Here is a 72,089-nt window from a genome sequence, read left to right as displayed (position 1 = left end):
TAGAATGTCATAAGGACAAGAGCAAAACAACAGAGGCACTCAGAACACTTAAAATTGTTACCCCTGGGAGTCCTGCAATTGTACAAGGACACTCGCTGAGCTTGGAGGCACAGAGAACAATAGAGTTCCCTTTGAAGCCCTAGGAAAATGATATGAGAATCTGGATCTTATGAAGCAAATTGAAAGATGACACCTGTCAATCTTGTATACACTAATTCTAAAAATGGGTGAAGAATTATCTAGAGAATACTTACCCTCCATTTATAACTAAGTAGGAGTCTACATGAAAGACAAGAGAAACCAGAACATAAATTCCTCCAAACAGTTCTAAAGGAAATGAAGAACAGAGCCAAGAAAAGCAGGGAGAGATTGACTGTTCATTGTTTGCTTATTTGTTTTGTTTCTGTAAGAACTAGGTAACCCATAAATTAGGCCTTCCAGCTCATAAGGTCTCTGTCACAATTCTCAACCTCTATTACTGAAGTATGAAACTGATTAGAGATGAATACAAATTAATGGGTATATCTGTGTACCAATAAAACTTCACTTACAAAAACAGATAAGCCTGTCATTGAATGCCATTGGTGAGGAATTAGAAACCCAAAGATCAACTTAACTGTGTAACATCTATGGTGCCTTCCTGCCATCCGATATCAATGATTAAACCATTGTGTCAAGCAAGTCACTCAGCCTCTGCTAAGCGACAGTTTTCTTATTCTTCATCAGAGGATTAGAGAGAAAGCATGGATTAGAATACATGCTGTCATACTCAGCCCATCACAGGTGGTCCTATTACCATTGTCATTGCTGTTCTCTACAATTGTTTATTCCATCTATAATCAATTGTTCTCCTCTCCTCAAACCTCTTCTCCACCATTGTCTCTATCACTTGACCTTCTCTGGAACTAACACAGAAACTCATGTGCCAGCATCTCCATTCTTTAGCACTCTAGGAACTATTCAAACTGTTTTACCCCCTTCCTGTTTCACGCCGGTCTGTTTGCTTGCCTTTTTAGTTAAACTTGAAAAGCTTTGGAAAACCAAAGTCATTGTATAACAGCTTGAGGAACACAGCAGAATATAACCAGCTTTCTAAGAGTTCTGTTCTGATTCTAAAATGAGCCCGAGGTTGGAAATGAGGGGAGAGCATTAGCAAAAATAGCCTGTGAAGACAAGGGGAAGGTAAGCAAACAAGTATTTCCAGGAGCTGAAGAGCAAAGAACCAGCTGCAGAAACAGACCCTGGAACTCAAGGCCTGGGGGGATTTCTGACAGTGAGAACATCATAGGAGTACACTGTTTCTGTTTTCAATAGGCCTTAGGGTTTCTCTGTGCAAATCCAACATCACCCAGCCAGTGGACAGGACATACAAGAACATGAGAAGGCGAAGCTGCCCTTCCAAGTTGCTAGTTATCTTGACACAGAAGAGAACAGTAGGATTTCCTACACATAGAAAATTCTTTTCTGACTCTTTGTGTTCATTTTACTTGAGGAAAAATCCAAGACTGTGTATTGTTCCCTGAAGAATAACTTTGAGTTCAAATAATCAATAGTCACCTTTTCCACTGTGTATCAAGAGCCTCTCCACTTGTGGAAACTTTGAGCCCCTACACCTGCCTCCTGTTCCACCATCACGGGACATAGAAGGCAAAGGATTAAAGCTGATTCATGCTCAGACTGAAAAAAAAAATTGTGAGCTTTATTTCTGGGGCATCTAAATGTGTGGCTTGAATCTTGCCTCTTAACTCAAACACAAACAAGGCACCTGCAGGTAGAATTCTCAGAGGAAGAGTTGTTTAGAAAGAGCCAAGAAACAAAGATGCCTGCCGGGCTTTTTTACTTAGCTTCATCCCATATATGCAACAGTTCACTGCTGATAATTCTATTTTCCAATTTTCATTATGATATGCTGTTTGAGCCATGAATTATTTCATAAATACATAATGGTTTCTACTTTACTGGATATTAGATAGGGACACCAAAATCCAATGCCGTGTAATTTCTTTGTAAAATTTTGGGGCTGCAGGGATGGGGAAAGTCACTCAGAGCTGAAGGAAAGGTAACCTAAATAATGCATGATTTAGAAGTGTGTAATGAGGCCAGAGTTGAGCGTTGCAAAACTAGTGAGTCTGTATCTTTACCTAAGTTAGAAAACATACAGGATGCATAGAATGTTTTCACAGCAACCTGGGTAATCACAGAACAATAGCAAATGCCCCCACATATCAAGAAGTTTATTCCTGTAACAGATAGAATAAGTAATTTAAAGTTAATATCCTGAAGCTACAACTGTCAAAACAAAACTCCGAGGTACAGATCGGTGGGAGGAAAAAAGAAAGTTGGCTGTAAATTTCCTGATCCCCTCTATGTAACATTTAAAGCCCTCAACTATAGTTTAGTATTCATAAGCGTCTATGTGAAAAGATACCAATGATGTTTCTACTTATGTAGAAATACAGGGAGATAGCATGTGAGAACAGCATCAAAATTAGTTAGGATCTAATTATTTCAATATAGAAATGCAGAGGAAAATTATGGGATGGAGCTTCCCTTAGTGATGAACTGTGGTATGTAATTGTATGTTAAAATAAACCTTTTCCTCCCCAAGTTGTTTTTGGTCATAGTTTACACAGCAATGGTGACTGACTAAAACACAAGTTATTTGAGGTTGCTATTAAATTGTGTAAATTATTTATAGTTTAGATATTGACTCTTTATCACATACAAACTTTACAAGTATTTTTCCCACTCCATTGGTTAGCTTTGTTGACCATCTCCTTTACTGTATATAAGCTTTTCCATTTCATATGTCTTATTTGTTCATTTTTGTCTTTGGTTACCCATGTATTTGGTGTTAGACCCAAAATTAAATAAATATTGCCAACACCACAGTCAAAGGGTTTTCCTGTTTTTCAAGAGTCTTGTGCTTTCTTTATGTCTTGCTTACATTTAAATCTTTAATATATTCTGAATTATTTTTGCCTTTGGTGTGAGATGAGTGTCCAATTTCATTCTTTTGCATGTGAGTTTGTGGTTTTCCTACTAGGATTTAATATCATGCATTCTTGACATCCTTACCAAACTTTTGCTTGCTAGATATATGGGTTTGTACCTGGGCTCTCCATTGTTTTACACTATCAATGCTCCTGTTTTATTTTCACACCCCTTTATAACACAGTTTGTAAACAGAGAGTCCACTTTGGCTTTGCTTCTCTTTCTCAAATTTGATAATCAGGGTTTTTTTTTTCTGTGAAAAAATGACTGGCTTAGTTAATTTTCTACTGGTATGATAAGACAACATGACCAAGGCAACCTATAATAGAGTTTATTTGGGGATTACAATTTCAGAGGGTTAGAGTCCATGACCATGTATGGCAGCAGTCAGGCAGGTATGGTGCTGGAACAGTAGCTGAGAGCTCACATCTGAACCACAAGAATGAGTCAAAGAGCGAGAGCTAACTGGCATGGTGTGGACTTTTGAAACCACAAAGCCCAACCCAAGTGACACACCTCCTCTAACATACTTTCTTATCCTTCCAAAATAGTTCCACCAATTGGGGACAAAGTACTCAAACATATGCGCCAATAGCAGCCATTCTCATTCAAAACACCACAAATCACATTGGGATTTTGATACCAATTGTATACAGTTTGTTCTTTGGGTTGTATAGCAAATTCTTGTTTTCTTCCAATCTCCAAGCACCTTGCTATAGTTTCAATGTCCCTATCAAAATAAAAAGTCATGTTGAAACTTAATTACCCTTGTCATAGCACTGAGAGGTAGGGCTTTCAGGACATGGCTAGTTCAGGAGGTCAGTAACTGAACTATATTAAGATCACTGTAGTAGGGGGTAGGTTAAAGTTCTCAGTTGTAGGAATGACTATTTCATGAAAACCAAATTCTGCTTTTTCAGCTTTTCCTAGCACCCATCTTCTTGCTCTGTTCTGGGCTCTCTGGCCAATGATGCTCCCTCCAACATTACTATGACAAAGCAAAAAGATGCCAGCACCTTGATGTTAGACTTCACAAACTCCAGACTGTGAAAAATAATTTATTTTCTTTACAACTGTCTTTTCTTTAGAGTGTATGCTAGATTTTTGCTCCAGTACAATATGGACTAAGTCATTTGTAGACTGTGACAGCATGTTTGGTGTGGCTGTATGGCCTGTCCTTGTAAAAATGTCAAATAAGCCTGTTTCAATTCAAAAGCAAATAATAGCAGCTCCATAAAAATTAATGACAACTGTATCCCAAACAAAACAGAGAAGCATCAGCATGTGGGGACCATGGACAAAATTTTCCTTCCTTTGAAGAAGATGTCAATTGTCCACCTCAGTTCTCTCAGGCACAAAGACATTGGTGTGACCCTATGACCAGAAGAAAGATTAAATCCTCATCACCTTCCTCTGAAATCAGGTTACCAAATTATTGGATTTCAGCATCAGCTTCTAAGTGATTGAGCAACTCTAAATTGTTCTTACAAATCTAGAGTTGGGGTGGAGGCATCATCTCAGATAAAACAATCTATCTGATCTTGGGCCTAGACCCCTTCTCATCATGTGTTTGTGTCCATATTTGCTTCTGAAACCTGTTTCTAACTCACAAGTTCTGTTGTATGATAATCTAGCTTTCTTGGACTTCTAGTCAATGTCTGTAACATTATATATACTTAGAGTGTACCTTTGAATGGGCACGTCAACTGTCAGGAGAGGATGCAAGTATTTGATTCCCAAGATGACTTTTATTCTTTCTACATATCCAGTGTTCCTCAGTTTGCACACAGAGACATCTTCATCACAACCTTTAATATTAAGTGAAGAGTATATTTTAGAACCAGGTTCTTTTAAAAACATTATATTTATTTATTTTACATCCTGACCACAGCCTTCCTCTCCTCCCACTCCCTCCCCTCACCTCCCTCCTTCCCTCCCCCTCCCAATTCATCCCTTCTTCATATTTGCTCAGAAAGGGGCAGGCCTCCCCTGGGCACGAGCAAAGCATGGTCTATAAAGCGGTCATAAGACCAAGTACCTTCCCCTGTATTCAGGCTGGGCAAGGCATGAATCTATGAGGACGGCCCCAGCTAAGACTCCTGGCAGCAGTGGATGTATAGCCTGAACTGGCCATCCCCTGTGATCAGATTGGTGACTACCCCAATTGTCACCAGAAAACCTTATCCAGTGACTGATGGAGGCAGATTCAGAGACCCATGGCCAAATATTGGGCCGACTTCAGGGAGCCCTGCTGAGGAGAGGGAGGAGGGACTATAGAACCTCGTTTTAACTCCTCAAGGTTTTTTTTTTTTTTCATCTGTCTCCCATTCATTTTGGAACGTCATCTGTAGCTGGGCATTAGTTAACCTGTCATATTATCTTCATGGTATGCTATTTTGACACACACCTCTCTTTATGGGACAGTTTTTTAGGAGTTTCAAAGTATCTGTTGCTTTATTGTTTTCACAAAAATTTATGTGGCTTTTTAAATGTTTATTGTTTTTTCTTATGTTTTACTGAATTGTATATAAATAATCTCAGATGGCTTTTTCAACATGCATGAAATAATTCTTGTGAATTCTTTACTAACTAGATTATTGGCAAATTGTAGGAAAATAAAGTATAAGTACATGTTATGAAAATGACAATATTAATAATCAAACATAAATAATCCTGTTGTCCATGCCTCTGCTCACTCATTTTTATTCCCTCATTTGTCTCAAATTCCAAGTTTCAGATCTAGCACTGCAATGTATAATTATCTTTGGGAGGTTTGTGGAAGGGCTTGTTTATCATCAGTATTCATGGTCATACTCAGGACATGGCTCTTGCTTAGAAGTGACCTCTCTTTCCCTTTATATCCTCAATAATTCAGAGCAGTGACATACCATTACAGGTTTCCTTTTGAATTTAGGCACTAAAGGATGTCTTCCATTTACTAACAAAAGGGAAACATCTTATAAAGTAATAAGTATAAAAAGCAAACAAACTCCCAACATTCTGGAAAGCGAAATAAATAAAGACTATTTCATGTTTTCATTAATTTATGTTCCTTAGAATTAGACCAGCTTAAGTCATAAATATAACTATATAGACATTGGAAAATATTTGGTCAAATATGTGGTTTTTCAAAAGAAAAGATGTTTTTCATGGCTATTGCCAAGAATCTTAGACAACTGAGAGAGGCTCACCAAGGACTTCCTGACACACTCCTTGCATGAGTTTTTCCCATCAACATTAAAGCCTCCAGGAGGTCATATTAAACTCCTGTACTTAATCAGAAGTGTCTGTTTCAGGTTATATCATGTATATATAAGTACATATATCTGTGATGAGTCTTTCTCTGTCCTGTCAGCCAGCTTCCAATAATGACATGGAGATTTCTTATTAGTTATGAAAGCTCGGTCTATAATTTAGGCATGTACCTAACTAGTTCTTACAACTTAAATTAACCCATTTTTATTAATCTATGTTCTACGACATGAATCATGGCTGTTACCTCTCCTCCCACATGTCCTGCTTCCTCCACATCTGGCTGGTAACTCTACCTCTCTTCTTCCCAGAGTTCTCTCTCTGCCTGGAAGCCCTGCCTATACCACCTGCCTAGGTATTGGCTGTTCAGCTTTTTATTACACCTATCACAGCAATACATTTTCACACAGTGTACAAATATCACACAACATATATCCGTGCAAGAACAATTGGTGAAAAAAGAGGCCATGAACTTGAAGGAGAGTATGAAAGGGAATATGGGAGGGGATTGGAAGGAGGAAGTGGAAGGGGGAAATATAATTAAAATACAATCTCAAAAACAAACAAAAAGAAAAAAACTATCGGTTTCATTTGATAAAATCATAGCATGTTAAAATAACACCACTCACCTGGAAAATAACAAAAGAAGCTGTTTCATGGGCACTTTCACCTCATAAACAAAGCTGTCACAAGTTCTGGATCCAATGGCCACTAATGTGTAATATATTTGCCTTAATGTTGGCTTTATTTAATTGTCAATTCTATGGACTTTCCATTTCTAATTAAATTTTCACTTATTTTCAGACATTCAGGCATGAATGTTTAACTCTAAATGCATTCAAAGTAAAAATTACATAAAACCAAGCATACAGACATATACATAAAAATAAATAAATTTTAAAGAGGGATTGAATTAGAGCCCTCCTTGTCCTTTAGCCAGTAGAGCTCCCATATTCCTAAATGAGGTCCTCATAAATCACTGACAACAACATCAGTTGCTTTAATTAACTTGGCATTTGATGCACTGGTTAAAATATTTGGTTCTTTTTTATTGTCAATGATGAATGAGAAGTTGGATACTTTCCAGTCTGCAGTGACTGAGACTATAAACTTACAACGTAAGTTAGCAAAAATCGCAAGACAGCTGATAGCAAGTGGTTCTCACTACTCCACCCATTTGAAGTACTGCGCATGAGATGAAAACTTCAGCAGGAAAGGTTCTTCTCTGGCCTTTGCTTCTCTCACTACTACAATTCCTCTCCCACTGGACACATGGAAGTTGAGAGGTTTAATCATAAGGATTCTGGACTTGATAATATTTGATGCATGGAATGTCTTACTACAATAGGATTAAATAATTCTAATAGTCCCAAATTTGTCCCAACCTCAGTGTGGATAGGCCCAAATCTTAGAATTATAGGATTTATTTCTGGAAAAAGTGATTTTCCACAGAACACACACACACACACACACACACACACACACACACACACACACACACACACACACAACACCTATGGTACAGTTTCTATGAACTCCTGAAATCAGATAAACATATATAAACCAAACACTCATTAAAGCTCTTCAAACGTAAGAAATTTCTAACCATGTTTGACTCCTTTTTACTTAGTGGACAACCACTTACATTTGATCTCCTCAGAAACAAAGAAAAAGTCATTTGATAATGCAGATACAGGAGAACGTATTTAAAATATTATATAGCACACCATCAGAAATATAAAATATTATAATCATAAAATAAGCGGTTATAACAAAGATAATCAGAAAAAATCTTAGAAATTAGAGTGTTTCAAACATTTAAAAGTTAAGTATTTGAAACACGAAGTTTATATATAAAATTGGCCGGGCGGTGGTGGCGCATGCCTTTAATCCCAGCACTCGGGAGGCAGAGCCAGGTGGATCTCTGTGAGTTCGAGGCCAGCCTGGGCTACCAAGTGAGTTCCAGGAAAAGGCGCAAAGCTGCACAGAGAAACCCTGTCTCGAAAAACCAAAAAAAAAAAAAAAAAGGGCAATACAGATAAAATTAAAGTACTAATACAAACGGTATAGTATCTATCTATACAAAGTTCCAAAAACAAAACAAAAGGAAAGATGTCTTTCAAATACTATAAAATCCATTAAAACTGGAAATTATTTACTTGGTAAAAATCCCATAATAATATCCATAAAGTTAATGTAAAGACCTCCAAGTCATATTTTTATTTTATCACATTGTGAACAAATTATCAAAAGGAGATATTATTTTTGAAAGAAAATGAAAGGTTTTCTTGGGCTAGAGAGATGACTGAGTCATTAAGAGATCATGCTGCTGTTCTAGAGCACCTGAGTTCAGTTCCCAGCACCCAAATCAGGTGACTCACAAACATCTATAATTCCAGCTCCAGAAAACCAATGCCTTCTTCTGGCCTCTGTCAGCACCTTCTGTCTCTCTCTGTCTGTCTGTCTGTCTGTCTGTCTGTCTGTCTCTCTCTCTCTCTCTCTCTCTCTCTCTCTCTCTCTCTCTCTCTCTCTCACACACACACACACACACACACACACACAAACACACACACACACACCACACACACACACCACATACACACACACACACACACACACACACACAAATTGATTTTTAAAATTGTAAAGAGATGCTATGTAAAAGAATCAGACTATGATTTTGGACTCAACACAATGTCAGGTGGAGGACAACAAAGAAATACTTAGGAATTACCAAGAAAATATTATTTCCAAACAAAACTGCGATACTTGCTATTTACTAAATTACTAAATTACTCTGTAGTGATAGGCTTCCTGCAAGTCTCAAATGCCAAATATAAAAGCTTACTTCTCAATCAAGCAAGCTGAGAGCTCTCCAGAGCAACACCCTCATGAACAATGACTGAAGAATGAGCTGCTTGGTTGTGAGCCCCCATCATCTCAGGGACATCCAACTTACCTGTCATAATGGACTAAGGAAAATGAACAGATTACAATGATTTAAATATTTAGGACTAAAAGTTCAACACATATAGCCTCTATTCATGATTATCCCATGATTATTTCAAGGGAGATGAGATTTCTTACCCACCCCCCACCCCCCCGTACCTTGGATAAGAGAATTAGGTGCGGGCAGCGGAACTACCAGGAATCTCTAACCCTGTCATTTGAGAGGCAAGATATTTTCAGATATGTATAACCACCAAAAGACATAGCTTTAGGAGCTATTTCTGAGAAAATGTCTGAAGGGTTTGTTCCACTAAATTAAGGTGCTAGGAATGAGAAGGCATGAGATCAAGGAAATAAGAAAGAAAGGAAACAATCATTTCTTTAAACTTGGGGTGATATTCTGAAATAAATGCAACGTATCATGACACAGTTTCTTTTTCTGCCTCCAGTAACTGTATTTGATTCCAGTACCTTACACAAAATGTTTTTTTGCATTTATTTTCATGAGACAAGCCTACAATTTCCCTTTTGGTGATATCTTTGACACTTTCTACTAAGTTTGTGACTAACTCATAAAACAAATATTCTTCCATATAAATTAGTAAATTTGAATAAGCTTGGATAATTTGATGAGAATATGTTTGAATATTCATTTTACAGATATTTTAATATGCTGCTACGATGCCTTAGATAATTGCTTTTTTAAATAGGTATATTCATAGCTCTTACTTGGTATTTATAAATTTCTAATCACAGATTTAAAGACTATGTGTTTTGGTTTACCTGATCCATCTCCATTTAGTTGAATGCATTTTCTAATTTTCAACATTATTTTCTTTTATCTGTAGCATATTTGCAAACACAATGTATAACCTGTTGGTATTTGGGCATTTGGGGGTATGTTTACTTGTAATTTTAGTTTCATATCACTAATCCCAAGTTGCCAGAGAATATATGTGAATTATGCTTTCAAAACATTTTGCAGCTTGGTATTTACGCTTTATCAGTGGGCCAAAGCTCGGTTAAATATACTGTTTCCAGTCAGAAAGGATTTTAGGTTTAGGTGAAACTCAGATTGGCGTGACAGAAGCTCCATCCAGTTTCCAGATGAATAAAGCTAGAAAGTTAATCAAGATGACATCCTCTTGCAAAAAGGGGATGACTGGCTTCTTTTCTCACAGTAAACAACATGGCATGAGGATGCTCATTCTAGTCACCCTTTTCTGTTTTTGTTGATTTTCTTAACCTTCCATTTCAATTCTCATTCATTCATATTCTCTCTCTCTCTCTCTCTCTCTCTCTCTCTCTCTCTCTCTCTCTCTCTCTCTCTCTCTCTCCTCTCCCTTCCTCTAATTTCAGTGCATTTCTAAACTTACAGAGAGAGAGATACAGGGGCTTCTCGCAAACCTGTGACCGTGAAATCCATTAGTCACTTCTTGTTTTTACTCTGTTCCCTTATCACTTGCACTCTATATGTATTACAACACTCTGTCTGCTGGTGGCTCTTCTGTGGTTCAGTTTTTCTGTTTTCTAATTGGAGGTTCTAACTGGCGAAGCCCCCCCTTTGTGGGATCTGAATCACTTGCCACCCTAGACACCACTGAAAATTCTACTTTGATCTTTGCTAGTTGACTCCTGAAATACTTGTACTGAAACCTTTGAGCAGAGCACACCTGTAGTGGACAACAGTTCACAGGAGTGTGCCTGGTGTCACTTTCCTTTTCTAAGGGAACTAGCCTTTAAGCCTTTCTGCCTTAGGATCCCCAACCCCACTTATACCTCTGCTGGGTCCATTAACATCCAGCTTCATTTTGGACTCTTACCCCTAGACATTGTTTTATAAACTGGCTAATAACTCAAGCAGAAAAGATTATGCATGAAACTGAGCCTCCCACCCAATTGTCTAACCTCCAAAGTCTGAAGGCTTTCAAAGCCTTCTGAGGCTATCATATAAATATTTTTTTAAGTTCTATAGCTTCTAAAGTTTACTGCAGTAGGAACATTGATCAGGTACATAGCTGGGATCCAAAAATCTTTCTTTTACATTTCCTAATATGCTAAGATTGCTATTTTTCAATCATATATTTATATTTGTATACATATATACATATATAGTTTATTGCTTTATATTATATAAAATTAAGTTTTATCTTTCACACTTTCTACACAAAAAATATATAGCCATTCACCCAGGTAATGTCAAAATATAATCCCAATAAGATTATTTTTTGTTAAATTAAGATTTAAATTTTATTAGAGGTCTATAAATATTTTCTTTTAATCCATATAATGTCTATAGCCCCTTTTGATTTCTTCTTACTTTATTTTACCTTTTGTCAAAAAAGGTCTTGCTATGTAGCTCAGGATAGCCTTGAACTTGTGATCCTCCTTTCTGAGCATCTTGATATCTAGAAGTAGAGTGCCACTGTACCTTGCTTAAAAAAAATACTTCATTTTGTTACACACAAAAAATTCCTTTATCTACATAATATACCGATCAGGAAGTGGCTATATTTTGAGGATATATTATTTAGTATATTATACTAATTCAAATCTCGGTAGTGACAGTAATCTCAGGATGGCTTTTACTTCCACTTCATTGTTTTACATATCATCCTTGATGTCTCCTCCTCTTTCTCTGTTCTAGACTTCTTTTTCTTTCAACTGGCTTTACACATTCCCTGGCATTTTTCAATACCACATCTTTGACCTCATCCCTGTGTTAAGTAATAAAATAACTTCCAAAAGGAAAATGATCACAACCAACTGTAAGCCAAATATTAAGCATTTTTTTACTTCTCTCCAAAGCTATCAATATTCAGATTAAAATGTACCAGAATAATCTTTCCTGGGTTCTAAGAATATCTTTAAAGTATTGTGGTTTCATCTGCCTGTATAAACAGAAAAAAAGAAATAGAATTTCAATAGTTGTATTATTATTATTATTCTTACTACTTCTAGAAAAAGAATTTTCCCTAAGCCATAAACATTAAAATTTGTGTTTCTAATACCAATAGTCAAGTAGTCACCAGCACCAGGAAGTATTGATATGAACTATGAAAGCCTCAGATAACTACTTCCTGGGCATGCTGGACAAAAGGATAATGCTTTTCCTATTTGTTATTCATTGTCTCAAATACCCCAACTAAATGGCAAGTACATCACGAACAAGAGGATATATAAAGTTTTTCTGTCAACAGGTTAGCCTAGAGGCATGAATTATTGCTCAAAAAGAGGGCCTGATATTTAAAGCTATGTGTACACAATATTTTGTTTTTCATACATCCCTGGAACATAATATTTATATTAAAATATATATGTGCACAAATATATGTATACAAAAGATGCATATATACTGTCATGTTCCAACATTATAGTATATGGAATGATTTTAGTTCTTTAAAATATCCCTACATTCTTTATATTCCTCCTATTCTTCTCCTAACTCCTGACCACCATTGACTCTATAATTTTGTCTTTCTAGAATGACATGTAGTTGGAATCATATAGTATGGAAATTATGTAGCCCAGTCCAATTGTTTTCTTTCACTTAGCAGTATTCATTTATGGTCCATCTATATACTTCTATAGCTGACAAGCTTCTCGTTGGTGCTAACTAATATTCTAAATATGGTGGATATATAGCCATTCACCTTCTGGATGGAAACAACTTACTTGGTCACAAGTTTGGATAATAATGAATCAAGTTTCAATAACCATCTGTGAGGAGGTGTTTGGATGGATGAAATATTTTTATTCATTTGAGCAAACACTAAGGAACATAAGATTCATGGCCAGAGTGTGTCTCTATAAGAAACTGCAAGAATGTCATTCAAAACTGTTGTTATTAGTTTGCCATTTTCTCCAATGGAGAAGTGTTACCCCAATTTCACATATCAACCTGCCTTTGGTGTGGTCAGTAATTGATACTCTGGCCATTCTAATAGGAGTGTAGTGGTATTACACTCTTTAAATTCACAGTCCTCTAATAACATTACATGCTTTTGGTCATCTACAAATTGTCAATGAACCGTATGATCATATATATTCTCTCTATTTCAACCTCAAAAAGTGGTTCTCAACTGTGTGTCATGACTCCTTCGGGAGGTCAAATTACCTTTTCACAGAGGTCACATGTCAGATATCCTGCATATCAGATATTTACATTACAATTAATAATAGTAGCAAAAATACAGTTATTAAGTATCAAGGAAACGATTTTATCATTGGTCACCACAACATGAGTGCTGTGGGATGGTCTGTATGTCAAGTGTGTTGCTGATTGGTCAGTAAATAAATCACTGATTGGCCATTGGCTAGGCAGGAAGTATAGGCGGGACAAGGAGAAGAATTCTGGGAAGTGGAAGGCTGAGAGAGAGACACTGCCAGCCGCCACCAAGACAAGCCGCATGTGAAGATCCCGGTAAGCCACAAGCCATGTGGCAAGGTATAGATTTATAGAAATGGATTAATTTAAGATATAAGAACAGTTAGCAAGAAGCCTGCCACGGCCATACAGTTTGTAAGCAATATAAGTCTCTGTGTTTATTTGATTGGGTCTGAGTGGCTGTGGGACTGGCGGGTGAGAGAGATTTGTCCTGACCATGGGCCAGGCAGGAAAACTCTAGCTACACATGAGGAATTGTATTAAAGGGTCACAGCATTAGGAAAATTGAGAATTGCTGATTTAGGAGGTCTCTATGGGCCCATTCTCAGTATCACCATCCTTTTCTGATCCTACTGAATATCTGTTAAAAAACATTCTTTATTTCTGTTACAGTGTTTTCAAATCCAGCCTTAATTTTTGATTAGTTCTTACATTTTTCAAGGCCTCTAATGCCATTACCAATTTAGTTTTGTAAGTTGTCCATTTCTTCCCATTATGGTCCTTAACATATAAGCATACTCTTATATCCAAGTCATATTCGGATGGTTTATCTTTTCAAACTACATTGTTCTTGCCTCTGGCATCCTTTATAATTTTTGGTTGAAAGCTAGATATCTTGTATCTTAAATATGTACTGAGGTTAAATTGACTTTCTGTGTGAGGATTTATTTTAATCCTGCCAGGAGTTGACTAAGTTTGATGTTTTGTTATGGCCATGGGCAATAGAGGCTTGACAATTCTACTGACCTTGTTTTTGCCCACTCTTGGCTGTGGGGCTTGCCTTTGTTCTACTTTTCTGAGAGACTCTTTATCTTGCATTTTTTCAGCAATAAAACACTGCTGTTGCTGAATGCTCATTTTTTTATGGGAGATGAGGGAAGCATATTGTAACCAATAAGGGTCTCAGCATTTGGGCAGGCTTGGGGTTGAATTTTCCCAGGAGTTTCTGTCCTTTCTTCACAAAGAAAGCTCTTCACTAACAAAACACAGCCCTCGTCTGTGTCTAGATATTCCAAGTTTATTTTCCTTTTATTTCCTGTCTCTTGGGGACTATGTTTTTGTTGTTGTTGTTGTTGTTGTCTTTTTGTACTTTGTTTTACTTTTTACTTCATCTCATTTGGTGAAAAAGTTTCAGTTGGAATAAGGTTTCATTATTGCCTTCTGCTGAAGCAGATTTCCCAACAGAAAGGGCTTGGTGATAGAAAAAAAATCAGGGGAAGGTACACAGTGCCTACTTTTCTCTCTGTTATGACAGAACCATGGAGATCTTTAATGAATCTCCAAGTGTGGTGGGACCCCTGAAGGAAAAACTTATGAGTTCTGCCTATGCTTGTCCCTACAACAGCCCTTGGGAGTGACTCACTGTGACAGTTCTGCATACTCAGCTACCAGCAGCTCAATGAGCAGCTCCTGCTCCAGGGGCCATCTCCACTATGTTCCAATGGACTCACTGTCCTTCTCCACCTCTGGATGATGTTCTACTCTACGACTTCAATCTCCTGATGGATCCAACGCCCCTTTTTGAAAGGATGAGGATGACAACCTCTAATGTCTTTTACACATTGGGATGAAAAGAGGAGGAGATAACTAGTTTTACACTATTTGACAAGTTTTGTGACTTGGATGTTTGTTAGGATTTCAGGTTTCTCTGCATCAGTAAATTCTTCTAACATTTATTTTTAAGGAAACTACAACCTAGAAATATAAGTATTCAACAAAAGAGGATAAAAATCTTTGATCTCCAAAAGTGGTCCAAAAGATGACGCTGTCTTGACCACCTTAACAGAAAAGAAAGAAAGAATATTGAGTCTGTGTCATGGAGGTTTTGTATTGGAATAAATGTGTGTAACCATGGTGTTCTGGTAAGAAAACTGATCTCAGTAGAGTAGTGTGAATTTTATGAGAAATTGTCTACTTGACTTTCCCATCACTAACTCAATTTTCTGTAGAAACAACTTCTAACTGACTGAAACCAGGTGGTGCAATCTTGTTCAGGTTTTGGGCACTTCTGCATTTATTCCTCATTTTTCAACTTCATTTCACATTTGTCTCTTCACTTCTTTGGCTTTCTGTTCCATTTTCATATTTTTCCCTTGTCATGAAGGATACCCATTTCCTAGATCATTACATCACTGAAAAAAGTATTTCTTTTATTTGGTATTATCATTACATCGTTTCCCTCTTCCCTTTTCTCCCTCCAAACCTTCCCATATATCCCTCCTTGGCTCTTTCAAATTTATGGCCTCTTTTTTCATTGTTATTTCATGCATATTTGTATATACATATATATTCCTATATATAACCCACTCAGTCTTTATAATATTACCTGTATATGTGCTTTCAGGGCTGAAATTGGATTAGATAACTAGTTAGTGTTTTCTTCCTTGGGGAAGACTATTTCTCTTGCTCTCAGTATTCCTTAGTTGCCTTTAGCTCTTGGTGTAAGGTTGAGGCCTTGTGGTCTCTCCCCACTACCACCCTAGTCTACTTAGCTTATTTATTGTTGTTGTCCTTATTCAGCTCATGTTTAGGAAATGTCACATTGATTTTGTATTTTCTTGAGTTTTCCAGATGTTGTTTCCATTTTGTTTTTAAATGTATTCTCTAAGCTGCTTTCTCTGTTTTTGCTGTATTAATTGTTCAGATAGAAAAGATACTGCCTGAGCATATTCCCTTTGGTCCTGTCCTCTGGCCATGTCTAACCTGCAAGTCATCCTGTGAGATCTCAGATCTGTAAAAAGGTCAGGTTGTTTGGCCTGAGAGATGATTGACTTCCTCCTGTCCTTCACAGGACTAGATGAGCTAAATCAAGACCCTGCCTGGCACACAGGAAGTGCACAGCTTGCTGCATAGGCTATGTGTCTCCCGTTGCCTTTTGTCCTACTCCACAGCTTTAAGAGTGGTTTAACTTTTTCTTTCTTCCTTTCTTTTTCCTGTGTTGAGATGAATCCAGGACTTTCACATGCTAAGTAAGCAGGCTACCGCTGCACTACATACTTAACCTTTTAAGAATGATTGCCTGCTTTTCTTTCCTTTGGTTCTCAGACTCATTACAACAAATGTTGTATTTTGTTTTTCCCTCCCAGGCTAGTCCAATCATCTCTAGCAAGTCTCAGAAGAAACAGAGAATTTGCTCATTTTCTGCAATAAAGTCTTATTTGGGCCTTTGTTTGGGACATGCATTTTTACTTGGTAATTTCATTATTCATTTGAAGATATTATAGTGAAAGGCTAGGAAAACCTTTGTTCCTTTATGCCAGCATTTGAGTACTGAAAGAATGTTTAAAGAAAATATAAAACTTTGTAGTCATTTCTATATACTTGATCTTACTAGTTCTGTATAGTTTGAATGTGTATTGTACCATAAGCAGTCTGCCAAGCCCAGTTACCAATGTGGTGCATGTAGTGATATATTGTGTCCCCTAATATACTGTGTACCCTAATAAAGCTTATCTGAGGAACAGAGGAAAAAGCCAGCCACTATATTAAACATAGATGTCAGGCAAGGCAATGGTAGCATACACCTTTAATCCTAGCATTCAGAAGGCTGAGATCCATCCAGATCTCTGTGAGTTTAAGGCTACACTGGGAACAGACCCAAGCATGGTAGCACATGCCTTTAATCCCAAAACTAACCATAGAGGTCTGGAGGTCTATACAGACAGACAAGAAGTGATGTGGCTGGGCAGAGAGAGGAAGTAAGATGGCAGAACAGAAAGGCATGTAGGCGTGGGTGTACAGGAAGTAGGTCTCTTTGGAGACTGAGGTATTGATGAAGTGAGGTTGGTTGTGGCTTTTCCTATTCCTCTGATCTCTCAGTTTTTCACCCCAATATCTGGCTCCAGGTTTTTTATTAATAAGACTGTTTGACAATTCATCTTACAGGTGCACATAAAATGTAGTGGATCATGTAAATGGGGGTGGGGGGGAGAGTCATAGGAATTAGGGCCCTCAGACAGGACCTAGATGCTTCTGTGAGAGCACGTTGTTTACTCTCCTGAACTGGAGGTCAAATAAACTCCTTTATGTATAAAGCATCCAGTGCCAGGTATTTTGTGACAACAAAAACCTGAGTAATACAATAAGAAAGGTAATGACAATGAAAAAATTCTTTTTTGTTGTTGCTCTTTTACAATCTACCCCCAAACTATTTCTAGGACTGAATCAGTAAAGACTTAAGATCACTTTTTATTGTCTTAAGAATCATGTTTTTATCTGAAGAGATGGCTCAGAGATTAAGAGCACTTCCTGCTCTTCCAGAAGACCCAAGATTGGTCACCAGCACCTACATCAGGCAGCTCACAACCTCCTGTACCTGTAGATGAAGGGGATCTGATGCTCTCTTCTGGCCTCTGTAGGCACCTGCACATAAGTAGCAAGACATTCACACATAATACACACACATAAATTAAAATAGAAATAAATTTTACAAAGAATCATAGTGTTATAAAAGTTTGAGTTACATATTTTAATTTTCTATTCCTAAAAAACTGCCCCATACTTCATTCTTCTATCATTGTACTTATGAAAAAGAGATGAAACCAACTAAGATTACAACCAATTAGAAATAAAATCAAAACTTAGACCCAAGTTTCTTTGAGTTATTTTTAGTACAGCAACTTGCTGATATCCAAGTGTCAGTAGTATTAACAATTTATTATGTTCCTTTTATTTTAAGTCGGTTTATGACTGTGTGAGGCACCGTGATGACAGGAGCCACTGAAGAAAGGTAATATTTGGTTGGCTTGGAGAACTAGAGGACTCAGTTCATATTGGAATGGAAGTGTGGCAGGATTGCTCTGAGGATGGCAGTAGGAACTTGTGGCAGAGCTTGTTTAACCCATAGTAGAGCATGAAGCAGAGACAGAGGCAGGAACCAGAGGCCCAGTACAACCTCCAAAGGTCCGCCCTGGTGATCTAACTCTACCAGCTAGACCCCATCTCTTAAAGCTTTCACAGCCTTCCAAATAGGGCCATTAGCTAGATGACAAGCATTCAAAACAGGAGCTTGTGGGGGATGTTTCAGATTCAAACCAAAGAAAATTTTTCATAAAAATAAACAGAATTTTTGCATGGCTTGAAGTCAGTTTCCCATATTTGTTCTTACATTTTGATTCACACTGAAAGACTGATCAGCCATCAAAGGCTTTCAGACTGCATAAGATTGTCTAATATGTATGAATGAATGTTCTGAATCTAAGGGTACCCCTATCTGGTGATCTCAGATAAGATTCTGCATTTCCTGCTGCAAAGTGCTTACCTTACATGGTTTCTCTGCATCTAACATGGAGCTCTGAATGCTGGAAACAAGATAATATGTAGAGAAATGTCTTCCCATTATATTTTATTTCTCCCTTCTACTTAATGCAGAAGAGTCTCCCAAAGTATGTTCACCTGTGATGATGCATATTCCTGTAATGGACCCAAAACTATCACCCACTAGCACACGGAGCTCCAAGGATGAGGCGAGAGTGCAAATATCCAATAACATGTTAGAAAAAAATTCTACTGCCCAAGTGGGAGAGAAGTTTAAAGCTCACAAGTGCAAGGACAAGAATATCCAAAACTGAAACATGTCCTCCCACTAGCTAGTTTAAATGTAAGGGCTCCTGGAGCTCAGAGTGCTAAGAAAGAAAACAAAGTGCCTTCTCTCTATTCTTACACAGTGGCAGCTTCAGCACCATCTGATTCACATTCATTCAAACTTTTCCTTTTAAATACCACCTCCTCCAATTTCCTAGGAAGAAATATTTGGGTGTGTTTAGGGTAATCAACATGGTTAATTTACTAAGGAAATAAAACTACACATATCAAAAAACTTCTGAGAGCTAGCATGAAAATAATATTCTAGGGGGACTGTACCCCTGCAGCAAATTGTACTATTCTGATAGAATGTACTGCATGGGAAGTTTGGATTCAATCTCTAATGCAGGAATGGGAATGTTTTGCTGGAGTCAAAGTCAGTGTCAACAGGAGGGTGAAACCAAGTCATCTCTACAGTTTCAACGTGTGCTTCTCCCAAGTCCCAAATGTTAGAAGCTTGGGTCCTAGGTAGCACTCTTAGCAGGTGCAGAGCCTTGAGTCATCAATGTAGAATGGGCCATCCCTAGGTGGTAAGGGATGTGTGACCTTGGAGTAGACTTGGAAACTCCAGTCTCATCTTTTTCTCTCTCTGCTTTTGGGTATACAAGGCAAGCAGATTTTCTCTACATTACAGTGGTTTTGTTCCACCGTGTGTTCCCATCAAGACCTTTGTTAATTGTGCACATCAAAGGGACTGCTAATCTTAGACTGAGATTTCTATACCTGTGAGCCAATATAAATATTTTCTCTTTATGTTAATTGTGTAAGGTAGTTCATTATAGTTGTGGAAATTATGATGGGTTAACAAACACAATGAGTCCTCATCACTCTTCTATACAGGTATAGCAGTTCTATGAGGAAAGAACCGAGAAAGAAGAAAGGAGATCCTTCATATTTAGATGGCCATTTTGAACTATGAAAACAAGTATGATGTTGGAAGAACAATACCCTTGGCTTGGGTGTGATAAACAGAAGGAAGATTCTGAAATCAAAACTAGAGATACTATGTGTCTAACTGCTCAAGAAGCTGATCATTCTTGATAGCTAAAACAATTTTTCTGCTGTTTGATTCATATCTTCATTATTCCATATCTAATATTAGAACCAAACAACTCAACTTGAATGAGCTCCAATTTCTTATACAAAATCACTAACCCTACAAACTTTTGTACTCAGAACTTTTCACCTAAGCACATGATTCCTGACAGACAATGACAATGTTCGTAGCTCAAAACAATACCCTTTTATTAGCTTATAGGTCTGTGGGCAGAATTTAGGTGGTCTTGACTGTGTTCTGTGCCAAAATCAAGGCCTTAGTTGGGCTGAGAGTTCACCTGGAGACTCTGGGAAATAATCTACTCCCAGCTTCATTCAACTTATTAAAAGAATTCAGCCCCTCAAGGTTGTAGACCAAGATCCCTGGTTTTCACTGCCTATTTGTTGTTCACAGCTTTAAGGCCTCCTGTCTGATCTTGGTAGGTATATCTCTTCATAATTAAGCCAACAGGAATCAGTGAAGTCCTTACTATTCTTCAAATTCTGACTTCCCTTCTGCCTTCCTCTTTGCTACCAGCTAAAGAAAACACTCTGCTTTTCAGGACTCATATGATTAGCCTGGGCTGACCCAGAAAAGCCTCTTCATCAGTAGGTCAACCATGCTGTACAACACAAAAGAACAGTTCACAACTTGCACAGGTTCCAGGAATGAGTACATAGACTGGTTTATATCATACAAGAACATTCATCTTGTACAATATTGTACAACATCAGTACACTGTGACACTGTAATTCAATTACTATTGGAGATCTAGTTGATGTAATCAATGAGTTAGCCAGAAGTAGAAAATAAGTCAGGAGATATGAAGACAAGGCACCAGAATATCCTGTAGCCAAAGCAGGTAGACTTTTACACCAGAAAACAAAATCAAGAAAAGAACACAAGACCGCTAGTACATCATGAATGGGTGATTTGAAAAAAAAAAGTTAGCAAAGACTTGTTGAGAGGTATGATCCAGGAAGGAGACTGAAAAATCATAAGATATAAAATACTGCAATATCTGATGGGGGGTCTTTATCACAGGGTGAAAGACATGCTCATATGTTATATATAAAACCATATAGGACACAGAGGCCCTGATTATCCTCAACTCAGAACAATATACAATGAATATGAGTATTCACCTTTTATTATGGAAATGGGCCATGATGAGGAATGATTCAGGTTGATTTCTTCAACATAAAATATACTATCTGTGGAGAATGGACCGGTATCCATGCTATAAACACCTCCTGTCTCATCCAACATCATATGCTTTACCTCCCCATATGCTATTGTGTGGGTGTTGTTTGCTCACCAGATAGTCATGCATTGAAAGCTTGGTCCTCAGATTGATGTTACTGGACCTTTAAGAAGTGAGGCCCAAGGGGAAGTGTTTAAGTTGTTGAGAGCGCTGCACTCTGAAGAGAACTCTGGTTCCTTGGGATAAGTTCTTGCTGAGCTATGACCAAGCCCTTAATCCCTGAATCTCTCCTTGGCTTGAAATTCCAATATATGATCCACCCTCCCTTGAATGCTTCACTGTGCTACACAGGTTGCAAAAACATCCAGTACTATACTGACAAAACAATCTGACTCCAAAACTGTGAGTTAAATGAACCTCCTTTTCTTCATAAGTAGCTCACTCCTAGCATTTTGTGATAGCAATGATCAACTAAAATATGCACAGAAGCTGGGTGATTGAGTGGCTATTCACCTATCTTCTCTCTCTGAGTATAAATTTATCTTCTTTGTCACAGTAACATAACCAGAAATAGGAGCTTATACAGGCTGAGGTCTATCAACACAATGCATTGTGCTAGGTTAATGAGAAACAGAAGAGATATTCCATTTTAGAAAAAGAAGTTTAAGGGGAAAAAAAGACAGAGTAAAATGTTTAAAGTAGGAGCATCTCATTATCTAAAAGAGAAGCCAGACTGGAGGTGAAGCCTTCACCCAAGAAGGTAATCAGAAACCACAGTACAGAAATGGAACTTAATCCTTTATCACACCATACCTGACACCTGTTTTTACAGCAGAGAAAGGTGGAACACTTCTAAACATACCAAGCTTCCTGTGTAACCGAATGAGGCATATATAAATAGCATACACGATAAAAGAAAGATGTTAAAGATTGTTTCCTAGTGTCTCTTTGCACTGTGATTAAAAAGAAAATCATTTGGATTTTTATGGTGATCTTGGTGGACAGTCTTATCCTAAGGAGAAAAGAGTGTTTTGTTGATGCTGAGCAAACCTGCTGTAAAATTAAGTTTGAAAAAGAAATAAAGGAGAGAGTTGACTTTCCATTTCTCAGCTCACTGCAGGGGAAGCAATTTCCATTTTCAGTTTCTCAATTTTCCCTCATTACATCTGATTTGTTAGCGATGGAAGAATCTTCCATTTTTTAGCCTTCTCTACTAGCTTTACGCCGCTGTATCACATCTATGTAAGATAATATTTTGGTGCTGTTAATAAAGTGCTTGCAACCCACAAGAACACCTACACTATATTCAAATTGCCCTGCCATTGTGAATGCTTATGTCTGCTGGGTGCTAAGTTCAGACATCACATTTGTCAAATGGGATAATCATCTTCTTGCCTGAAGACAAGAGCCTGGGGAAGTTCACAAATGCCAGCCAGCACTTAGTGAAGCGAGACTCCCCGGAGGAAAAAAAAAAATGGCCAAAAGACACATGCCATGAAAGGCATGCAAGCAGCTGTTCATCTTCAAAATTGACTGCAAAGCAAGTGTTCTGGCTCATCAGCACACGAGAGACAGTGGGGTGCATAGACTAATGAGAAAACTCCTTAATATAAAGAAAGCAGATGACTCAAATAAAACTCACTAGCCAGAAAGGAAGTTGCACAGTTCAGTCTTCAGCCAGGAATTAATCTCCTCAACAGTATGCTTTTTTAAATCCTTCCTTTATATTTGTGTATAGCAGAACATCACCTTACACATCATGAATATACACAGTTTTAAAAGGAAAGTTTACCTGAGATGTCATTTCAAAAGGTATATCTTCCATAAACCCAGGTTGCTGGAGGTGGGGGCGAATAGATTCCCTAACTAGTCCACGATGGCCATGTGTGAGAAGTAAATCTTCATGCTGCTAACAGGTGGCACATGTGTAACTACATCATAACAGACTCCATCATGATTGATTCTAGGCCTCATTAAAATGGGAGAAACCACTATCCAAGGATTCCACTTCTTTTCTGTCCCCAAAGTAGCCCAGGAGCAGCTTTCACTTTAGGGATTGCAGTGTTGACCACTATAAAGAATAATTAACAATTTGAATAAGATGCAGAGATGGAAAGGTGTGGGGTAAAAACAGCAATCATCCAAGAATGAGAGCTAAATTTTGTGGGGAAAGCAACCAATGCATCTTTTTTAATTTTAGTGAAGAGAACCACAAATAAGAAAGGAAATTTGGAAGGAATCAACAAATCCTAGAGTGGATACCTAGACTAGGTCCAAACTGTGGAGGGCCCTGAGTGAGTATATTAGTGTTATATAAAACATACAAAAAAAGGGAAGATGGACCATACACATGCAACTAGTCATGCCTATCCCAGCATACTACCTACCAGTTCAAAGTTTCATAGTGAAAAGCAAACCCAAGTTCCCTGCAGTCTGGCTTAGTACTTTTTCAAGCCATTGAAATGACTGTGCAGGTAAATGTACTTTCCATACCACCCTGCACTGGAGCCCTCAAATCTGTGCACAAGAGCCAGGCATGCTGCCTTGGATCTGTAGCCACAGTCTAGCACTTGTACAAGGACCCAGAAGGTGGCAAGAGAAGAATCTGACAAACCCCACGTGTGTAGCAACACAGTGACAGAAGCAATGGGGGAGAAGAAGGTGGGAGAAAAGGAGGGACTTTTGAAACTCTCTGCCCTCCACACACGCACCTCTGCACTTTTCCACGCACACATTTACACTCACACAGTAAATTAATGGAGTAATCAAAATTAAAGTTCATATGACAGCTTCATAAATGGTTTTCATCAAAGCCATCTTTTCATGACAGTTCTAGAACAAATCACCAAGTTGTCTGTCGCTTTCCAGCCAGCTCTCACCAATAGTTGTCACCTTCTAAGGACTTGCCGCCAAGCTGTGTTGGGAAGAAGCACTGATTTTTCTCCTTCACAGGGTGACGGAGGCAAAGACAAGCCCTCCATACTACTCTATCTTCATTTTAGTGCCTGCCCTAGACATGATGACATTTATCACTGTCTTTGGTTCCATTTTGTCTTGAACTATTTGTTGGTATGTTTGTTTATTCATTTATTGATTGATAATGTAAGGGGCACAAAGAACTCAGGTAAGAGGACGGCTTATTGAAGTTTTCCTTCCACCAAATAAGCTATGGGGATTTAAGTCAGATCTAGTGAAGAATAAACTCTGTTTCACATTAGTTTCATTAAAGTAGTTTTGCTGTGGGATGGTCTGTATGTCAAATGTGATTGGTCTGATTGGTCAATAAATAAAACACTGATTGGCCAGTGACCAGGCAGGAAGTATAGGCGGGACTAACAGAGAGGAGAATTGAGGGAACAGGAAGGCAGAGGGAGACACTGACAGCCGCCGCCATGACAAGCAGCATGTGAAGATGCCGGTAAGCCACGAGCCATGTGGCAAGGTATAGATTTATAGAAATGGATTAATTTAAGATGTAAGAACTAGATAGCTAGAAGCCTGAGTCATTAGGCCAAACAGTTTAAATAATATAAGCATCTGTGTGTTTATTTTATAAGTGGGCTGTCGGACTGCCAGGGTTTGGCGGGACCCGGAGAGAATTCTCCAGCTACATATTTTTTAGTTTACCTTAGTGGCTTTTAAGGTTTTCTTTTTTATCTACATATTTATTTTTTTGAGAATTTCCTATATAAATACTGTGTTTATATCATTTCTCTCCTTCCAAGTCTCCCCATGCCCCCCCCCCAGTCCCTCTCAAATTCACAATCTCTCCTTCTTTAATAATTGTTGTTACACACACATACAAATACATGTACAACCTACTGGGCCCATTTAGTGTTGTTCATATGGACATGTATTTGGAGCTGGACACTTTGATGTGGATAATCTACTAGGGAGATGTACCGTGGAAAAAAATACTTTTCCTTCTCTTAGAAGCTCCACCCCATCTCTGGTGGTATGTCAACTGGTGTTTTCATTATGCAGGTCTGGTTTTGGCAACCACAATGCTGAGATTTCATGGGTGCAGCCTGCCTGTCATGTCTAGAAGGCGTTATCTAGCAGCGCTGGTTCTCGGATTCTTAAAATCTTTTCACTCCTCATCCATGATTTCATAGGATAGAAGTTCCCTGAGACTTAAGTGTACAGTTTGCTTTGTATTGGTTCTTATGGTCATTTAGTCTCTACATTTTGACCAGTTGTAGAGCTCAGTGATAGTCTCAATCATATATATTTATATATATATATATATATATATGTGTGTGTGTGTGTGTGTGTGTGTGTATGTATGTATGTATGTATGTATATCTGATGGGGGTGAGAGCTGCATTTATCTGTGTGCACATACATGTAACGATAAAGAAGATGTGGTCATGAATTTGAGGAGTGGGGGAAACATGGGAGTAGACAAAGAGGAAGGGGTAAAATTGATATAATAGAGTATTCAGGTGTGAAACTCTCAAAAAATTAATTAAAACCCCCTTTTAAACGGCAGTTATCAAAACAAACAGAAGAAAAAGAGACAAAGAAAAAACACAGAGATACACACATTTATACACACAGTAATCCTATAAAAACACATAACTATTTTATTTGGTCCTGTTCTGATTTGTTTATTCCTGTTTTATCTTTACTTTAAAAATTTGTATTACTATTGTTTAGATGCCTCTTCTTTTTTTTTAAATGAGACATAAAGTGTGTGGATCTAAAGGTGAGGGGAAGTAGGAAAGAACTCAGAAGATTTGGGGAAGGGGAAACTGTAACCAGAACATATTTTGTGAAAAAAAAATCTACTTTCAATAAAAGAAAAATCAAAAATAAATAAATAGATAGATAGAAAGTGGTTCTCAAACATCAGCTCATCTCTGCAAGCAGACTCCACTTCTCTAAGAGTCTGCCTCTGGGGTCATTTTATCCTAAAAGTTCTCTGATGGCATCAAAGACATGTTATTGTTTGCTTTTTGTTTGGCTTTTCAAATTAATCAAACCAGCTTATAGGAAAAGCAAAATTCAAACAAAATATGCTAATTAAAACAATTTAATGAAATCATGGCAGTAAAAAAAATCAATCAAGTGATAATTTTGTATTATAATATGAAGACTGTTGAGGACCTCCTTTTCCTCTCTTTGATAGGTTACCCTCAATAACCTATCTCTAAAACAGTATATGAATTTCCATATAAAAGTGGCATATAATATCAAATGTCTACCATGTGGTTAAAATATCAGGAGCTGATTTATAGCCATTTTATTGATATGGGAATACTAGAGTGGATCCTTTCTCAGATGTTGGGGAGCTTGGCCCAGGGGTACTAGGGTTCCAGATAATGGGATGGACACCAAATCTGCTCAATCCAGTGGCTTTTATGTTCTTGCCTTGCAACTTGAAAGAATAAAATTCATGAACCACATAGTTTTAGAGAAGAGTTAATTACAGATTCATAGTAAGGTGCTTTAAAGAGAGAGGGAGAGGAGAGAAGGAGAGAGGAAGAAGGGGTAGAGAGAAAGAGGGAGAGGGAAGGAGAGAGACAGAAAGAAAGAGGGAGAGAGAGATCCCTAGAAACAGGGTTCCACAGAGTAGTGAACTGGGGACATTTTAAAGGACTTACAGCAGAAACTGGGTGAGGCACACGAATGAGGATGAGCTGGTCAGTCTAGATGGTCCAACTACAAAGTGTTCAGGTGCCTCCTCTCGATACCAGTCATGGCCTCACAAACAGCCTCTAGGCAGAGTTCTTATATCAGAAAAGAGATAACAATAAAACTGCAAGTAGAACTCCTCTGGCACGGCCAGCACCCAGCAAGAACATTCTTAGAACTGTGCAAGGGCTCCTACACTACCTGGCCACTTTCTACACTCTGCAGCTATCAATAACATAAATTCAGCCTTTTTACAAATCAGGAAGCACTGAACAATATTTTCGGAAATTTGATCATTTTTCTTGAAAACTCTGTTCATATACCCATATGCAATAATAACTTAATATTCTCTTTAAGACTCACCTTTGTGTTCTTTCCTTTCTGCTTTTTAGAAACAAAATGATTTTTATTAAGCAGTAAGAATCCAAAAGTATAGGGTAAAAAAAGAAGCATTTTGTAATAACATCAAACTTTTTCCTATATAATCTCTATTTTAAAAGGAAATTAAGTTTCGATCTATTTTAGGCAAATTTTATGCATTTTTTCTCTCTCTTTTTTTATTTTGCAATACAGTTCAGTTCTATATATCAGCCACGGATTCCCTTGTTCTCCCCCCTCCTGCTCCCCTCACCTTCCCCCCAGCCCACCCCCTATTCCCACCTCCTCCAGGGCAAAGCCTCCCCTGAGGACTGAGATCAACCTGGTAGACTCAGTCCAGGTAGGTCCAGTCCCCTCCTCCCAGGCTGAGCCAAGTGATCCTGCATAGGTCCCAGGTTTCAAACAGCCAACTCATGCAATGAGCACAGGACCTGGTCCCACTGCCTGGATGCCTCCCAAACAGATCAAGCCAATCAACTGTCTCACCCATTCAGAGGGCCTGATCCAGTTGGGGACCCCTCAGCCATTGGTTCATAGTTCATGTGTTTCCATTCATTTGGCTATTTGTCCCTGTGCTTTATCTAACCTTGGTCTCAACAATTCTCTCTCATATAAACCCTCCTCTTTCTCGCTAATTAGACTCCCACAGCAGACTGCTGGCAATGGTCGAGAGACAGCCCAAACTGACCTACTCTGGTTTTGGGATGGTCAAACACCCTAATTGTCGTGCTAGAAACCCCATCCAACGACTGAGGGATCTGGATGCAGAGATCCATGGCTAGGCCCTGGGTGGAGCTCTGGGAGTCCAATTAGCGAGAAATTTTATGCATTTTAACTTAATTAATATAATTCTATTTTCTCTATTAATATATTTTAAGGTCCGTCATTTTAAGAGTATACCAGACACTCTAAATCCTTTCTGACTTCATGGTGACTGTAAGATGAATCATGAACAGAAAGGAACAAAGATTCCCCTCCCTTGTGACTCCAGAGAACTAAGTTCCCATGCCCATCACTGTGTGCAGCCAGTTACACACATGCAAGGCCAGCGTCCTCTATGAGTCCAGCTTAGCCTTCTAGTCTACAATCACATTCATATAAGCAAGCAGGAGTTTAATCCATCTCAGGTTCGATTTCAAGGGGATGACCTGTTGGCTGTTTTGTTACATCGTCTATGAAACTAGTAAAACGGCTATGACTAAAAAGAAAGATGCAGTTAAAATAATTTAGCTGCTTCTTTTCAACCTGTTATGCAACATGATAGTTCTAAACAAAGATTTTGAATTGATTCAATGTTATCCATAGGAAACCTTGCATATCACAGAATATGGAGATTAAAACTACTCCAAGAAATCAAAAACTAAATTTCAATTTTACACATTACTACTACTCTTCCATAAAATGATACAGCCCCATCCCTGTTCATTCTTGTGCTATGTGTACTGGTTTTAACTGTGATTTCTTTCACTGACTTATTGTAATCACTTATTGTAATTATATCTACCATCATTGCAATCACTGTTTTCCATGAAGGGATGATCTCACTGACATACGAAGTTCCTTATTTTTCAGCATGAATATTATTGATGAATTTGTATATTATTGCAATGGTTATTTTCATATACAAAGTTTCTCTCGAATACATAATATATTTCCCAAAGAATCAGTCTGTAGCTCTCTATTTACACTTCCTTCCTTAGTGATCTCATTTTTGTCTCAGGCTTTTAATGCCAAATACATGCCAATAATGCCCAAATTTAGATTAGCAGCCAAATGGCTCTCCTGCAAGTGCCACGCTTTCATATCCAACTACCTACTCAAATCTCTATTTAGTTATCTAAAAAAATCTCAACCAAGTGTGTTTCAGAGCCCTGGTTTGTCACTGTTCAGCCTACCATGTTTCCTAACTGGTCACTCAAGCACAGCCATTTCCTCCTTGTGGCCTATTTTCAACACAGTAACAAGAGTAATCCTTCTCAAATGCCAGCCAATCTGTAACACTATTTTTCTCTCTAAAATTTATAATGGGTCCTAATTTCATTCAGCCTCCTTGTAAAGGCCGACATGGCTGGCCCTAGGTGTCTCAAGTCTCACTTTTCTGATACCTCACTTTCTTTTTCACACCTCCATTCCTTCTTAAACCCCTCAGGTCCAGCTGGCTTGTAGCTCTTCTGGAATATACTAAGCACTTCCCTGCTTTAGGATTGCTGGTTGCTCCATTGCACATCTATTTCTCTTCAAATTTGTAATATAGATGATTTCCTAAATTAAGGTTTATCTTAAAATTCTATTAAAAAAATCATAATTCCTGGCACTGGCAAGATGGATCAACAGGTACAGGAGAGTGCTGTGTAAGCCTGGCAACTTGAGTTTAATCCTTGGAGTCCAGGTAGAGGTGAAAAGAAAAAACTGACTCCACAAAGTTATTCTCTGACACCCATACATGTGCCCAAATCATGCATACCCAAACATACATACATACATACACACACATATACAAACAAAATGTAAACAACATCTTTAAAGATGTAACTCCTTAATTCTATTATTCTTGATTATTATTGTTGTTCAACTCATTTTGTTCTCCACAGCACTCTAACATTTACACATTCATAATCATGCATCTACCTTATTAGAATATAAACTCCACTTTGTTCAATGATAAACACCAAGTGTCTACAAAAGCAGTTTGACTAGCAGAGGACATATTTCATTGTTTGTTGAAAGAATTCAGTGGCATTTTATACTAAAAAGCTATTCTCTAGAATAAAATACTCATGTAATGGTAGGACCAAAATACTAAATATTTTATGGTCCCTGAAAGACATAGCTTACTGCTCTCTATACTACTCATATCATGTGATGTTTTCACTAGCCATGTTAAATGTTCTTGTTTCACCATAGTCTCCCTAGAAATGGATTTGTATCCCAACTTTCAAACAAATTGCCTATGTATTCAACCAATAAGAAATAGAAATCCTTGTAAGACTGTGAGCATGTATAAACTTGGCATCAAATAGTCCAAGAGATTACTCTGTATATTCAGGAGAGAGATACTGAATAATAATATTTTGGAAAATCCTCATCTATGTCTTTGTTGAGATCACAATTTATTCAAAGGATAAAAGACACACAAAATGGATAACTATGATGACAAGTATATACAAGCTTTGCCAAAATTTCATAAAGGGTACTATTGAAATTCAGTTAACTAAACTGCAAAAAAAAATAATAAATTTGGGTGAAATTCAAGTAAGAAAAGAAGTCCTCTTTTGAATATATCAGGACTATTTTACTCACGAACTCACAGCACTGTGACGACTCCCACAAGAGGGGTTCATGGGGCCCTGTGCTTAGCAGAGGAGATATTGATAGTTGATATATGTAGTTCATGGTATGTTGCCAATACACCAATGGATGGCAGCCCTATACCCCTGTGCTTATGAGCTGTACTAATCAGACTCAACCAATGAGTGACGAGAGAGAGAGAGAGAGAGAGAGAGAGAGAGAGAGAGAGAGAGAGAGAGAGAGAGAACAAGAAATTAAGAGGGGATGTGGGAGAATAGTTTTATAAGAATTGAAGGAGGAAAGTAGAGGGTGCTTATGACCTAAAAACATTGTATATATGTGTGAAACTGACAAAATATAAAATTTAAAAATAAAATAAAAAAGAGGTCTTCCTTAATGTATTTCAGCAGGGGTATTTTATTCCCCTATTAATTTACTGACACAAAACAGAATTAACATTAACCTGTGAGTAAATCTCTCTGATTAATAGTCAATAACCAATAGTAATATGTAATAACTGTACTTTTATTCAATAGGGAAGTGACTTATATTTTAATCGAAGTTTTATATACTATATTTCAATGGTTGATACTTAAACCAAAATATATATCAAATTTGGATTAACAGTAGAACTTCCTGGGCCCAGACTTTTGTAGTTCTCCCATGACTGCAGAGCCTGCTACGAGGAAGCCACACCAGAGAGTGGAAAGTAGGGTTCATAAGTAACAGCAAGGATGACTTCAGGAGCTGTACAACACCATGAACATTTGAGGAGTTAAAAGTCAGATGCTGCAAATAGATCTTAGGGAGCCTCAGTGGCACTGATAAGAGGGAACAAAGATTTGGTTCAAGACCACAGACCACAGTTACACAGAGGGTTATAAAATATGGGATGGTGCCACACCTAATAAAAAGTGAGTTTGAGATTTACAAAAGAAAATTCCAATTTCTAGCAAGCCATGACCAGACTACTTTAAAGTGTTTTTCCTTAAAGAAAACAGAGCATTTCAAAGCAATGACTTCCTACCTATCATTCAACTCCATCCACTTCTAAATGTTAGTAACAAGTAACTAAAAGGGGGAGCTAGAAGTATACTTTCCTAGTTGCTCATCTCTAAAACTCATTTTAAATTGTAAGATATGAGTGGTTTTAACCTGTGTTGATTGACAATTATGAGATGTTTCACTTCTTCAATCGTTTCCTTCCTATATTTACTCTGTACTTGATGTTTAATAAGTAGCCAGTTCATGCTACCTTCATTTATACAACAATTTAATTCTATCTTTAATGAAATTGGTCAATAATACAGTCATTAAAACTGATTCCAAAAATCTCCAAGAAACCTTTGAGGACAACTTAGCCAAAATGTTCACACGTATCTGAGTTAGATTACACTCTTTTCTGATACTAGTCTCTTTCAAAAAGCATAATTTCATCTTATTTTCATTGATTACAGCATTTCACTCCAAAGTTCCACACCACTAGAAAACTACTGAAAAATAGAAAATTGTTATGTAATCTCTGAGCAGCCTAGACAAAGTATAAGGCAAGGACTTAGGAAATTTCATATCTAGATTCTAACTAATATAAAGAAAAGATGAAGTTCAGCAAGTCACACTCATCAAACTTACAGTAACATGACTCACAACAAGAAAATCGCTCAATAAAATATGCTGAATGGAAAATGATTCAGTGAAAATATTATTCAGAACAAGCAATTACTAAGTGAAGGTATTACCCACAGCAGACAATTACTCAGTGCAAATATTACAGGGAGCAGGCAAATATTCAATCAAACACTTGACAAGGAGAGCAATTATTCAATAAACAATCATATAATTGTACCCAATGGGGCGTGCTTGCCATAAGGCATACAAATCATTTACAGACACCAGGATGGTGCTCTGGCTATGGAAAATGTGGATAATTTATGGTACCCATTTGTCAATTTTAAGATAATTTCATTTCAGTTTTACTTTCAAGTAAACAACATTAAAATACAGATGCAAGCATACTAAACATCAATTTCTTAAATGATACACTTTCAGGTTTTTGTCTTCCTCTCTCGTATTATTCACCCCCTTTTATTTCTTTTTTCTTATTTACTCCTCTGGGTGTTTTTTCCCTCCATCTCACTAATTTCTTCTCTCCCATGGTTTATAAGGGCAAAGCTGAATATTAAAAAGCCATGCTTATTATTAAATCTTCTTCTGTAAATCATCTGTGAATATATTTGTAAAGAGAAAACATTACCAGCAGTGTTTATCACATGATGATAGGTTATGGGTATAATCTGTAACATTACATCCCATCACAATATAACCATGCCTTCAAAAAGTTTGTATGTTAAATGGAGACAACAAATAAGTGAATAAATGCTTATTCCAATGAGCAATACTTAACTGGCTTCACATTCCTTGCCAGTCACTTGCTAAGAAGTACATCTAACAATTCCTGTTGTCAATGGACTAGTGGAAAAGACTAACTGACAAACAAAAAGTACAATCATAACATGGGAATGGCCAATCAAGAACACCATAGGGGAGACGGGGAAAAAAGCTATAACTCCCTTGACTTACTGGGGCCTGAGCTAAGCCTGGGAGATGCATGATACACAGATGTGTCCTAGGAGACAATACAGGATGAAAAGAGACATGAATGCCTAAGCCCCATGATGAGTAAGGGAACTGCATACAGCTTAGAGTTTTAGCAAGTAACAGATATGGACACACTGAGAAAGGAGGAGAACACATACACACACACATATGAAGGTAAAACAACAATCTCCTTTACTTGTATGTAAAGGTACATAAGACACATGGTTTTCTTTTGGTTTTATTTCCAATTTTGGAAGGAGATTAAATGGAAATGATTCTTCTTATCCATATCCCACAAAGAATATCCCACTGAACAATGGTGCACATTCAAAAAGGAAAGTCCTTGGTTCAACACACAGAGAGGAAATTTTAAGGAATGGTGAACAGCTCTGAACACACAGGGGAAGGATATGGAAACTAAAACCAGAGGAGCACAGGGAACTGAGGAGAATGGAATGCTGGGTAACATGCTACAAGACATTCTTTGGAATGAATTAGGGATGCATATGCCTCCAAAAATATTGTGGCATTCTAGGAACCATTATACCTTCTGGGTGTCTGAAAGAATACCTAGTATCAAATCTGCTTCACGATTCAAAGTTTGAAGAGGGCTCCAGTAGACACCAGGTGTTTTTGCCATCAAGTATTCATTTACCTTTCTATTGGTAGCTATTGCCCCAGATTCCTATGGGGAATCAGCTCTCCCTCTTCATGAGACACCCCCATGTGATCTCAGAGCACTGATTCCTAGTCCCAATACCAGGGGCTTATGATAATGGGTTCTACTCTTCCTAGGCTTCAACAATTCCCCCGTGACAGGAAGCACACAATCCTCCTGTAAATCGGAGAGAGCTCTTTCCTGGAACTTCGAAGAAAGGACGTTTTCACTCGTGTACTGCATTGGGTGGATGAAAGATTGAGTCTATAAGTGCTGAATACCTTCCTCCAGAGGGTGACTAGACTAAGTAGAGATATACAGCCTTCTCCCATGTCACTTCAGAGCACATGAATATATAGTAGAGCTTAACGCTCTGAGCAAGCCACTAAGACATTATATGTTTATCCCTTGAGATTTGTAGACCAAAACAATGTGTTAGTCTTACACCTTTTCATACTTAAAAAAAAATCTTGTCACAAAAGCTAAAATTTTAAAATAGCTTGTTGTTTCTATTACAAATTAATTTATATAATTAAAGTAAATAAACCATCTATTAATAACAGTAGCTAATTATCTATGAAAAACTTGTAAAATTGTGAGCCTACCTTGCTTAACACTTGTAAAAACATATTAACATAGATTCTACATATTTATGTCTGTGGAACTAAACTATTTTCAGGGTTCTACAAATCACAAGTATCATCAGTATAAATTCAAGCTTTCTGAATCTATATGTGAAGTGTTCACATATGTAACAACCCAAAATTACTCAGCAAAGAAGGAACCAGAAAAAAATTCATATGGTGAAGGAATTAACCAATAACAAAACAAAGATGGCACTGGGGTTGGAATTAACTAACAGACTGAGGGGTTCTATTTTTATTGAATTGTTTGAATGAAAAATCACAAACAATTTGGGAGCAAATTTTTAAATAGTCTCAGCAGATATAAAAAGGAGCCAGTGTTCGTGGATCATGTGCTGTGCCTCTCTGCCATAGACCAGTCTTGTTCTAGATCACTCTACTGCATCAGCTCAAATCTTAAAGACCAAAAAGAAGGGAATACTAACTGAGCATGAAATGGATGTGAAATGTGTGTGCTCTTACTATTCCATACTTAACCTATGTACACAAAACTAAGGCTTCTAAATTTATAATGCAAAATGTCTTTCAGAAATGGAATCAGAAAATTTGACTGAAACAAATATTTATTCCATGTGAAATCTCAAAAACAAACAACAACAAAAAACCCATAATTCTATCAAAGGACTATAAACCTAGCAGTTAATATTTAGCAAATACTAGACTGGCCGTATGGCAGCATAGCTGCTTTGAACACTCCATAGATGCTATAAGGAAGCTATACCGTACCATAGATGCTGGATACCAAAACACAACTGGGACTCCAGAATGCACAATTCCAGATAGAATTGCTTTAAATAGCTTATGCCAAAGTTTTTGCCATTACAAAACACAGTGAACGCTAGCAACATTTTTATCCAAGCCAGAAGTGAGAAAACATTTCCTCTAGAGGTCCGTCGAAGGCCTATGATTGGTTCAGATACAATCCTTCATTTACATAAAGGGGTGTTTCACAATTGATACAAACATCCTTGCTATACAACCCTTTCTAGATATTCAAGCAAGCTGTTCAGCTTTATAAATAGCTGATTTATAAAGAATGTTAATACCTAGGTGTGTGTGTGTGTGTGTGTGTGTGTGTGTGTGTGTGTGTGTGTGTGTCAGGGCTTGAGAGATGGCTCAATAGTAAAGAAAACTTACTGCTCTTGCAGAAGACCCAAGTTTGGTTCCAAGCATCTACATGGTGATGCACAACTACCTCTAACTCCATTTCTAGAGGATCAAATGACTCTTCTAAGTTCCACTGGCTCCTAAATGCTCATGGTACACATACAAACACACACACACACACAGATAGATAGATAGATAGATAGATAGATAGATAGATAGATAGATAGATAGATAGATATCTCCAGGCATACAGACATACACATAAAATACAATAAACATTTTAAAGACCTTGGTATAGCATTTAACATAATCATCCATGTCTATTTCTTTATTTAAATACCTTTTCTAAGATTCTGAAAATTCAGAGTGCCAGAGTGCTTTAACTCAGTTTGTATAACGAATGGAATGAGAGCTGGAAAGGCACTGTCTATTTTAAGGCTCATAATAACTTAGTTGGCATTATGTCTTATAAATTGAGGGCCTAATTATTCATTCTCTTATTTATTTTAATTACCTGATTAGGAGAATGATGTGGACTCATTAATTACTCAAATCAAAAGGGTAGATTGTAATTGTCATCCAGCACAAAGAAGTTCCATTTTCCCTCTTAGTCAGATTAGGCTCCATTTAATGTGTCTTCTCTCTTAAGGGAGAAGATACATTGTTCTTTCTCTCTATAGCACATTCCCTAATAATGATTCTCAATACCTATTCCAATAAGGTCTGTGCAGTCATATTGACAATGTGAAATTATACGAATGCATTAAAATGTTCTTAACTCCATTCCCATCATGGGAGTCAAGGAGAAGAAAAACAGAGCTGTTCAGGACATTGCTCATGCAATTTTATAGCTCTAAATCACCTAATCCAGAAGTCTATCATAATCATATTTTAATTACCTTTATTTGAATACACACACATTGGACTTATTTATTTTTTTCTTTTATGCTTATGGATGTTTTGCCTGTATGCATGTCTATGTACCACATGCATGCCTGGTACCCATGGGAGCCCCGAAAAGGGTGTTAAATCCCCTAAAACCCAAGTGACAGACAATTGTTAGCCACCATATGGGGGCTAGGAATCAAATCTGTGTCCTCTGGAAGAACAACAAGCACTCTTAACCACTAAGTCATCATGTACTTTAGATTAATTGTTTTCTTTTTATATTAGTGATAAAATATTGAGCAGAAAACATTAATTAAAAACAGTTTTATAAATATGAATTACAAAAGTTACTTACTTTTAGAAGCTAAGGTAATGTTGTATGAAATATAATTGGTTTTTTAATTAAAAAAAAATCCAAGAGCCAGATATTGGGGTAAATGCTGAAAGATAAGAGAGACAAAGGAACATGTCACTGCCATGTTTTACCTCTAGGACTCCTCAGCCAAAAAAAGCCCTACGTAGTTCCTGTCTCCTCATGCCTTATATACCTTTCTCTGCCCAGCCATCACTTCCTTCCTAGTGCTGGGATTAAAGGTCCCAGCCATCACTTCCTTCCTAGTGCTGGGATTAAAGGTGTATGTGCTTCCCAAATACTGGGATTAAAGGTGTGAGATCTCAAGTGCTGAGATTAAAGGTGTGTGCCACCACTGCCTGGTATAGATGTTTAATCTAGTGGCTTGTTCTGTTCTCTGATCTTTAGGCAAATTTTATTAAGGTACACAATATATCACCACATTTCCCCTTTTTTCTCTATAATAATAAAAGAAGGTTATAACTTATATAAAAAAAATTATATACAATAAGTACAATACAGCCAAGAATTACATTAACAATGTCCAGTCCTGCCAGGGATGGCATATAAGATGGGTGATGTGCTGCCAGCAGAGATTGGAGAAAAGGGGACCCGAGATTGTGGACCATCAACCCTCCGTGTGTTCCCCTCAGGATCGTCTGCTTAGCATGCCTCTAGAGAGCCAAGGCAGAAATGTCTATGTGTCCCAAGGTCATCTTTATGGTGTGCACATGTCATGCCCTCCTCCATATAAATATTTCTTGTAATACTAGTCATTTTCTTCTATCTGATCTTCATGTTCTGTGTTCCTAGATCAATGGTGATTTCTGTGATGCAGGAAAGGAGTGAAGTAAATTTCACAGGAAATTATACAGAGATGATCATTCAGGCTGGGGTTATGGCAGTTATGCAGTTCATGGAAAAGAACCTGCAGCCTGGAGAAGCTTTTTAGGCTTGGATAAACTGTACCAAATGTGTGGTCAACTATAGCACATGGTATGATGTGTATCAACACATGGGACTTAAATTGGCCATGATGAATAATTCAGTTTCTGAGGATATTCCAAGGACATTGTGTAAAACTTGAGACCCTAAGGGGTGTTGGCTGAAGACTATGGATGGAGTAACATATAGATGGGATGACAAACTAAAAGTGTGGGAACCTAGAATAAGAGGAAAATAGTGGCCTCCACCAAGAAAGGGAGATGGCAACTTTAATTCAGATATTTTTTATTCCTCCTGAAGGAGTTTGGAGATAATGTGACAATTGATGGAGTGATTGCTACAAGCTTTATTGGGTTCCTAGATTGAAAAGAGCTGCTAAGAAAGGTGAGCTTCCTTTCATAGAAGCTCTATAAATTAGATTAGGTCTTCCTTGAAATTGTTGGATATAGAAGGACAGAAGTTGCTGACTTGCAGGGACAGATTTCTTGTCTGAGGTCATTGTAGCCCACCAGTCATGGGGCTCCGTGTTTGCAGAGGGCTGAGGAGGAACTTAGGTGGCTACAGGGGTCTTGAGGTTGGAGCAGACTGTGTGAGAAGGAAATGAGTGTCTGGTACATTGACCACTGTTTTTATTACCTTTTTTGTGAAATTTCATGTTGCTAGCCTTTGGGTCAAGTGCTCAAAAGATTGTATAATCATTAATAATAAAAATAGATTATGCTTGCTTTGGTGTTAAGTCTGGGATAGCTCCTGTGTTTAGTAAAAGATGATGAAGAATATATTGGTATTTTCTAAGAATAATTTTTGGAATCATGAAAACATTTTGTATTGAGTGATTTCCCCTTTTTTTCTGTTCCCCTTTTACTTATGATAATAAAAGACTGAGGTCACCAGGGCAAAAGCAGAAGTTAAAGCAAGAGAAGTTAGAGAAGTTAGAGATGCTAAGAGAAGCTAAGAGAAGTTAGAGAAGCTAAGAGAAGCTAAAAGAAGCTAAGAGAAACTAAGAGAAGCCAGGGAAGCAAAAGAAACTTAGCAACTGCAGAAGCCTGAAGTGACCTGTCAGTGTGCATGAACATTGTCTCTGAGTCATTATTGTGCCTTCCAGGTATCCCATCCTTCAGATCCCCAAAACTGCTGAGGCTGGTACCCGGCACCATTAGCATTTAAAAAATTCAGAGAAAAATACTCCATTACCTATCCTATCTTAGTGAGTCCAAAAAGTTGTACCTAATTCATTTTCTATCCTAACTTGTATTAACTACCGAAAACTATCTTTTGATGTCTTTCAAACATATACTTTACACCTCTTTAGTGAGTTTCTTTTCTGAATTTGTTAACAAGGAAAACTCTAACTATGACTATCTAATCTTCAACTCCCTCAGAGACCTGAGAAAGAAACAATATTACCTAAGTAAAGAGGAAGTGCAAACAAGTGACTTCCAAAACATGTGAGAAATGACAGAAACAGTCGGCTTCCTGGCCAGCCACCCAAGTTTCTGCACAACTATGGGGCATCCATCTTCAGCCTACAGGCCTAGCATATTAACAAACTTTTCTGTGAAGAAGGATTTTCTAAAGGACTGTCCTACTTTGTCTTGGCAAGGCTTAGCAGTCCTTTCTTTTGTGTCCTTCTTGTCCATTTGGACAGCATACTGCCAGCAGTTGAGGCAAGGGCACTTTCTTGCCCAGTGGCTAACTTTTGCCCCAAAGAAAGTAAACTCCATAAGGAGTTTCTTCTATGCCCATCTTTTTCTCTGAAGTAGATTGGTGCTGCCAGGAAAAGACATGTCTTATAATCATAAAAAAAGAATCTATGTTATAAAAAACATCTTAAATGACATATTCTGTAGATCTCTGAAGTGTTTGAAGATGACCTGTTTATCTAAAATATATCTTTTTTTCAAATCGAACCTTTATCCATTTTGATAATATCCATAGCTTTTCTTCCCCCATGGAAACAAAAGCAAAATCTCATCCCCAATGTAACAAATATCCTGGTTTATAGTCTAAGCGCATCTTTAAAGTGTATAGGCTGATTTAATTCTGTAATTTTTTTTCTATTATCCAATGTCTCTCCACAGCTGTTGTTCCTTTCTCATTAGCATTGAGAAAATTCAAAGTTAATAGAGCATTATGTAATCTATTTCTGGAGGGTTTGTTACCCCTTTCTGTTTATTTAGCATATCCTTTAGAGTTTGATTTGATCTTTCTATGATTACTTGGCCTATAGGATTGTGTGGTATACCTGTAATATGCTTTATATGTTAATAAGCAAAAAACTGTTTCATTTTACCAGAGACATATACTGGAGCATTATCAGTTTTAATTTGTACAGGTATACCCATGATGGCCAATGTGTGATTACAGAATCAACCTTTTCAGAACTCAGAGCAGTTGCCCATTGAAATCCTGAATAGGTTTCAATGGTGTGGTGTACATATGTTAATTTTCCAAATTCTACAAAATGAAACACATCTATCTGCCAGATTTCATTCCTCTGAGTAGCCTTTGGGTTACATCCTGCTAGCAGTGGAGTTTGATTATATAAAGAATAAGTAGGACATTTCCCTATAATTTTCTTGGCTTGTTGCCAGGTTATAGAAAAATCCTTTTTTAAATGCTTACTATTAACCTGATGCTTTTTATGAAATTCTGAGGCCTCTGACACATTTCCTATCAATAATTGATCAATCTTGTCATTACCTTGTGCTAGAGGGCCTGGCAGACCCATATGGGATCAGATGTGAGTTATTTACAGGGGATGGTTCCTATTACTGATTATTCCTTTAACTGAATGAATAACAAAGTTAATTCTGACTCATCAGGGATGAATTCAGCAGTTTCAGTATGTAAGATCACTCTTTCTACATACTAAAAGTTAGTAACTATGTTGAGAGTTTCCAAAAAATACATTAATACCATCAGAATGGCATATATTGCCAATTGGGGGGCAAATTATAAGGACTTTGAACCACTTTACTTAAATTTTATGATTTGTAACCTGCCTTTCCTTTTTTGGCTTGCATCGGTATAAAATGTAGGGGCTCCAGATATTCATGTTTCCCATACAATGCAAGACAGAATCAAGTTAGTTCTCTTTATAAGTTGAATTCTATCACTTTGGGAATATTTGCTGTTCATCTCTCCAAAAAAATTACTGCAAGCTCTTTGCCAAGGTTCACTTTCTGCCTATAACTTGTCAATTTCATCATTAGTTGATGGTACTACAATTTCTGCTGGGTCTATTCCTACTAATTGACAAAGTCTCAATTTTTCTTTTAAAATCAACTCAGAGATCTTTTCCACATAGTTTTATGTTTTACTCTGTTTATTTGGTAGAAATATCCATTCCAATATAATATCTTCCCTTTTGCATTAAAATTCCTGTAGGAAATGCTTAGAGATTAAAATAACCAAAATGCAATCAAGCTTTGGATCCAAATGATATACATGTGCATCCTGTTTTGTCTTTTCCCCTGAAGCCAATTCTCTCTCAGCTTCAGCTGGTAATTCTTTTGGACTATTTAAGTTCTTGTCACCTTCTAGGGTTTTGAACAAATTACTCAGTTCACCATTTTTACCTCAATAGTGGTCCATAGATGGGAAATGTCTCCTAGTAATCTTTAAAAGTCATTAAGAGCCTGTCATCGATCTCTCTTAATTTGCACCTTTTGGGGTCTAATTTTTTGTAGCCCTATTTTATATCTTAAATAATTAATAGAATCTCCTCTTTGTATCTTTTCAAGAGCAGTTTGTAATCCCCAATGAGGCAAAATTTTCTTTACTACTTCAAATATTCTTTCTAAGGTATCTGTATTTGAATCAACTAGCAAAATACCATCAATTTAATGATAAATATGGATTTAGGAAATTATTTACATATTACTTACAATGGCTGTTGTATAAAATATTGGCACAGGGTTGGGCTATTTAACATTCCTTGTGGTTGAACCTTCCATTGATATCTCTTAACAGCATGAGAATTATTATAAGTAGGCACTGTGAGGGCAAAGTTTTCTGTCTTTTACTTGTAAGGGTATAAACAAGAAACAATCTTTTAAATTGATAACTATAAGAGGCCATCCCTTAGGTAATAAAGTAGGCAAATGAATTCCAGATTATAGAGAGCCTATTGGCTGAATTACCTTGTTAACAGCTCTTAGATCTGTTACCATTCTCCACTTACCAAATTTCTTTTTAATAACAAATACAGGAGAATTCCAAGGGCTGGTTGATTCTTCAATATACTGAGCATTTAACTGTTCTTATACCAGCTGTTCTAAGGCCTGTAGTTTCTCTGTTGTTAAAGGTCATTGCTGAACCCATACAGGCTTGTCTGTTAACCATTTTAAAGGTAGGGCTGTTGGTGACTTTGAAAGATCGGCAGCTGTTTTGTCCTGTTCATGTATAATCTGGATGGTCAGTGACTGTTCTTTATAATACCTTCTAATATTTTTTCCCAGAAACATATGTTAGTTTATGGTTTGTTTCTAAGATTGGAGGAACATTAATCTGGGTATTCCATTGTTATAAAAAATGTAATGTTCCTATAAATCCACAGCTATATTAGCCACATATGACTTTAATTTTCCTCTCTGTCCCTCTGGGCCTATACATTCAACCCATCCCATACTCTGTTTTACTTGGGATAATGTTCCAATCCCTAACAGCTGAATATTTACCTCCTGAAGAGGCCAATTTGGATGCCAAGATTCTGGTGCAGTTATTGTTACATGCATACCTGTGTCTACAAGACCTTCAACGAGAACATCATTTATTCATATTTTTAATTTTGGTCTTTGTTCATTTATAGACGTTTGCCAAAAAATTCACTTTATGGTTTCTCCCTAATTTTTTGTTCTCTCTTCTAAGGTAAGGTAACTAAGATAAACAGGTGTTCATTAATGGGATGAACAAATAAAAGTTGTCATGTCAAATAAAAGTAATCATGACCCTTGGCCTGCAGATATGGTATTTATTATACATGAAGATCTGAGGAAGACTGAGACTCCTAAAGGAGAAAATGGACCAGAGCAAAAGGCATGAAGTTAGTCAAACAGAAAGAATCCTTCTAGGGGTGAAACTCACGTGGAAATAAGATGTCTATAGAGACAGGATTCTAAGGCAATGTCTATCTGTCTCAGCCACATGCACACAACAGAAAAGATTAGAATGATGTGATAATAACATCATATCTTGAAATGAAATTTAAGTAAACACAAAGAAAAAAAGACAGTAGATTATTGGGCATAAAACCTAAGGATTAGGTAATTCCAAGTCCTCACTTGAAATGCCAAATCCCTGGAATGGAGCCATTTAAAAATGAGAATTCAGAGGCCAAGTAGCTCAGTTGGTGAAGTGCCTGCCTATCATGCACAAAGACCCTGAGTTTGATCTACAGAATCCAATAAACTGGAGATGATGGTGCATTCCTGTAAATCTAGCACTCAGGAGATGAAGACAGGAGAATCAGGAATTCAAAGTCATCCTCAGATACACAGTGAGTGTAAGGCCAGGCCTGGGATATATGAGACTCCGTTCAGAAAAAGGGAAAGAAAAAGATGAAGATTAGATAAGTTACATGGAATGATTCCACTAAAACCCTAGGACTTACAGAGAAAGAAAGGGAACTGTAGGGTTTTCAGTAGCTTTTTATTTCAGTGACTTGACTCATCTTAATTTCATATCCTAAGTTCATTTAGTCTTATGCATCTTTTCAGATACTACAATGTTTTTTAAAACTTTCACTGTGTTTGCTAAATGTCTAACACTGCTTGTTTATTTTTTCAATAGTTGCCTTTTTATGATTTCTTGCTCACCAGTTATCCATGCAATACTCAGCTACTGATGCCTTCATGAATATTGTGGTTTCTCTCTTCAGATTTTAGTTAATGGTAATACATTAGTAACTATTATGTACCCTGGAGTGCTTTTGTAAATTATTAAACATTAACTTTTTGCTTTCTATTTTACATTTTCATCTAAAATTCATATCCATGCAATGATATCAGTTTTACAATTTAGCAATATTTTGTGGATTTTTTTTTTACTATGTTCAATTTATATTCAGGAATCATTCCTCAGTTTGAAAATACCAATATCTAGCCAGGTATGGTGGCACAGGCCTATAATTTCAGTATATGGAAGGTAGAAGTAGGAAGATCAGGAGTACATGGTTAACCTCAGCAACTTAGCAAGTTTAAGCCAAACATGTGCTACATGAGGCCCTACCTCAAAAAAATTAACATTTGTAATAATAAAGTGGAATTTTCAGGATATTTTCCTAAAAGGATAAAAGACTTTAAATGCTATGTTACATAAGAATGCAAATCAGAGCTGGAAAGATAGCTCAAGGTTTAAGAGCACTGGATGCTCTTCCAGAAGACCCAAATCAATTCCTAGCAACCACATGATAGCTAAAAAAATGTATATAACTCTATTTCTAGGGAATCCAACACCATCTTCTAGCCTCCACAGGTACCAGGCATACATGTAGTACACAGACATACATGCAGGCAAACAACCCATATGCATAAAAAAAAATTTTTGAAAAGATGCAAATCAGATTTTTTGTGAGTTTTTTGTTCTGTTTGATTTGGTTTGGTCTTTCTGTTTTAGAGAGTGAAGAATATGAAGTTGGGTTATGGGGTATCTGTGAGAAATTGAGGGAGAAGAAAGACTATGATAAAAAAAACATATTGTATAAAATTCTCAGAGTAAACCCTGTTTTAAATAATATAATACAAAATGATGTTTTCATGCCTAAAACCTTAAAATTTTTATAATCAGAGCCATCAATGTAACTTTCATTCTATTATTTAATATATTATCAGTGCTACCAATATTTCTAAAAAAAAAAAAAAAAGGAAGAGGAGAAGATAGAGAATTCCATGTCAAAGTAAACATGTGAACATATGATTATAGGTTGAAAGGTTACAAAACACATGATTTAAAACACAACCCTTGGGCTAGAGAAATGGCACAACAGTTAGGAGTGTGTATCACTCTTACAGAAAACCCACCTGGTTCCTAAAACCCATGTTACAGCTCAAAACCACCTAAAACTCCAGCTCCAGGGGATCCAATGCCCTCTTCTGGCCTCCACAGGCAACTACAATTACATGCATATACCCATACAGAAACACACATGCACACATACATACATACATACATACATACATAATTAAACATAAAATAATTAAAACGCATAGATAATTAAAAATAAAATGATTCTTTTAGAGTTAAAATGAGGCACCATATGCTTTTCCTTGCTTACTTTGACATGTCCTTGTTCAGCTCACATTTAGGCAGTCATGTTGGTGAGACTACTAGTGTAGCTTCTGATATGACTAGGAGACACAGCTTCACAGCAAATGCCCAGCTCCTCCATCTCTTACAATCATTCTGCCCCTCTTCTCAGTGTTCCCTGAGCCTTAGGTGTGGGAATGTTTTGAATTTGAAGGAGAGAGAGAGGAGTAGCATATGCAAGGGTTTGGAAAGAGGAAATGGAATAGAGTAATGTAATTCTATTATAACCTCAAAAATAAAATTAAAAAAATAAAATGAAATAAAGTCCATCTGTTGTTTCTACCAGTTCAAGAATCATAAATCTACTCTAATTTTTCAGATCTTTCTTCAAACCACCAGTGTCTTATAATCAGAAAGGCTACACAGTGCTCAACAATGAAACCACACAAAGAAGAATCGTTGAGATTGAAGCAGCAGAGCCACAATAAACAAGTTGCTGGAGAAATTAGCCTTTGGTTCTAACATCTGTTCTATTACCCAGGAGATACTAAGCCTTGAATATCACAATATAAGAAAAAAGTATAATTGATTGTACTGAATCAATAGCTCGTATGAAGAGACAGCTTTCAGTAACAATAAAAGATCATCTCCAGATCTTCTCTTTTTCTTAAGAAAAAGCATATACATATGCTTCAATCCACAGTGGTGTGTGCCCTGATAAACACACTGCAAATTAGAAATAGCGCAAGTTGAAATGGGATTTAATATAACCTTACCAAAGATGAAGTCTTAATTTGAACTATCTTCAATGTGCCCAGAACACTAATGTTAACCTACAGTACGACAAAATTACCTAACACAAAGGCCATTTTACAATAAAATATTGAATATCCCATGCAATTTATTGAACATTATATTGAAAGTATGAAAAAGAATAGCTGCATGTGTATGCCTCATGTCAAAAATCAGTCACTTAAAGATAAATCACTTCACGACTTAAGCATTATAGTGGGTACCTTGGAAGATAGAAATGTAAGCATGAGAAGATTTACTCACAAGCAGAAATAAGAAGCCCATTTATATATTGAGTGTGGCCAGAGAGTGTACTGGTGAAAACATATTCAGAAAAGCAGTTTTTAAATGCCCTCCTAAAACTTGGTGCTTACAACTAGTGGGATAAAATCATGAAAAGTCTTTTTTATTAATTTAGGTTTGCTTGTTCTTACTCATGACTTTATTTCAGATATAGATAATCTGGGATTCTGCAAAGCTGAAACAGACCCAGCTATGCTAGTTCCCTGCCAAAGATAAAATACAGATAATGGTGAAAGGGTTGTAAAACACAAAATAACCTAAGAGTGTTGTGGGATATTTGTACAATGTGTGAAGATGTGTTGCTGTGGTTGATGTAATAAAAAGCTCAACAGCCAATAGCTAGGCAGGAGAGTAGAGGTGGGACTTCTGGACAAAGAGAGAACTCCAGGAAGAAGAGATGAAGTTGCCAGCCAGATATAAAGGAAGCAGGATGGGCAATATGGAGATGAGGTAATGAGCCTCATGGAAGAATGTAGATTTAAAAATAAGGGTTAATTTAAGTTATGAGAACTAGTTAGGAATAAACCTAAGCTACACCTGAGCTTCCATAATTAATATTAAGTCTCCATGTCATTATTTGTGAGCTGGCAGCTCAAAGAAAAATTCAATTACATAAGAGAAATCCTATAAACCTTATATTGAGAGGAAAAGAAAATAGTTACATTTCTAAAATCAACCATACTTTATATATTCCATCCACATTTAGACTTCCTGATACATACAAAACCCTTAGCTACTAAACCATGTCAAGCCAAGATGGGATCAAACCAGAAATGAGCTTCAACCTCCACGTAAACCCAGAGCATAGGATGAGATAGTCATAGCTAAGGTTATCTGTGCTGAAGAAATGTTTTCTTTCACTTTTGCCTTGAAAGAACGTAATCCAGCAAGTTCTTTGCATACCTCAGCTGCCAGATCCTTTCTCTGACATCAGCTGATCCTGTCCCTATTCATATAAATGATGGATACAGAGGGCCTTGGTTGAACATTTCTCAAAAATCCGTCTACACATAGCATACCTTATGCTAAAAAAATCCCCATGCTGTTCAATTCTAAACTCTCACTTTACACCATTATACAAAACTTGTCTCCCAGTTCCCATTACTTTCTGCTCATTTGTTCTATCATCATGAAATTTCTAGCCTGTTGTATGTGTCAATGATTACACAAGCATGCCATACACCTACAAGAATTCATCAAAGGTAAATAATTATGTCACAGAACTGAAGCATTCAAAATAATAAAGCTCAAATTACGGAAGCCTGCTTATATCCTAACTTCTCAATACTTGAGATAAACTATGTCCTGAAAAACCCACTGAAAGCTGAAAATGTCACCTAATAACTCAACTTGGGAAGGCTGCGTTCCACTTCCTAGGCTGTTGGCCCAAATAAAATTTTTTTTGGGCATTTTTTCAAGTTGATGGCTTGGTCATTCAGGTACTGTTGGTCAGATGGCCTTAGTTCTTTGTCACATGTCTTAGAAAATAGTAACTGGCCCCATCAAACAACTGACGTGGCAAGGAGAGTGCAGCGGGAGAAAGATCACTAGAAAAAAGTGACCATCCTTATAGCTCAACCATGAAAGCGGCTTTCCATCATTTTGTGCCCCACTCTATTTTGGACAAGAAAGTCACACAATCATACTTAAGAAGAAGGAGATACACAGTTGCCTGAGTCACAGGAAGCAAAGATCCCAGAGAGTTGGGTGAGAAGATACCTGCAACTGCCCTCTTGAGGCCTGGCAGACCTGCATCCTGCCTGTCTAATCTGAAGGACAGCCTGCTTATATTTGCTGGGGACACTTGGGAAAGACTTGAGAACTTGGTCAGTCTGTCTTGAGCTTGTTCGTTGAGAAAGTAAAAATTGGAGATTTGTGTTCATGTTCTTTGAAGACAAGAAGAGCTAATAAAGATAGGGGAATGTGAACTTAGTGAGAACTGTTTTCTTTTATTTATCTCACAGCAATCCCCCTTCTCAGTGACAGAACTCATCAGAGTGAGGGGGGGTTGAATTCATCTGAGTCTCCTGGGTCATTAACAAAAAATTCAGTCATTCTGATAAGGTAAAATTGTTCATTAGAGACCAGGAAAAGCTATTCACTGTCTGCAACAATTAGACTGTGTATGCAAATTACCTAAAGACAATGTGATTAAAACCAGAGTTACTTGTTAGAAATGCCCACTAATTACTTTTGGACTTCCGTTTCCATAGTTACAAATCTGTGACTGTTTGGAGTGAACTGGTGCACAAAGGAGTCTTTGTACTGGTTTATTCACTGTGAACAATTCTGGGACCACAATCAATATGAACACCTAACGGAAAAAGTCTCTCTTCATAGCTAGCCTACCCTGCTTGCTGCCATCATTCTCAAATCACTTATAAGAGCCAGTCATATCTCATTGGAAATATCAACGGGATCTGTGGTAATTAACTGGCAATTAATTGGATGTTAACACTGAAAAAAAATTTTCAACAAACACCAATATAAATTTTAATTCCATCTGAAAGAGGATGCATCTCTCTCTTAAGACACGGCTCATACACATAATGCCCTTAGAGTGACATTGCAAAGTCATTCCTTCTTGTAACACAAATCTGAAAAGGTCTTAATTAAAAAAAAAAAAATTAAAAAAAAAAAAACAGAGCCAGATATTGGGGTGAAAGCTGAAAGATCAGAGAAGCAGAACAAGCCAGCCAACCTCGACAACTCCTCAGCCCATCCTGTTTCCATAAATCCTCAGACTGAAAGCCTCTGAGTCCTCACCCGTGAGGGTCTCAGTTGAACTGCTTCTTAATTCCTGCCTCCTCACGCCTTATATATCATTCTCCACCCTGCCATGTCACTTCCTGGGATTAAAGGCATATGTGCTTTCCAAGCAAAGGCATGAGCTCTCAAGTGCTGGGATTAAGGGCATGTGCCACCACTGCCTGACTTTGTTCCCAGTGTGGCCTTGAACTCACAGAGATCCAGATGGATATCTGCCTCCCAAATGATAGGATTAAGGGTGTGTGCCACCATTGTCTAGACTCTATGTCTAATCTAGTGGCTGGTTCTGTCCGATCCCCAGATATTTATTAGGGTACACAATATACCATCACACCTTCTAGATAAGAAAGTCTGTTAGACAGGTTTTCTTTTTACTTTCTTTTATTGAAAGAAATTCATATAATATATTCCAATCACAGTTTTCCTTCCCCCATATCCTCCCTGATCCTCCTGGCCTCTCTAACCACCCAAGCCCACACCCTTTTTTTCTCTCTCTCTTTAGAAAACAGGCAAACAATCTAATAGCAACAAAAACTAGTAAATAATGAAAATAAAAGAAAAAAAACACAAGAAGCACACAGCTTATACATATTTGGGTTTGCCCCTAAACCCATCTGTTATGGAATATTTATATACTGTGTGAAGATGTGCCGTTGTGATTGGTATAATAAAGAGTTGGATGACCAGTAGCTAGATAGGAGGTATAGGTGGGACTTCTGGGGACAGAGAGGACTCTGGGAAGAAGAAAGGTGGAGATGCCAGGAGATGCGAAGAAAACAGGATGTACAGGAAGAGAGGCAACAGTCATAAGCCACATGCAGAACATAGATAAATATAAATTGCTGTGAATATCTGTATGCTGTGAATGTGTGGCTCTGATTGATGGATTAATAAAATGCTGATTGGCCAGTAGCCAGGCAGGAAGTATAGTATAGGCGGACTAAGGAGAGAAGAGAATTCTGGGAAGTAGAAGGATGAGTTAGGAGATGCTGCCAGCTGCTGCCATGAAAAGAAACATGTAAAGATACTAGTAAGACACAAGCCACATGGCAAGACATAGATTATAGAAATGGGTTAATTTAAGATGTAAGATCTAGCTAACAAGAAGCCTGAGCCATTAGGCCAAACAATTTAAATAATATAAATGTCTGTGTGTTCATTTGGGTCTGAATGGCTGCAGGCACTGGTGGGACTGAAGAAAACCCCAGCTTTAATAAATGGGTAATTTAAATTATAAGAACAAGTTAGAAACAAGCCTAAGCTATTGGAGAAGCTTTCATAATTAATAGGAAGTCTCCATGTCATTATTTGGGAGCTGATAGGACAGAGAAAGACTTGCTGTAACCATCCTCTATTCTGTGCCCTCTTGCCGGAACAAGCATGGAAGAAGTTCATCCCTTGGTCTATTTAATCAGCAGGAGTAGCAGGGGATACTGGAACCAAGCTCTATGGTGGTCGTGGACTGAACCACAGGTTCTGCCAGGATGACCTTGCTAAGAAACTGAAGGCTCACATAGCCTCTCTGAATTTATAGTCTTTTGTCCAATCGGGTCCCCATTTCCTGAAATTTTCTGGCATTTTGGAAGTTCACCTCATGATATAAAAAAATAAACATAAAACTTGATATTCTACAAATCTATCAAAGAATTTCAACAACACTTAAAACTCCAATATGTTACTCTAGATCAGAGTCTGCAAGCCTTTTCAGCCTCTGAATTGACAGGCTGAATTCTTTTGGTTCATCTAATTTCAAGACCTTCCCCAACTCATCTCATTGAGTTCCATTTGCAATCTTCTTCCCTGACTCTCTAACACTTATTCCATCAGTGAAACTTCCAAGTTCTCTGACCAACTGGTATTAAATTCCTTGTTTTCTGGAAGTCTATTTTATTGAGAATATTGACCTAATTTATCTGTGCTTTGATGCATCACTCTCTCAGCAAGGTGTAAGCACAGAGCCATCTCCAGACTGTCTACAACCTCTGTGCCAGCAAAATGTGCAGTACCATAGTGGGTAGCTGTTCCAGCTTTGACCTTGAAGCACTGCCCCTAGTGAGACAGCTGGTAACTGCCACTCAAGCCTAGGACCCACCTCTGGGACATGGCCAAGACAGGAGCCCTTAAGACCCAAGATGCCTACATGCTGGCTCTCTTGGTTCCTCGTCATCCTGGATGCTGGATTGCAGATCAAGTCAGAGTTCTCCAGAGAATCACGCTAGACTGCACCTCACCTCTCCCAGATCCTGTAACCAACCCCTTTACTGGTTATAAGTTACCCTGAAATAAACCTCTTTTAACTACCAGATAAACTACATGGAGTTGCCTTGTTAGTTCCCCATTTTTTCTAGCACCCAATGTGGGACACAAACCCACGACCCTGGGATTAAGAGTCCTATGTCTACCAACTGAGATAGCTGGGCCCTTAATCATTCCCAAACTACACACTAAGTCGTTCATTTTTTTCAACTTCTACTTCTGGAAGTTCAATGTAGTCTGAGTGTGTGTGTTGAATATGAAAATTTCAAAGAGAAACTTTGGAGACTGATGCTGAAAGGAATATGTATATAGGATGGTGAGGTTTTAAACACAGCATTAAAAAATAGACACAAAGTATTAGCCTATTTATATGCTGAAATTCTGAAGAATAGAAAAGTTAAAAGGAAGAAAACATGGATAGGAGGACTGGCATGTATTTATTTACCTTATTTTCTTATAAAAAATACTAGAAATTACAATTACATACATTCTTGGGAACTGTTACTGTGACTCCATGATATAATACAAGGCTGGTACCTACACAATGGTGCTGGACTCTTGGTACTTCTGAGAAAGAATTCAAGGAGGTGAGCAGCATGTGGAGTAGACAGAAATTCAATTTCACTCTATGACAGACCCTTGAATAGCATTAAATGCAACATATATTAATAATGTAGAAATAATTGTATGTTCTACTGCTCATGGTGTATTTCTTCCACTGTCTACTCTTTCCTGGGAACTACAAGCAAATGAGACTAATGTGCTCTGAGTTCAACATCTGGCTTGTTCAGTTATGAGACACATGTGCCTGGAAAGCTTGCTTTATCATGTGATTTTTTTTTTATGCACAAAGGTCTTGGTAAAATCACATAAGATAAAGAATGGACAGAATTTTATGAACTACAAAAGACCACATGATGAGGAAACATAAGGTGGCTTGTTCTTTGGGGTGCAGTAGGTAAAAACATCTCTTTATTGTGTTGCATGTTTTGTTGCTATTTTCTTTTGTTTTTTATTTGTTTCCATCCTTCCAGCCTCCCCCTTTATTCCTTTCTTCCTTCTTTTTGAGCCATTCTCACTCTGCCATTCCTACTAGCCTGGAATTCATCCTACAACATAAGAGTGGCCTGTAATTCATAGCAATCTTCCTGCCACAACCTCTGGTGCTGGAATTATAGGAATGTGCCACGTACAAAGCTTACCAGTTCTCTTTTACATTTTAGCAAGTTGTGTGTGCTTAAACACTGGTAGATTCCATTTCTTCCTACAGAACTGATGAAGTGTGAACAGAGATTTATTCTCCCTTGTATTACTCTAAAATGGGATGGTTGTATCCTAAATTTTCTTCATTTTATGAGGGTAAGCATAACTTTGGGCTTTGTATTAAATACCACTTGAAACACTGTTGTTTTTAACTCAAGTGTTTTCTGGTGCTGTTCCTGTGTTTGGCACCATCTTAACTAATCCAGGAACTTCTACTTTGTGTTGAACTCTTGCAGTTTGTCACCTTTGTATAGTACAGTAGATAACAGAGACAAGTGTGTACCTCAATTCTCAGCAATTTCCTATTACTTTTCCAGGGTGTACAGAATCTTTTTTGAAAGTCTCTGCAAAGGGATTCTCTGGATGAAGATCAGACATACTAAGCTAGCTGAATAGCTTAACAACCAATCTGGTCAAGTCCTCCTAAAGTTTCTCATATATGTCACCTTGCAACTATCTATGTGCCAGTCCAGACTTTGGGGGACCTTGGATCACCATGCCATTGGTCTTTCTGTCACTCCTATTTTGCTTTTCTTTTTGCTCCACCTTCACTGGAGTAGAATAGTTCATGATGAGTCTTTAGTCCTTATCTTTCCTGTTCTTAGCAAAAGTAAACCAACTAAGCAACCTTGTCACCAAGACCATGGCTGGAAAAACCAGTGATGGTAGTTGATCTAAGGGAAACAGGTTGTATGCATGTTAGAAACCTGGTGGGTGACTGAAGAGATAGGCCAGCAAATTTTCTGTTATATTGGCTTACTCTGCCAAATGAAGACTCTCTTGAGAACACCGTTTCAGTGGTAAAATAGTGAGGGTTGGGAAGAAGACACTAAGAGACAAAAACTAGAAGCTCTACGCATAAACCACAGATCAGGACAAGGCATGGGAGTAGATAGCAGCAGTTTTTAGAAACAACCATAGGGAAAGTAACATTGGCAAATATAAAACAAGCCCCTTTGGCAGTGGAAACCTGATGTGAAAATTACAGAGTCCCCATAGTATGCCTAGCATTGCTATCAGACTAGTAACCATATGATCATATCCCAAAGAAATTCCATGCCTGAAGACTGCTTTATTTTCTATATATCCCCAAGAGACCCTTTCTGTTGGTGGTTACTGAGTGTGCCTCCTGCATATTTAATGTTACCTGTTACTATAATCACCTCGTTCCTTGTACACTGGTTTCAGCACCTGACTCTGCCAAGTTGTTTCATCTGCTATTAGAGTCTTAGTATAACTGACTCCAATTTCATGCTCTCTGGTATTCACATGGAGTAGATTCTCTCCTAAATCCTGGTCTTGTGGTTGGTTTCTCATTACTTCTTCCAAAGAGTTCTACTGCCAGCTGGCTTGCTGGACTCTACCTATCACCTGCTGCCAAGTTCTCTGAATTCTCATTCCACCCACCTGGAAGCAGGCCTTCCAGATGGCAAAGTGTAGGACTGTCTGTTGGTGTCTCGCCAGGAAATGATACACCCCTCTTCCTGTCACCTGTTCCCTACCTTCCTGCACTGCCTGCTGTGACTTCATTTCTGACCTGCCCTGGGCTGACCTATCAAGTGCTCCAATGCTGCCTCTCTGTAGACTGGCTGCTACAGTGCTTATTCTAGAAGTAGTTCATTTTGCCTTATGCTGGGTGACTTTGCAGTAACTGCTGATCTGATTCTTTCACATACCTAATGAGTCACCAAGTTAGGTTTGAAGGAGACTTTGTGGACATGGTGATATTGGAAGACCATGAATAGTACCAAATTCCTTAGACAAGCATTCAGGGTCATTCCTAGTCCCCTCTACCTACTAGAATCCTACACAAGTGCCATGTAATCCATTTACTCTATTCATAGACAGCCTTGGGTACTTAACCACTTGCCAAATACAAGTAGTAGTTGGTAGTCACTCAAATAGGTATAGAATTTCTTGCTCTAAAATATTTGTAGTCTGAGCAACAGAGTCAAACATTAGGCAAAGTGATAAACTAGAGCATATTCATTAGGGAGGCCATATAAAAGAGGAAGCTGCAAATTATACCTAGTACCATGAGAAGACACAGGAATACCTTAAGAAAGGAGAGACTGTTGATCTAGATCAGTGGTTCTCAACTTGTAGATCTCGACCCCTTTGAGGGGCAAATGACCTTTTAACAGGGGTCGCATATCAGATATCCTACATATCAGATATTTATGTTACAATTCACAACAGTAGCAAAATTACAGTTATGAAATAGCAATGAAATAGTTTCATGGTTGGGAGTCACATGAGGAACTGTATTAAAGGAACACAGCATTTGGAAGGTTGAGAATCACTGACCTAGATCTTTACTTATAGTAAGTATTTGTTAAGTTTCAGGAGTAGGGAGGTGTACTGGCTGGTTTTGTGTACCAACTTGACACAAGCTAGACTCATCAGAGAGATAGGAGCTTCAGTTGAGGAAATGCCTCCATGAGATCCAGCTGTAAGGCATTTTCTTAATTAGTGATCAGTGGGGGAGTGCCTAGCCCATTGGGGTTGGTGCCATTCCTAGGCAGGTGATCCTGGGTTCTATAAGAAAGCAGGATGAGCAAGCCATGAGGAGCAAGGCAGGAAGCAGCACCCCTCCATGGCCTCTGCATCAGCTCCTGCCTCCAGGATCCTGCCTTGTTTGAGTTCCTGTCCTGACTTCCTTCAATAATTAACAGCAATATGGAAGTGTAAGCCAAATGAATCCTTTTCTCCCCAACTTCCTTTTTAGTCAGAGTGTTTCATCTCAGCAAGAGAAACCCTAGGACAGGAGGTTACCGGAAAAAGGTGGAGATCCATGTTGCATTACTATAAAAAAAAAAAAAAGCAGTAAGTGACTGCAGGAGGGTCATGGTATAAGATAGAGAGGGAAACACAGAACAATCGTCGTATCTTGGAACCAGTGTACTGCTGTTGTAATTCTCAATTCTGCCACCCCAATGTGAGGACATCACAAGGTTTTCATTCTTCTATTGTACCCCTAAGTGTCACTTTGTCCCTGCTTTTAAATTAATCATCTCTGTTCCTCCCCACTTTAGTAATGTGGGAATAACCAATGCTTACAAGCAGTTAGAGTTAATTCACTCAACAAACGTTTATTCGTTATGGGTGCTGTGGTATGTCCCATGTCTCCCTTGAGGGCTCACACTTTAAGAATGTTGGCAGCTGATGACTGAAAGCTAACATCTAACTAGAAATGGAACTCTCTGCAAGGAAGTTGCCTTTCTCAACATTTACCCTCTTCCCAGAAACAGTTAGCAGGACAACAAAGCACCCTGAAGAACCAGTTAAGATACTCCTGGGAATAGCATCCCCTTCTCATGTCCAATTCTGCCTTCCTAATTTTTCATGGGGTTCATCCATTGGCTGACAAACTCATCACTAAACTGCCTTTGTGCAAATCTCAGCGTCTTGGTGCTATTTCCCATAGAATCAATATTACACTATTTAATGTCAATTATACTTCCAATAAGAAGAACTAAGAAGTATATACCATATGCCATAAGCAGTGTCACATCTGCGAAAGATGCAAAAAGGAGGAAACAGCTTTGGGGTTGGCAGAGCAGCCTTCATTTTGAGATGGGGGACAGGCCTGCCACAAGGACACCAGCAGCTGGTTTCCACCCTTCCAAATGCACGAGGATTAAGAACAAAGTGGAGTGAATTTTTTTCCTAGTTTATCCCTTTCTTGGAGCCTTTAGTAACAAAACTCAAGTACCTCAGCCACAGTGGTAAGCTTGTCTTCTTTCAGAATAAGATAACAGGCTAGATCGAGCCTCAGAGCTCTTTCCAGGCAAGACTCATATGGATATTAAAAGTGATAAACAATTTGAAAGAAAAAAATTTTATTCTTCATCAAGAAAGCATTTGGGAGGGCCCTCAAGAAACTTGCTTTAGGTTTTGCCTGGTACAAAGACTATGGCAGATAGGCATCATCCCCGTAATTCTTGCTGCTACCTACCTCTTAGTACTATTTTCAATACAGATTTCTGTCTGTCTACTAACAATGCTACATGCTGATAATCAATTGCAGCCCCATGCTGAAGCCACAGATCTGTTACTTAAGATGAATTACTGAGAAGTAGCCATCAGCACTTTTATTAAAAGAAGATGGTAATGACTGTTCCCTGGCACAGAACCAGCCTACTGTGTCATCATCCCAGACTGCTTTTAGATGGGTGTGGGTTTGCAACTCCTAAGGAAAAAAAAAATGAAAATCTGCACATTCTCTCAACACCAGCATTATTTATCAAAATGACTGTGCCCATTTTTCTTAGCACTTAAAACAGCATTTCAATGATAATTACTTTAATCTACTTTTATTTAGTACACCATAGACGATTGAATTGCTGATGTAATTTTAAAAGTAATTTTTATTTATAAAAAGTCCTACGGTGTACAGATTGGTCATCACAAAAAAAAAATCCAAGTGGAATATGTATTCACAGACTATGCCAAAGGAAGGCATCCTCAAGTTAGAAGAAAGAAGTAGACTAGGGAGAACTTATAAAGATTCTTCAGGCTCATACTTAGATTCACTTTCAAATAAACAGTGTTCATATCTGTTTCAGAACATATGTATATATGTCCCATTGTGCCTGTGATAGTGTTTATATATATATATATATATATATATATATATATATATATATATATATATATATATATAACCTAAGAAACAGATTCCAGTTCAGCAGAAACCTTGCTTGTGGTGTTTATTAGTTACTTCTCTCATTACTGTGACAAAATACCCAACAAAAGCAACTGAAGGGAAGAATTGCTTTGACCTATGGTTTTAGAGGGCCTTAATTCATCCTGGTAGAGAAATCAGGGGTATGGGCTCTGCACCTGACTGAGGACCATGAAGAAGAGAGCTTGGATGAAAACCCTGTGAATGCATCTTGTTGGCAGCTAACAGAGTATTTTAATCAGGGGCTGGAGAAGTAGTTCAATTAATACAGTGCTTGCCTAGTATGTGGAAAAGCCTGGGTTCCATCCCTAGCAAATCATAAACCAGGAGTACTGGTGCATCCCTGTAATCACAGAACTTGGAGATGGAAACAGGAGACTCAAAAGCTAGAGGTTCAGTCTTTGCTACATGGAGAGTTTGAGGCCATTGGGAGCTATATGAGATTCTATCTCAAAACTTAATAAACAAATAATTTAAATAAAAGTATTTTCAAGAAGCCTATGAATAGCCAAATGATGTTCAGATCAAGCCCAACACTGGGTCCCAGCCTAGTTTTGCCTCTGTGTGTTGGCTGTTCCTCAGGGAGAAGAACCATTTAATGGCTTCTTGTTGCCTCAGTGTGAGTCTAGTTATTCTCAAGTCCTCGGTAGTCTCTTTCCAAACATAGGAAATACAGGGGACTTGTGAACAAGCATTCTACAATGTATAGTAGTGTTAAGACAGGTGATAGCTCCCCTTAAAGCAGTAGAAGGCAAAGCCCATGTTGAATCATGAGCTATCAGTAGCACAAAGGACCTCCCCAACTCTACCAATGAATGAGTAACTATCCAGTTGGGCAGAGGAAGCATGTTTAATGTATGTGGACTCCTTACTGACTCAACTCAAAATGCAACCAATCATTGTCAATAAAAATGACCTCGGTCTCCACCCAGTTCCCACCATAAGAACCATAAAAGCCCACTGGGCTAGGGGATAATCATAGGGGTATCTTTCTCATAGTAAACACAAAGAATTTCAAACAGAGCCACACACACATGTCAAGGATTCTGAATGTTTCTACAAGTATGCCCACAGCAAAAACAATGTTTTCAATGTAAGAAACATCCTTGATGTTTCTCTGGTATTTTGAAAGAGCCAGTATTCCTCCTTAAGTACTTATATTTCTCTAGGAATATTTCCACAGCTCTGTCTGACTTCTATAGCCACTGGAGAGGAACTATTACAGGATTGTTTATTTTGACAAACATATTTAATCCACAGATAGTATACAAAAACAAGAGAGATTTCCCTTGATACACACACACACACACACACACACACACACACACACACACACACACATTAATATTTGACTCATGGTCATGAGGTGACAGAGATGGTCCAAAGCTCTTGAAAGAGACTCTTGGATTTGCATTCATAAGGCATATTGGTTGCCTCCTTTCCCTACTCAGAATGTGCAAGGTTTTGTTTTGTAAACCACCAGGACATCTCCATAGCAACAAGCACAGCATCCAAACAGCATTGTAGCTTTGAGTTTGGAGATCTGTGGGGTAGAGTCTATGCTGTTTTTGACCCATGGCATCATATGGAAAGGAGATTTACCCAGGGATGATGATGGTCAATATTACATAAGTATAGTTACAGCTTAAAATTCCATGTCAAATCTTTGTGCTGATGAGCCATAAGTAAAAGCTCACTTACAGAGTTATTACTCATAATGTTTCATATAAAGGTAAAACAGCAGCAACAGGGGCTTTCTGCAAAGTAGACAAAGCAACTTAAATCAAAATTATGATATTACATTTAATGTTTACACTTTTCTCCTGTAATATTTGAATATTCTTCTTGTGTTTGTTTTAGATAAATTTAATAAAATGTACACATTACCTAATTAATCTTAAAGAATATCACTCAATATGTTAATGTTTTATCTCATTCATCACACTGCACTTCAGAGTGGTGCCTAAAGCCACTGCCATAGACTTGTCTGTCCTAAAGAGGTATACCAAAAAATTTCAGTTCTAGTGGGAAACAGCCCATGTAACCTAAGAAGTAAGATGAATGTTCCTCTAAAACCATAAACATCTCTTGACTCAAAAAGATGTTGATCATAGAAGCTCTGAGAGGGAAGAAATTCTGTTCTGAAACTAAGGTTGTCAAATACTTTCAAAGTACTAAAGGGTAGAGTCTCTACTTGCCAAATTCCCTTCTAAGGATAAATGCTATTAGCCATCAACTTCTCTGACCACCACATAGTTTAGGACACTTGTGATCTAGAGGAGCTGGCCAGGAACATATACCTCCAACTCAGTAAACTAAAAATGGCCCTCCCTCATCCTTTATACCAGATACTAAGGGCACTGATCTCTTTGACTTAAAAATAAGAAATGAAATGAAAACTTCTTGCTAGACAATTTCCTGTGAGAGCAAGAAAGCAAAAAATGTTCTGAAGCTAAAAACAAGAACAAAGTAAGTAGAAGCTGGAAACCAGTTTTTCCCAGAAAGCACCTGCCCAACCATGCTCATAATCAGTTTCAGTCCCACTGGCTGATAGGTAATGAAATCAAAAACTAAATAGAATGAAGGGGCATACAGGAGATCTTTGCATACAATTCTTAAAAATTCTAGAGGATGAATAAAAATTAGATCTACCAGATGGAGAGATGTCAACTCCTCTCTTCAAGGTTCCCTGACTAGAAAGCACAATTTTGCTCTCATAATCTGTTTTCCCTCTGTGATTCCTTACACTTAGGTGGCTAATGAAGACTCTTAAGTGTACCAAATTGGTAGCATCATCAGATGACAAACAGAAGCAATGAAAATATTCAGCAACTGAATGCAATCATATCCAGACCTCAAAGAATTATCTCAGATCAAGGTTCATAATAAAAAAACGATGAAGTATGTCAGTGAAATTGGTGATAGGCTGTAAAATCAACACACCAACAAGTACTTTAAAACATTCAAACTTTCCATAAAGAGAACAAGAAATTATTTATTTTCAGATGCATCCATAAATATTCCATGTATTGAAATTATATGAAAGATAAGGAGTATGAAAATTAAACAACAAATTCTGAAATAAATGAAGACAATTTTTAGGAATAACAAAATAATTAAAATGTAAAACTTAGTGAGCACATATTTTACAAGGAAAATCTATCTGAAGAAAAATTTTGTGAACTAGAAGATGGTTATAAATAAGTTATCCTAAATGTATCCCAATGATACAAAAACATAAGGTAAGTATGAAATAGGTGAGGAAGGGGATAGGAAGTCAAACCTTTGCCCAGAAACCACATAGACATAGCAGAAGATAATCAAAATAGAATAATAACCAAAACAATAGGAATACATACTTTTGAATATACAGAAGGACACTACTCAGATCACAGAAATCTACGGTTTTCTTTACCCAAGTAGTAAATGTAAAATCTGTGTCTATATAATCCATCATCAAAAAATTTCAGTGAAATTATAGGGAACCAAACACATATATTATATGTAATAAGCTTGAGATTTACCTTAAATAAATAGCTATAATAAAGACAAAAGAGGTGAAAGACTAATGTGTAGGAAAATGTAGCAATCTTTAATTATGTATAAGCAAGGCCACCTATCAATAGCAAGAATAGAATGTTAGTTTTCAGAACCCCAAAAACATATTTATCACAAACTGTTTTTATTTTTTGTTTTGCTTTGCTTTGTTGGTTTTCTGAATCAGAGTTTCTCTGTGTAGCTTTGGAGCCTTTTAAACTCCCCTCCAGGAAACACGGCAATAAAACATCGCTCCTACATAGCAATGTTGACAGAACAGCCCCACTGCGTCCTGATTGGCATCTTAGCATCATGGATAACTAAGTACATTGTAATAGCCTTATATGAAAAACAAGAGATCTTCGTGATGAGTTTCTTTAAGCTCACTTGTCTGGTGAAGTCAGACAACCCAGGAGCTAGAATATTTATCTGGGTTTTCTACCAAACTCACTCAAAGATAGGGATTCAGAAGAAATGGAAGAAAGAACAATCAGTCAGATTGACATGGAAAGTACAATAGCCAACTGGCTAGGAACTTGACCATAGAATCATATGATTTTCCTAGATTGAGAATGCTAGACTTCTTAGCCAATACACACTGCTCAAGAAAATGGTAAGAATTCTAGAGTTTCTAGATTTCATTATTATCTGATACTTTTACAATTTTTTTTTTTTTTGGTTTTTACAAGACAGGGTTTCTCTGTGTAGTTTTGGTGCCTGTCCTGGATCTTGCTCTGTAGACTAGGCTCGCTTTGAATTCACAGAGATCTGCCTGGCTCTGCCTCCCAAGTGCTGGGGTAAAGGCATGTGCCACCACTGCTCAGCCCCAAATATTATTCTTAATCTATATTTTTTTGAAAAAAAATTTGTCTGAGTTCCATACAATGTAAGTAGTTGAGATATTGTTGACAAGCACTGTCAACCACTGTTTTAGCCACATGATTTCAAATAATTTCTTTGCGTTTTTCAGAGAATAGATGGACTTTCCAAGATCATCTCAAAGGTTCACTCTTTTGACATGAGACAACCAAGGGTTCTATGAACACAAACAATTTTGTAAGTTCTTTTATATCCTGAATAATAACTGCATATATTCATGGAGTACAGAGTGACATGATGATCAGATGAAGGTAAATGACACATCTACCACATCATTTCTCATTTATTTATGTTGGGAACATTCAAAATCCTTCCCTCAAGCAATTTTGAAACACATAATTGCTTTATTTTAAGATCTGTCCTTTGTGTTATTCAGAAGCTTAGCTTTATAATAAAATAATGAATTGCTATCTCAAGGTCAGAACTAGATTCAGGATGACTATCTTTTAATCTCTACATTTTCAGATAAGATACAATACCCTATAGGTTATTTAAATGTGGATATTTAAAGTTAAATGTATTAAAATGAAATGAAAATAACAATTCAATGCCTAGCCACAGGCACATAGCACACAATTAAGAGTCATGTGTGCCTAATGGATACTCATTTATATCTAACCAGAATATTTTGTCAAATAGCATTGTAGATGACAGACTGGAATGCCTAGTATCACTTCTCAGCTAATTTTATCTGATTAGTAAAGACCATTATAAAGTCACTGGTGAAATCAATCTCCAATTTAGAGTCTAATACAATAATTAAGAAATCTTATTTTGTAATTACTTAGGTTCATTATTTCCAGGCAAATTCAGTAGACTATCATGTGTATTTCTCAGATCTAACATCAGGAAATTACATAGTACCATATGTTTGACGGACAACTGGTAATTTGAAACATGTGTAAGAGATTCCCTAGGCAATCATTTCTCAGTAGAATCATGTGTAAACTATGATTTGGTCCAGACTCCTAAATCATTATCTACATAGCAAAATGACACTCAAGTGTCACAAGAAATCGTGATGTATAGGCAGCTTAAGTAAATTATCGAAAACTGTAAAAATGATTAGTTAGACTACATTTTCCAGAATAAAAAAATTTATACCTAAATTTCCTGTGTTAACTTCTAACCCATCCCTCAGCTCATTGTACCTGAACGTCAAATGTTCCCTCTTCCATACCTTACTTGATCCTGGGTGGTACAGCATGGTATCCACATGCTCCTTCTTCTGCCCTCCCAGGTCATCTAATTCAAGTTCAGCAGGATGGTAGCATATGTACACAAACAGAACCAAAGAAGAGCAATTCCATGTAAGAAACTAGCCATTTCCCAAATCATGAGGGCCTCATTGTCTGGCTTCTCTGACTCAATTTGTCCCACTTTCATTTAAAACTACTGGAAGATTTTCAGTGCACCTCCTGAGAATGCCTAAGAAGATGTCAATACCAAACTTAGCTCTCATATCAAAAGAAAATTGGTGAAGACCTTTTCCCATTCTGTAGGCTGGCGCTTTGCCTTGTTGACCGTATCCTTTGCTCTACAAAAGCTTCTCAGTTTCAAGAGGTCCCATTGATTGATTGTTTCTCTCAGTGTCTGTGCTACTGGTGTTATATTTAGGAAGTGGTCTCCTATGCCAATGCATTCAAGACTACTTCCTACTTTCTCTTCTAGCAGGTTTAGAGTAGCTGGATTTATGTTGAGGTCCTTGATCCACTTGGACTTAAGTTTTGTGCACGGTGATAGACATGGATCTATTTGTAGCCTTCTACATGTTGATATTCAGTTATGCCAGCACCATTTGTTGAAGATGCTTTCTTTTTTCCATTGTGCACTTTTGGCTTCTTTGTCAAAAATTATATGTTCATAGGTGTGCGGATTAATGTCAGGGTCTTCAATTCAATTCCATTGGTCCACATGTCGGTTTTTATGCCAGTACCAAGCTGTTTTTATTACTGTAGCTCTATAGTAGAGCTTGAAGTCAGGGATCGTGATGCCTCCAGAGGTTGTGTTATTGTACAGGATTCTTTTGGCTATCCTGGGTTTTTTGTTTTTCCATATGAAGTTGAGTATTATTCTTTCCAGGTCTATGAAGAATTGTGTTGGTATCCTGAATGAGGTAACCCAGATTCAGAAAGACAAACATGGTATGTACTCACTCATAGCAGGATACTAGATGTGGAACAAGGATGACTTGACTGCTACTCACATCACCAGGGAGGCTACCTGGAAAACAGGACCCCAAGAAAGACACAGGGATCGCCCAATGACAGAGAAATGGATGAGATCTACATGAACAGCCTGGACATGAGTGGGGGTAATGAAGGGTGAGGGTCGAGGGAAAAAGAGCTTGGGGAAGCGGGAGATCCCAGCTGGATCAACAACAGAGAGGGAGAACAAGGAATAAAAGACCATGGTAAATGAAGACCACATGAGAATAGGAAGAAGCAAAGTGCTAGAGAGGCCCACAGAAATCCGCAAAGATACCCCCACAACAGACTGCTGGCAATGGTTGAGAGACAGCCTGAACTGACCTACTCTGGTGATGGGATGGCCAAACACCCTAATTGTCGTGCTAGAAACGCCATCCAAAGACTGAGGGATCTGGATGCAGACATCCATGACTAGGCCCCGGGTGGAGCTCTGGGAGTCCAATTAGCGAGAAAGAGGAGGGTTTATATGAGTGAGAATTGTTGAGACCAAGGTTGGATAAAGCACAGGGACAAATAGCCAAACGAATGGAAACACATAAACTATGAACCAAGGGCTGGATCAGGCCCTCTGAATGGGTGAGACAGCTGATTGGCTTGAGCTGTTTGGGAGGCATCCAGGCAGTGGGACCAGGTCCTGTGCTCATTGCATGAGTTGGCTGTTTGAAACCTGGGGCCTATGCAGGGTCACTTGGCTCGGCCTGGGAGGAGGGGACTGGACCTACCTGGACTGAGTCTACCAGGTTGATCTCAGTCCTCAGGGGAGGCTTTACCCTGGAGGAGGTGGGAATGGGGGGTGGGCTGCGGGGAAGGTGAGGGGAGCTGGAGGGGGGAGAACAAGGGAATCCATGGCTGATATGTAGAACTGAATTGTATTGCAAAATTTAAAAAAAAATGAACTCAAAAAAAAAGAAAGAAAGAAAATTGTGAGATTATTTATTCTAAGGCAAATATAAGTGGCTGTGGCTTGGCAACAAAAATTCAGGTTGCCCCAAATACCATGTTCCAACATGGAAATGATTCCATGAACTTTTATAGTCAAAAAACAAAAGAAAGTCATAAATCAAACATCCTTTTAAAAAAATTTCTGGTGATGACGTTTGTTAGGAATATTACAGCAAAGCAAGGAAATCTTACAGGTTTTTAATACTACTTGATGACATGCTTAGTTTTTAAATTGATAGAAGCTAGTGGTTTCTCAATATTTTCCAAAACTTCTACCTAATAGTTGAAAGGATATTGGGTCAGACACAGAGGTAGGCAATAAATGAATATTAAAATAACTAAAGATATCCCAGGATAATTTGTCTCTGAATATGCAGTACTCTAACCCACTACCATCAGGGAGTTCTAATCTATCATCAGCCTCACAGAGTCTTTAACATAGGTGTGGCTTTCTGGGACCTCAGATCTCCAGAAGGAATCTTTTATTCCAACTCTTATAACTAGTGTAGATTTAAGGTCATTGACACAATTAAATCTTCTAAAACAAAACTTATATCTTCATTTAGATGTAAAATTTTACATGTTTTTTAGATTTTGAGATGCTCTCTTTGAAAAGCTTCATCCTACAAAAAATATTGCTCCTCTCTCCCCCATGATTGCTGGAGAATCTGGACTTACAATGACACATACAGTATGAAGAAAGTATTCAACAAACTGATCATACACCATATGCCTATGAATAGTGACTAGAATCGGTTACCCGCCCCAAAAACATCTGTCTCCATTTCCTGCCAGCATATTTAGAGCCACAGAGTCATTGTCACCTGGATCTTGATTCTACTTCTCTTTATTAGCATGCTTATTTAAATCTCACTTAAAATTTATACAGCTAAGAGCATGTGAGCCCACAAGTAATCAAGATACCAAGATGTACATTTTATATTATTTCACTGTCAGCCTCCCTCACATTAAAACGCCGCTTCACTGCAACTCCATTATCTAACAGCTCCTAGCTTGTCAAAAGGGTTTTCAATGAAGATCTTAGAAATCACCCATTTTGGTACTTTGGAGATGGTTCAGATGGCCAAGTGCTCACCATCTATGCATGTGGGAGCCCGTTCTCAGGTTCCTCGTGGCTTTACCCAGCAGGTCCACATAGAGGATGATTAGACCACGGGCCTGAGTGCAGGTGTCTGAGATGGTCTGTACTTGGCTGTGCTGGGGGAGGAGGTCTTTTGCTCCACCCCTTGGTGTCTCTATAAAAACCCTGGGGCAGAGACAGTCGGGGCCCGTTGGAATAGGTTCCAGGCCCTCTCGAGGCTATCCTTTATTTTCTATCTGTTTATCTCCGCGATATTCTCCGCAATAAATCCTTCTATCTAATATTTCCTGCTGCTCGCACTCAAGAAAACTCTGGGGAACTGTGGGGGTGGTTGGGTAAACGCCCCACAGAATGGCGCCATGAACAGGGACTAAAGAAAAAAGAAAAAAGGGACTAAAGAAAAAAGGGGGGACTAAAAAAAGGGGGAACTAAAGACAAATGAACAGGGACTAAAGACAAAGTAATAGGGACTAAAGATAAAGGAAAATAATAGTTTTATTACAGAGTTTTTGGCGAAAGTGCTGAGTTCAGCCCTGCCAGTGGATGAGGCATGCCGGTGTTATGGAAAATATATATTTTATATATTTTTGAGAGGCAGGGGTTTTATCCTCGAGAGAAAAGGAAAGCGGACTGGAAGGATGTCCGATGCTGCAGCGAAATTCTCTTCTGTCAAAATTTTCTATCTTCTATCCCTTTCTCAATTTCTATCTGTGAAAAATAAGTATAAGGCATAGGGTAGTAAAATAGTGTAGGAAAAACTTAGAAGTGTAAGATTGTGTAGGAAAAAATAAGTAAGGCAACTAGACAGAAAAACTCTTCAATTTTCTAACTTGGGGGCTCTGAATGCAAACTGGGGGAAAAAAATCTTTCTTTGGGCTTTATGGGTAGTAAAAAAGCTCTTCTTTGAGCTTATGGGGAAGAAAAAGTTTCCTATGGAAGCTTTTGACCTAGGGCAGCTGAAATGCTAAGTCCAAGCGGCAGGAGAAAGTGATTTCTCCCTGAGGCAAAAATCGGGATGTAAAAAGCCAAAAAGTTTAAAGTTGGGAAGTTTTGGGAAAAGTTGCTCTTTCTCTTGGGGGGAAAAAAACCTTTCTCTTAAAGCTTTTCTTGGAAAATTTGGGGGAAAAAACTCTAAAAAGCCTTCATCTTTCTCAAAAGCTCTCAAACTTAAAAACTAAAGCCTTTAACTTTCTCTCAGAAGGACAAAAATTAGAATCACCTGAAGATATTAGTATGGGGACCACCTGTGATTAGCTCTAAGGGAAAAACAACAAACCTCTTAAGACAACAAAACCTCTAAGTTCTGTTTTTCAAGCCTTAAAAATTGTCCCTGCAATGCAGGAGGCAGGGACAAGTTCCTAAAAACCTCTTCTAAGCTCTGTCTCTTCAAGCTAGTAAAAGAGTGGGTCAGAGTACCCTGAGGGAAACGCTTGGGAGAGTGTGGGTAAAGAGCTACAGAGAGCCCAAAAGGGCCAGAAACTTTACCTGAGAAAAGCAAAAAAGCCAAGCTTTTCAGTTACAGCCGAGCTGAGGCATCAAGGGTTTTGAGTGAGCATTTCAGAATGAAAAAGGTCTCCTAATCATCCTAATGCAAAGATCCCCTGAAGCAATGCAAACTGTTAGCATTGTATCCTCACTTCTGACCAAAAACCCAGAGGCGACTGGCCAGCGTACTGGCCAGCGTCTCTGAGTTGGGGTGCATTTCGGGGATACTAGGGTTCCTGCAGTGGTAAACTTCCTGGAGCACAGAGCTGAGGCAGGAAGGTGCAGGACCCAGGGGAAGATTGCCAATGAATAAAACTAAAGCCAGTGGGAACGGCACAGTTGTCCACTTTCCTACAAGTCCTGGGTTGATAGGTCCACAGCTGCAAAAAGAAATTGGAGAAAAAAGCTTTCCTATCAGTAAGGACCTTTCTGGGAAAACAGTAAAGCTGAACTGTGTCTGAAGCAGTTGTGCTGCTGAGTCAGAATGCTGTCTGGGGAAAGAGCCCAGCCAGGGCAGAACAGAACTATCCAGGAGTAAAGCTTTCTTTTCTGTCAGAGAAAACACCTCTTTGAGAAAAGCTTTGTTTCAACTGACTCCCCTGAGATGAGGGAGTGTAGCCCTGAGGGGTGATTGCCTCTGGAATAAGCTCTGTCCTTGAACACCCAGACAAACACAACCCACTGGGGGACTGGGCCAGGTGAAGGCCTGATGAGACAAAAAACCTGTCCTAATGGGAGTTTAGAAATGGCAAAAACCTCCCTTGCTAGATTTTCAGTCTGTACGCAAACCACACAGACCCGGAAAACAGACAAAAAGCCCTACCTTCAGTAGCAGGGAAAGCCGCCACTGTAGTGTCGGAAACTGTTTCTGGGGTAGAGGGGATAAACTGAGACCAAACTGGGAACTGTCTAGGAGAAAGACTCTGAAGAAACAGAAAAGGGATATAATCCTCCCCAGAAAAATGACCTGAAAAAGCTGCTAGAATTTGAGGCAGATTCGGGGGGGAGAAGAAAAAGCCCCTACTTCCAAAGGCAGCTAGCAGAGGTACAGAGCCGCAGACAGATACCTGAAGCTCTGCATCTGGGGGGGGGAAAGAACAAGCAAAATGAGATAAATCAGTGGGAGAAAATCTCTCCGAAAGAGCTATGGAAAAGCTGTAGTGCATGATCTTGTTTTTCACTGACTAGCTAAGACAAACACAAGCCCCGAGGAAAGTTGCTATCAGAAATGCCAGCCTCAATGCCAGCTAATGAAGCAGGTGCAGTTCTGATTTGGGGGCCAGTGTCAATTAAAGGAGAGACACCTGTTAAAGCCAGCTGAGGAGAGACCAGAAACCTCCCAATGTCCCATAATTGAAAATGTAAAATGCCTGTTCAAATCTTCCGTTGCAAAAGCAAAAAACTTTGTTCAAGCCTCCTGGGCAAGAACTTGTAAGCAAGTCTGGTAAAAGAGAACCAGTTGACTCTCAGACCCGAAAAGAACTATGGGAAATGACTGATATAAGGGAAATGATATAAAGGACTGATTTAAGGGACTGATACTATTATGGACTGATATAAGGGAAATGCATTCTGGGAAAGGTAGTTTTTCCACTAAAGATGGCGACATTGCCCTGAAACACTTATGTCAGCTCGAAAATACGTTCATGGTAAACTTTAAAATACAGCTTTTAAAAGAATAAGGAGGAAAATCATCTAAGAATTTTAAGTGTCAGTTCCAATGAAACATTGAAAGGATATGGAACTAGGCACTTCGCGGTTTGGGGGTTGGTAAAATGACTTATTTACCTTAATAGCTGTGCAAAGTTTTTATGGTAGTTGGAAGACAAAAAGCTACCTTTAAGAGCAAACAAGCCACTTTAAAATCCTTAAAGCAAGAGAGCAGTTTATACACTGAACATTGTCTTAGATATGAAGAAACTTATGTGAAATTAAAAATTATTTACCTCTTGAACAAACAGCCTGCAATGAGTGATTCCTTTGCAAATCTAATTAAGGGGATAAGAAACAAGCATTCAAAAAGAAATGACTGCTTTATAGATGGGAAACAAACTTCAGAAAATCTGTCTTAAAAAAATAGTTGCTTCACCTGAAAGTTCCTTATAAGAAATCAATGCTAAATATCACAGCTGCTAATAACATCAGGAGTTAACGCTAATGAAATGAAAATACTAAATCCTGAAAATGCTTTTTCTCAAAGTAAGCTAATGAAGGATATGTTTCATGAAAGAACATTTATGTTCTTGACTCCTTTGAATAGTAACAGTTTTGGTTAAAATACTGGAACTAACAACAATCCAGTCAAAATGTTTCAACAATTCCAAGATGCTATTCCACAAAAGCAAGCTGCCATGCTTTGTGGGCCATATTAGAGTTCACTCCAATCTTCCTGGTCCTTTAGCTGAGGGTAATGAGAAATGGAAAGATCCCTGATCGGGATTATGGAAGGGTCCCGATCCTGTGTTGATATGCGGCTGAGGACATGTTTGTGTTTTTTCACAAGAGGGGAATGAAGCTCGGTGGTTATCGGAGTGTTTCCTAAGGAGCATAGGACTAAGAAAGGTCAGCTCCAATGACGTTTCTATAAAGAAACCAGAAGGAAAGTGGCTCGATCAGTGTTTCTGAGGTTTTGTCACTGGTTAATGCAAACAGTGAGGAAATAGAGTTCCGGAGCTGTGCCGCTTTTGGCTTTACTAGCTCCTTTAGAAAAATACTTTATATCACCTTATAGCTGTGCAGTATTTGGTGAAGAGCTTTACAGCAGCTAAATATGGTAATTTCACCCTCAGGGTGAAGTGAAGTTTTTCAGTAATAGAAACGTTTGTCTGAATTCAAGCACTTGGGGGAACTGCTATGAATTTGGGTGAAGGGACAGCCTCTAGTTAAACACCGTCTACCGCTGACAGTGCATCTCTGCTGGGTCCGGAACGGCTGAGATAACTAGCAACTTTGGAGTGTGGCGTCATCCTGGGAAGGTTATAGTCCCCTAGCAACAAGTAACACAATTCTATAATGACATTCACTAAATCTCAGTATTGTATAGCAAAGCTGACTATAAACTCCAAACTTTAGAAATCATGTATGTACTTCCTGTCTAGTTAAGAAAATCTAATAGAGATAGTGATAATAGTTAAGAGTAAGAAATAGAAAAAGATGAAAATAAGATATGTAAGTTTATAAAAATTCTCTTGTTAGATCTGTGTTAAAAAATCTTTAGGTGTTTGCTAAGTTAAATATATGCTAATGGTAGCCCTATATAAGTTTGTAAAATAGATCTATAGATCCTTTAAGAATATAAGCTTGCAAGAAGTATCTAAGGTAGTCTTAAGACATGTAGTGATAAGCTTGTAAGAAGTAAAGATGTTAGCTGTAAATGTAAGTTTAAATAAGAATAAGATGGAATGAATATAAGAAATATATAAGTATATATAAGTTATATTTGCTAAAGTAGTTCTATAGTTTCCTTAAGGAGTATAAATAAGTAGATGTTAATACGTTATATGTGAGTTTGTAAAATGTAGATGTTGAATGTGAGTCTAAATGCTTTGCAAGGCAAAAGGTTATATGTGAGTTTGTAAAGTGTAAATGTTAAGTGTGAATCTATTCTTAATGTATATGGTGAAAGAACCTGAGACATACAGAAGTTAGTGTCCTAGCAGACTGCAAAGCAGGCAGTCTGAGCGGTTTTTCAAAAGCTCCAGAAGCCGCTAAGAAGCTAAGAATGGCGGACGCCAGAACTAGCACAAGGCATCCGCAGCTGAGATTCATGGAAAATCAACGCAACACAGAAAAACCTGAGCTAACATCAAAAACGGTGCGGTTTAGACTACTACTGTACCTAAAAAGGTCTGTCTGTGAGAACAAAAGTTGCAGAGACGCTTGTTTGAAGTAAAATTGTTAACGGCAAAAAGTTTTGGTTGAAAACCATCTCTTCATATTTGGAAGTGAAAGCCTGATACTAGAATTTATTTCTTGTTTGAACTTTTTGAACTTAAAATGAGATAAAAATACAAAGATTTTGGTTATGGATTTCTTCATATTTGGAAGGCTCGTACCAGAATTTATCATGTGAATTTTGGGACTTAAGAAATGAAATGAACAGTAGAGATTTCATTGCAATGGGACAATTTTGAGTTTATTCATAGTAATGACCTAGAACTGTTTGCTGGAATTGGGTTAAAAATGGAACTGTTTAAATGAAGAAATTTATTTCTACCTAGAATCAAGATGCAGTTTTGTGTATGCATATATGCTTTATTAACTGGTGATTCATGAATTGTTTTGTGGAACTGTTTATGTAAAATGGAATTACTTATGGAACTGGTTTGTGTTACAAACGGAACTGTTTAAACAGAAGTTTGGGTTTTCTAACTAGGCTTGAGATTTTGCTTAAATTATAAAGAAAAGGGGGAGAGTTAATATTCCTTAGTCTAATTTCAAAAGTTGTTTGAGTGGATTAATGTCATGTTATTGTTAGTAAGAAATGCAAATGGGGTATATTAAGAGACTACTTTTAAAGTATAAAGAGTTTTATTAAGAAACTGCTTTTGGATGTTTTGCTAAGTTTTCAAAGTGTTAATGGTTAGATTGAGAAGACTGCTTTTCAATATGGGTTTGTAGGAATTGTATGAGTTTCTTCTAACTAGGTTTGAGGTTTTCTTTAAAAAATTATAAAGAAAAGGAGGAGCTATGAGATTGAATTATGTTTGCAGAACC

General features: G+C 37.8%; 1 long non-coding RNA gene across 2 annotated transcripts; it reads left to right on the top strand.

Moving 5' to 3' along the window:
• The first annotated feature begins 16,643 nt into the window (after positions 1-16,643).
• LOC131923361 (uncharacterized) lies at positions 16,644-46,036 on the top strand. 2 transcript variants are annotated; one of them, XR_009382584.1, is made up of 4 exons: positions 16,644-16,774; positions 18,261-18,311; positions 20,006-20,090; positions 45,528-46,036. It is a non-coding gene; the product is annotated as an uncharacterized LOC131923361 (long non-coding RNA). The 2 variants fall into 2 exon arrangements; XR_009382583.1 differs by lacking the exon at positions 45,528-46,036 and having other exon boundaries at positions 20,006-20,282.
• Positions 46,037-72,089: the final 26,053 nt, after the last annotated feature.

This window comes from Peromyscus eremicus, chromosome 13, assembly GCF_949786415.1.
Source record: "Peromyscus eremicus chromosome 13, PerEre_H2_v1, whole genome shotgun sequence".
In the NCBI taxonomy this organism is placed as follows: domain Eukaryota; kingdom Metazoa; phylum Chordata; class Mammalia; order Rodentia; family Cricetidae; genus Peromyscus; species Peromyscus eremicus.
This window is presented reverse-complemented; position numbering and strand designations above follow the sequence as displayed.